This window comes from Apium graveolens, chromosome 9, assembly GCF_009905375.1.
Source record: "Apium graveolens cultivar Ventura chromosome 9, ASM990537v1, whole genome shotgun sequence".
NCBI classification, from domain to species: Eukaryota; Viridiplantae; Streptophyta; class Magnoliopsida; order Apiales; family Apiaceae; genus Apium; species Apium graveolens.
This window is the reverse complement of record NC_133655.1, coordinates 210,218,833-210,290,921: the sequence shown is the minus strand read 5'-3', so window position 1 is coordinate 210,290,921 and position 72,089 is coordinate 210,218,833. Positions and strand designations below refer to the sequence as shown.

The 72,089-nt window shown below is 37.1% G+C and overlaps 1 protein-coding gene and 1 long non-coding RNA gene across 2 annotated transcripts; both read right to left on the bottom strand.

Annotated features, from left to right (window-relative positions):
- Positions 1 to 42,219: 42,219 nt before the first annotated feature.
- On the bottom strand, positions 42,220 to 42,758 carry LOC141684012 (uncharacterized). The gene is made up of 3 exons (XR_012560528.1): positions 42,632 to 42,758; positions 42,453 to 42,545; positions 42,220 to 42,323 (listed from the first exon to the last, which is right to left on the bottom strand). It is a non-coding gene; the product is annotated as an uncharacterized LOC141684012 (long non-coding RNA).
- A 14,394-nt stretch (positions 42,759 to 57,152) lies between these two features.
- Positions 57,153 to 59,341, bottom strand: LOC141685913 (uncharacterized). The gene is made up of 6 exons (XM_074490989.1): positions 59,239 to 59,341; positions 58,648 to 59,109; positions 58,215 to 58,591; positions 57,724 to 57,968; positions 57,534 to 57,639; positions 57,153 to 57,470 (listed from the first exon to the last, which is right to left on the bottom strand). The coding sequence occupies exons 1-6, from the start codon at positions 59,339 to 59,341 to the stop codon at positions 57,153 to 57,155; spliced, it is 1,611 nt and encodes a 536-aa protein (XP_074347090.1).
- Positions 59,342 to 72,089: the final 12,748 nt, after the last annotated feature.

Below are 72,089 nucleotides of genomic sequence, written 5' to 3'. Positions count from 1 at the left end.
TAGAAAGTCGAGTAAGGAAAGGAGACCCGATACGGTACTCCTATACGGCAATTTATGGACCTATCTAAAAAGAACTTAGACTATTATCCCCAACCACCACCCTGAGGAGACAGTGCGGTGGGAAATTCTTTCAGGACCTTTAAGTCGCTAAGCTCTCAGAGTTCCAAGGAACAAGCAAACCCAGTAGAGGCGAGAGCCTGGCTAAAGGAAATATAGGAATCAATTGAGATTCTAAATGATGGACGAGTCACAAAATTCTATTTTTATCACTTACCCTCCTAAGAGAGAGGCCACCCGCTTGTGAAAGACCAAGAAAGGCATGGAGCCAGATATTATAATAAACTGATTAAAGTTCAGTCAATTGTTTCGGGATAGTACTTCCCAAGGTTATGGAAATAGTGTAGAAGCTTTAGAGCCGAAACAAAGGCGGACGAGTATGATAAATTATGAATCTAAGATTGTAAAAGTTGTCAAGATTTGTTCTGAGGACTAGAATCCCATAACGACGTGATGTTTGAAGTCAATGATTAGTGGGTTCGTGAAATGATTGCAAGAGAGAGGTAGATAAAAAAAAGAAACTGAAGTAGAAAGGAATATAAAGGCAATAGAGTTGGAGGAATGATAAGGGAGTTAGATACGAGGAAACCCTAAAGACTCGTAGCAATAGAAATAGAAAAGTATGTAATCGTCAGGATGAGAGTGATTCACCATGAGTTAAAGCTGATGGATGAAGGCATGAAAGATACATATATTTTATCCCCTTTAAGTTAGGAGGATTCGAGGAAACCTTGAGATAGTCCGAAGGATAAACAAGGAGACACGGATAAACTGAGGAGACAAGAAAGTAAGAAATTAGGAAAATTTGATGAAGGAAGTGACCTTCAAAAATGTGAAGTGAAAGACCGGTGGCTTGATACCCATAAAAGGAGACGCCAGGTATGAAAGATATCCCAACATTGAGATGACTGTTGAGATTAACAACAAAAGTAAATAAGGATTTATTAAGAAGAAGTTCATGTTGAACACGACCAATATCTTCTAGAACATCCCTGTTATCATTACTAAATCAGGCAAGAAAAGCGGATAACCGTTGTTATCTTTTGGAGGCCATATTGATTGACCTCATTTTGAATACAGATGTTATTGTGAAATTAGACATATACTATCGAGATGGGAATGATTGAATAAGACACCCTTATCAGGGATACATGACTTGATTTATCTATGGAAGGATGCAAGTACCTTTTTGAAAAAAAGTGGAATTAAGGATGAAACCTCGATAACTTGAGATGAACCATAGAGGAATGCATAAAGGTGGGCATTTCACCCTTAATAGGGACATTATGAGTTGGGTAGTATGGAACGAAGGACTAAGGTAACAACAACCTTTAAAGATCAGTAGAGAAATTTTTAAGAAGTACTTAAACAATGGTTCTAGTAGTAGTAAATGGTATCTTGATACGCCCTATACCTAGGGAGTGCCGGATGAAGAATTTAAGGATAACCTTAGAGGATTTACAAGGAAAAAGGTAATATTCAAAGTTCTCAAGAATATAAATTTTGATAAGGAAATATGACATAATTATAATAATTCCAGGTGGGCACGTGTTGAACCATAAGAAAGTATAGATCGACCCAATGAAGGTCGAGATTGGTGAAAACGAGAAGGACCCAAGATAAGAGACGTCCTAAGTATGATCGAGAGTCAGTCGTGACAATGTTCACATCTAAAGACTAAGGCAATGACTCATGGAAAAAAAATGGTGATTTTTTTTCTCACCAGGACTTAAGAGAAGCATTTTCACATAAGCAGTGATCGATATGAGGTAGAAAATTTAGTGGGAGGTGGTTAAAATGACATTGATTGTAAGGAAATTTTACTATCAGGAAAGGCCAAAGAGGTAGCCAACACTTTAAGTGTAAGAGGATAATTATCGGCGCTCGTGCCAGAGGAATACAGTGATGATGGTTAAAGCCGTAAAGGTTGTATTATGGTTTGGAAGATTGACATTCCTTTTGATGACTGTGCAATACCCAACTGTAATAGTAGTTTGGTAAAGGATTAATTCGTGTAATCGCCATGAGTGGGCTATCTATCTTAGAAGGTACTATCTTGAGATAACCTTTGAGATTCATGTCTTCTAATAAAGACATATGATTAAGAATGGTATTAACCTGCTATCTTTGCTTTCATTGAAACTCTTCTGAAATTTTATCTGCTTCATGTCATATGTGCGTCAAGTTCAGGAGTGTTCTTCATGAATCATGAGCGGTGATCATGTTACCTCCTTAGAAGAATTCGATACAACAGGTATGGACTCCGTATGGTTAGCTATTAAGATTCCAAGGAAAATGAATGACGACAGTAGGTCAGTGGTGGACCATAGTAATGCAGCAACGATTCTTTGAATAATGAGCCGATTACAACCGTGAGAGTTGTACTGTAATGGATGTTGAGATTGGGTACCACTAATCGGGTTGTGGTGATGTATAAATAATCATCGGTAGACTAACTAAGGCGATCATTTACCTATGATATATTTATTCCTTCTTATCGATAAAGAGTAGTATTACTATACGAAGAAGGTTACGGAATAGCAATGGATTCTAGTAACTATGATGTCTAGAATGAAATCCGAGATTCGATTTTTGCTGTCAAGGGAGTTTCAAAGGTGATTGAGTATAAGCTCGAGGAAGAGCATGGGTCCATAGAATGATGGACGGAATAGCAAAAATATTTAACCATGTGAAATGGGATGCGATAATACTGGATATTGATATAGATATATATGTTTTGTTCTCTTGTGACAAACCTCTATAGTTCAGAGGTAGATTCCAAGCCAGATCTTTTGTGGCAGTATTTTTTATATATATACAATTCTCTTCAATTCGTTCTTTTCTTTTCATTTTGTATAAGCTGAGAAGAACAACCCTTCCAGAAGGGGAGGTATTGCCGAATGACTATCTATCTGTGTGATAGAAGCCTAGTAGGATACCATTTATTGTTTAATTGCTTGTCAAGTACTAAAGGTTGGCCACCTTCTGTACTAACTATGCAATAGAACAAGTGTTCATGATCACAGTGATCTCTCAACAAATTCCTTTACTTCTATATGATTGATCAAACTTTGGAAAATAGAAATAGCTGAAAAAGGAATAGTAAACTTATGGTGGTATTCGGAATGGAAACACGTTCGTGATACTAAGGTTGACATGGTTCACTACTAGAAATATGGGATCAGACATCGGTTCAAAACCGATGTTAAAAAAAATCTGAACCGATGTCTTCGCGTGTGATGTTAAATGTCATCAACCTTTGACATCGGTTAACAGCCGATGTCTATTACAGTGCTATACATCGATTTTAAGATTAAATGTGATGTCTTTGCGATAAATTTCAGCTTATATTACAGTATTTTTAGGTGAATATGAGTATTTTAAGAGGTATTTATCCATTAAAATATGAAATCTACAAGCTCTAAAAGCCATTTATTAATTTTTTTCGAACAAACCGATGTGAAATGCTAGATCAGACATCGGTTAGATTAGTTGCCCGATGTGAAATGTTTGATCAGACATCGGTTAAATTAGCCCCCGATGTGAAATGATGGATAAGACATGGGTGTTCTCCACGAAACCAATGTTAAATCTTTTTGTTTAACATCAGCCAATTTCTCTAACCGGTGTTATTTGACTTAAAATACATTGACTTTCATTTCAGAACCGATGTTAAATGTCTATTTCAGATCGGTTTTTTAGTTCTTTTTCATTTAATATTATTTTACATGATGTCTTTTGTACATTTTTTATATCGGTTTACATTTATCATTGTGATGTAAATTTGGTCTAAATTACATGTCATCCTGGTCCTGTTTTACAACCACATGAACCGATTGCATTTACACAACCAAAATAATACCAAACAATGCAACATCCAACCAAAAATATCCAACAGAAACATAAAGCTACATTGATACCAAATTTCTTAACATACAATATTCCAACAATCAATTCCGACATTCATTGCAAGTCAAAAATAAACATCCCAACCAATAACAATAAAATAACTTAGTTATCCAGACTCTTTTAACTAAGGACTTGTCAAGAGTTTATACATGACCAAAAAAATTAAAGTAAAATGCATACTTGAATACACAAGTTCAGGAATGGGATAATCTCTTTCTTCAAGCTATCACGGATTAGTCCATATATTTTTTCAATACAAGCCGTTAAGTGCTGCTTAAACAATAGATCTGTATACTTGGCTTCCATTTTCAATTGTGTGTTTGGCTTTCCCTCAATTCCACTGTACCCACTGGAAATTTCCCTTCCCATTAAAGATGCACGAAACCCCTGTACATACAAGTAGACTTTTAAAAATAGAGTCAACACATTTATATGGTAATTTCCTACTATAAAAATTTAAGCTCTATTTTGAAAAGCTAACTTGTGCCATTCTGCCAAACAGGGTTGTAGGAGAAGTTCGATGACGCTGACGAAGAACCTGGTTCTCAGATTCGAGGTTGGACACATTCAGTTCTAGCCTGAGTACGCGCATAGACCACATAATTAGATAATTATAAAACAGGCACTGCAGGTATTTTGTTTCCTCTGAATTACAATTGTGCAACTACCTTTCAAGGGTAGTCTGTAGTTGTGCCAGTTTCAACTGGGATTCCTCTATTTCTTTAAGTCTGTCATTGCTCTCATTTTGAACTTCATTAAACATGCACAGAAACTCAGGTCTCTTTCTCAACTCTGTTATCTCTTCCTGCATGAATAGAATCTGTATTACAATAAAAAAAATAATCACATGTTTTTGCAGGACTAACAAATGTGTTCTTAATTGGACTTTATAGAAAATGGAATAACTATATAAGATATAATGCATTGTACGAGAGTCTTTAATTAAACAAACAAATTTGCCAAAGCTCATGAAAGTAGTAAAATTTTAAACTACTGCAATGATGATGGCATTTCCAGGCCTGATACTCTGCTGAAATGTTTCATTTTTATTTGCATGATTACAACTGGAATAGGCTTCTATTGCTGTACGTTTAACCAAATTATTTCTCCGAATCAAATTGTGTAGCAGTTAGCCAGTACCCTATTCCCCTTTAAAATTGCAATATATACATATTTACCTTGCACTGTTACTGTTACTTATAAGAATATATGTTAAAATGATATGATAGCATAAGAATTGCTTATATAATCGTTATAATACAACATGCAATATTGTTTCCAATGAATTAAACAAAGTTGTGGTTAGAGTCTACTGGTTCCTAAGTTGTACTAATTTTTTTTCCACTACAAATTATTTGTACAGAATTTGTATTACACGTAGAAAATTTAAATATGTTCTTATCACCTGCTCAAATTGAGAACATTGAACAATATATCACATATTTTTGCAGGACTAACAAGGTTTAGCAAATGTTGTTGCCTGGATTCAAAGAAAAACTAAATAGACATTTATGTTTATTGGAATGGTCATTTATACCAAGTGTTAAATGGATTTTATAGTATAGCCTTAAATATGACATTATCTTGTAGCCCATATAGCCAAATTATATGAATTTAAGTCCTTACTAGAAATGAAGAGATCAACTAGTGTTGAATTGCACAAGATAGGAGAGCAAAGCACATACCAAATATCAATGAAGCCATGGATTTGAAAAGCATAAAGTTGAACATTAAAACCATATTTTCAGTACAAGCAAGGCAAACGATCTAGCTGCCATAGAATGTGTAAGGATATTTAAGAACTGTCATCAGATGCTGTCAATAAGAGATGTAATCATAAATATACCGACTCGTTTTACAGAACCAAAGTTGTAGCCAGAGTCTTTACTTACCAAAGCATGTTGCAGTCGTGCATTCTCTTCTTTTAAAACCTATAGTTCTGCTTCCAGATCACATGTATGAGCCTAGCCAATCAGAAATTGTGAAAACTAACATTAGAAACAGACTTGGCTTAGCCCTTTTAAATACAGTGGTTTTAATCTAAATTATTTACAGTCATACTTTATTTTTTATGAATATTTTTTCTCACATAGAAATTAAAACATAAGTTAATTTTTCTGCAACCACTTAACTAAGTATTAAGTATCACTTGGCATCTTCAACATTTTTCATTAACGATATAATCATTTCACTTGAAACTGACCGTACCTGCCTCCTTACCCTTGACCTGGCTACAGATTCTCTGATTTTATCATACAGCACTGCTTCCTTTCCGCCACCTTCTCCAACTGGCCCCTGAGCATGTCTGCTGCAATACCATTCTTGTTAAATTTAGAGGAAACTGGACTAGCAGGTGATCTCTGCCGACATCCACCTCCACTAGTAATATTTTGCACCTTCCCACCATACAGAATTTCTCGTGGTTGACCCCTTATCTGCCTCCACCTGCGCCATCTTAGCAAACTGAGACCACACTGCCTTCTTTGTCGCCAACTCCGTATTCGCTTGCTCCATCTCTGCATCCCTCTGATTCTTATATATCTGCATTTCAGTCTTCACCCTTATCTCCTCCTTGTATCAAGAATTTATTCACTATCCATGTGGCTATTGCGGTCATAGTACTCAGAGCCACAGAGCTTGACTTGCCATTACTTACATTGCTAGATATGCTCTTGATTGTGTCCACAACAACTTCGTCTTTGATATCAATGGAAGTTAAAGAATTCTCCAGATGTTCTTTTCTCAATGCAAGTTCAGCTGTTATTATAGATTTCTCCTCCACGCATTCACGCAAAGATAATTCAAGTTTTTCTTTTTCTTCCTTGCAGCATTGAAGGCTTAATATTGCACAGTCCAAGTATAAGATTATAGTTTTGCAGGTCTCTGCATTAACCACCTAACTTTTTATTTCTAAACCAATTTACAGCTCTACCTTTCAGTAAATTAAGTGTACGACATATAAAGATAACTTAGTAAAATATTATACTACAATACCAGCATATAATCCATTGCAAATTAGACACCATTAATCTTTAATGCAATTATTTGTCAAAAAGTATAAAAAGATTAATGTTATAATTACAGATCCTACAAGTACTGTGAGCTTCAAGTTAATCAGATAGTAACTGGGATGGTTCACATACAATTTTCATCAATTTTCTGAGTAATAAACCCCACCCCTAAAACGATTGTATTGTCTGATATTTGACTTTTTAACGGAAACCATCTAAATCCAGAGAGTCGGAATTTTAGCAGTCATAGTTAGATGAACAAGGTAAAGAGCAGTATTAGTTGAGCAATAACATACAACAACAAAAAAATGAATTTGAGCCATTATATGTATAATATATAAATATTTTAGGACAAACCAAAGAGAAAGAGTGTTCCCTAGGACAGAGTTACTTCCTCTCTGTACCAAAATATATTATGTCCCTCACTTCAAATTAAATGACAAGATATTTTATCTACACAGATTGTATATCACTAATTTAAAAGTTCAATTTCACCACTTCAATAAATGAGCAACAAATAATACTATGCTAAAATCCAACTCATAAGATCCTCTCCTCACCAAGTACCTCGAAACTGCCAAAATAGAACATCATTGAACAAAATCACATAAAAAATGCTAATTGTGCTTGAGAAAAGTAAAAGAAATAAAGTTTTCCTCATCAGAGGTGGCAATTAATTGTTCTTAGATCAGGCTTTCATACTGGGTATTGATGAAAGTGAGTGTAACCTCTGCCGTTAATACATGCTCATGAATTTCTGCTAACTGACAACTCAGGCCTGTAGGACGAGAAGACTCATCTTGACAATCCTTATGCTGCACTAAAAGATTATTCTGGGACCTTTTGATATCAAGGTTAGAAGGCAATTGCCGCAAGTTTACCATTTTGGCATCCAGACTCTCAAAGCAACGCAACTTGTCCTGTACCTCATCTAATTGAGATGTAATTTCCAGAACTGTACACTCCAGTTTCTCCATCAGACCTGTTTCAACAAGCAAATTGTCATGCAGACACTTTAAACTTTCTTTCACGCTAGCAACATAAGATTCAAGCTTCACAGAGTCTTCAATCTTTTTCTCTAAAGACAATTTAAGATCTTGCTTCTCCTGTTTCAGCTCTGAAATGGTCGTCTTGCTACTTTTAAGTTCGAAAACCGCAACCTCTAATTCATCCTGGAAGCCCTTTTCAAAATTCAGTTCATTTTTCAAACAACTCACTACTTCATTCAAACTATTAAGCTCAGATGATTGCTTAGCAGATTTCTCAGTTTCAGCCTCCAGCAACATCTGTGCATCCCTCAGAGTCTTCTGGCCTAGATAAGAAAAGTACTCATATCCTGGAAAATCAACAAGCTGCTTCACATTGGCATTATAAATATGAAGACCAAACTGATCGAATTCAAGTTGAACCTTATCAAAAACATCTTGTTTAAACTACTTAGTCCCTTTAAAAATCTCCTCCATTGTCAAAGTTAGTTAAGGGTGACTTCATCTTCTTTAAGAAGTAACATAAATGTGTGTGTGATTGCAAAGAATAGTCCCTCGCATCACTAGTGGTGCGTAATCCAGTATTTAATCTACAATCTACACCTAGTTATCCAAAATTGAAACATACCATTTAAAAGAACCCGAATGGAGGCACCAGAACTCTCTTGTATCGACTTAATCGTAGATCCCTGCTTTCCAATTAGATTAGTAGCATGTGATGAAGGCACCAATAACTTAATTGAACAATATGCAACTGAAGTAGCTCCGGGTAATTTCACATCTTCATCACTCTCAGGTAGTCCATTAACACGTTTAGCAATTCAGTACTGCATCATTTCAGGCGACACCGCCGCTTCAGGTTCCTCTTTACCCAATATCAAAACCTAAATATCAGCAAAACAAAGCAATACACCTTCAACTTCATATAATTATTTTTAATAACCATATCACACCCCTATCCCTATTAGCCTAAATAAACAATAATTAAGCCCAAACAAATATAAATATACAAAAATAAAAAACATAACACCTCATTTAGTACTCAATAACTTACTAATCATTACCAGTTGTCTATGAGAAGACACGGAGATTTTTAATTTCGATAAAATTAGCACCTCACAATCACCAAATTAGAGTAAAAAATATAAGCAGTAGGTAAGCCATAAATATATATAATAGAACTATACTAGCTAAAAATGTACTTTAACATAAATGAATAAACTGAAACCCTAACACTGAAAGAGATCGGGAGAGAGACGGGGGAGAGAGAGAGAGGGGGGAGGGAGGGAGAGAGAGAAGGAGAGAGAGAGAGAGAGAGCGAGGGAGAGAGAGCTGTACATAAAAACTCAACGATATTTTTGGAATGAAACCCATGGCCCTTTCCAAGCTCTAAAGCCACTATTTAGGTCTAACCTTACCAATTTGAAGCTCGATTTGGTTCCTAATCAGGTCCAATTTCAGTGTCGATTATGTACTAGTTTCTAATTAGGGTTACGAAAGGGAGTGGCAAGAAAAGAAAGAAAGAAAAGAGAGATGAGGAAGAGTCGTGGTGTTTGAGATGAAGTTCAAGTTCGAGAGAGAGAGTTTCCATTGATGTTTGAGAGAGAGAGAGAGTCGGGCCAGCGAGCAAAGAGGGAAAGAGGGGAGATGGTTTTGGAAAGAGGGAAATGAAATCTGTAAAGGGGGAACAATTATTTTGCTAAAATTAAACGGGGGAAAAGTGTACTGGAAAGGGGGGAAAACACAAGTAAATTTTTATTTTTTTAAAAAAAGAGCATAGACAACGGTTAACAAAATTAACCGATGTCAAAGTTAAATCCATATATTTGGCCTTTTTAATTTTTGAACATAGACAACGCCTACTATGTGAAACCGATGTCAGTATTCGTATTCAACATCGCTTTTTACTAAACCGATGTTAAACATGATTTTAATATCGGGTGCATTACATGCCGATGTCTAAACACCGATGTCGTATCTACTATTTCTAGTAGTGGTTATTAAAAGGTTATAAAACTCTAGCGAGTAAAGGTATATCTAGAATAGTATTTTGTACGGAAGATAGTAACGCTTACGAACCAGAAAAGAAGGAGTATTGAGAAGCAAAAGCTATAATGCTAGAAGCTATGATGAGAGTCTGTGTAATAGACTTGAAAAAATTTGGAATGATCACTTAACGCGGATTGAGTTTTCTTACGACAATAGATCATATGTCATTATCGAGATGTCGCCTTATGAGATCCTTGAGGGAAGACAATGTCGATCTCCCTTATGTTAGGATGAAGTTGCAAAGCGCAAGATGCTCGGACCAGCAGTGGTCCAAAGGAACAGGGATATAATAGATCTAATCAGAAGACGGCTGGTAGTAGCCCAAGATGGACATGAGAAGTATGTAGAATTGACACGAAATGATAATGAATAAGAAGTAGGGGACCTAGTGCTGTTATAGGTATTCCCTTGGAAAAGATGGATGTGGTTCGGAAAGAAAGGAAAGCTAAGCCCACGAAGTGTTGGACCCTTGGAGATATTAAGACGTATTGGGAAGTTAGCATATGAGCTAGACCTACCCCCGAACCTGTAGCAAGTTCATAACGTGTTCCACGTATCAATGTTAAGGAAGTATAATTTGGATGCCAGACAAATAGGGGCACATGAGCGCATAGGCATGCAACCAGACGTAACCTATATGGAGCAACTAGAAAGGGTTATAGATCGAAAAGGAACAAGTGCTTAGGAGAAGGGTTATCAAACTAGGCAGAGTTTGATGGTAGAACCACAATGTGGGAAAATTTACTTGAGACTTAGAAAGTGCAATGCTAAGAGAGCATCCCTATTCATTTTCTATCTGATTCCGGGACGTAATTCTTTTAAGGAGGGGAGACTGTAATAACCCCAATTTTTGGAAAATTTTGAAACACGGATGAATAGTAACTTTTGCTGATGATGATGATTAAGGAAAATTATCAGACCACACTATATAGGAGTACTGTTATGGAAATTCTAATATCGTATTAGTACTCTATAAAGTAAATAAGTGTATGATCGTCAGAATCCAAATCCGAACACTTTGATTTTTTACCGAAAATCCACCAGATACCGAAAGAATTGAGTATAAGGTGACAGGATAAAAAGGATTTAAATTCATGGATTTTAAGAGGGGATCATAAAAAGGAATATAAAATATTGAGAAAGGTTTAGGGGAACCCAAGTAATAAGATCCCGGATATGATCCCTCAAACGACGAACGAGAACGAAAGTTAAGCGAACCGTAAAACAAATAAGCGACCAAAAGACAATCTTGTACAAGAAGCCAAGGATTGTGACATCATCCAACCACAAGGAAGAGACATGTGTCAATTGGATGACATAAGAATGATGACCTAAGCATGACAAAAAGAAGTGTGTTGTTGGTTGATTGTGAGCCATTCATTTTTTACCATGGTAAATCCTCAAAATTAGCCAAGCCATAAACAAAGAAACAAAACAAAAAAATCATAACACAAACTTGACTTTTCATTTTAAAGAAGCAAGCTCTCGGCCAAAACCAGAGCAGCAACTTCAAACTACTATATCTCCTTCAATACTCACTCAAATAGTATGTTCTATAGCTCTTTGGAAAGGTATTGAGATGGCCTACAACTCTTGTTCACAAGTCGCATCCAAATAAGCATGGGAAGACCCTCGTTTTGACAGTTCTTTCAATCTGACTTTTAGAAACTTCAAAACCTAGCTTTGATTTTATGATTCCATTAAGTTTTATTGAAGCATTGTTAGTATTAAGGCTTGATCTTTGATTATAAGTAGTTTTGGTGGATTTGTATTGGTTTTGAATATTGGGTCTTTGATTGGTTGGATAAATTGGTAAAAATTGGAGTTGGGGACTGAGTTTGTAGTATTATAGTTGAATATTGTTGTATTGGAGGTTGTGAGTGAATTGATGATAATTTAGAGTGTTAATTGAATTGGAAATCGCGTAAACATAAATGTCATAATGCCCGATTTTCCTTAACTGTTCTGTTCTTAACTTTAGGACCCGTCACTGAAAGATTGTAGCCTTTGCCATGTTTAGATAGTTCATGTTACGAGCTTCGTTTTGATATATGGTTCGCTTGAATCCGATGTACGGTTTAGGAGAAATGACCGTTTTAAGTAACGGCATTTCGCGAACGAACCATTACCCCTCACCTTACTTTAAAACCTTGGTTAAGGCCCTTAAATGACTAATTGGAGTATGAAACAATTATGTAAACTCGGTTAGGCAGTTGGTAGAGGACTCGCAAAAGAATCGCCTTAAAACCCTTAATGGTTAATTTATTAAAAATGGTGGAACCGAGGGTACTCGAGCGACTTAAGTGAATCGTTAAGCGCAAAAGCGAACGTTAGGGTCTAATTGGTTAAAGTATAGATTCATAAGCGATTTTGGTTTAATTCTAACTTATATGTTGTTTATAGGTTACCAGACTCGTCCCAAGCCTTTTATCACCCCCAGTCGCTCAGGAAAGTTTTCTACCCGTTATACTGTTGTTGTGATGTAAATATATGCATATGCATTATCTTGTGATAAGTGCATGATTGTTATTAGCAAATTTGGCGATATATTGGAGCATGCTGATATGGTATATATGCATGTCTGTTTCGTAATCTTGATATCTAATTGTTGATTCAATTGCTTATAAGTTGCATAATACCTATGCTAGAGATAAGCAGTAGTTGCGTATACCCTTAGTATAGGCGACCCAAAGGTGAACATATTTTCTAAAGCGGGAGACGATGTTCTCGAGTATATTATATTATATATATATATTTATATATATAAATAGTTTTCAAAACTATTATTCGAATAAGGTTTATTCGATAACTTTATTTCACTTAATGAATATTATTTTGAATATTCATTCGAGGACTTATGACTCCGCTTATTTTATTTAATGAATATTGTTTTGAATATTCATTCGAGGACTTATGACTCCGCTTATTTTATTAAATAATATTCTTTATTTTATTAAAGAATAATGTTTCGATAATCAAACTTATTTTCGATTATTCAAATAAAGATCGTACTTTCGTATAAGTATATCTTTGGTTATTTATTATTCATTTCAAGTATGAGTTTTAAAACTTCTACTTCAATTATTTTTATAAAGATTATTCTTTATGGGAATATTATTTAAATAATAATATTCAGATATTTTCTAATATATTGGGACTGATTTATTTTATTAAATCAGCATTACTCCAAGCATTCTTAAAAATGTTTTCGAGTCTTCAAAATGATTTTTAAAGATTAGGGCGGATCCCAAAACTCATTTTTATATTTAAGATCCTCCTTTCGAAGGGGATTTAAATACTCGCTCAAAACCTGAGGGATCCGGCTCTGTGGTGTGTTTTATATTCACAACAAGGTTGATGTTTTGATAAAAGAGTTTTTGATTACTTACCCAACACTCAGGAAGTAAAATTCTTAGAACAAGTTAATCCATTAACAGGCACCGCCTGGGAAATATCGGTGAGTTTTCCATTCCAACTAGATACGACTTCTTGGTGAAGCCGTATCAACAAGTTTCTACTTGGGGAAGGGGGGACAAACTTTACGTTTCAGAGTCATGGATTTCATCTGAACTAGGAGTGGCGTAAGTGGTCGAGTGGCGCCGGCCCAGCCTTATTATATTGGCCCAAATGGCCTGAAAGTTCCGCTAAGACGGTCCATTCCTTAGGAGTCCAGTGTTCGGTTGACAAGTAAATTCGACAGGTTCTCCTCTACATGTAGAAAATGGTGGGGTTGCACTACTGTGACTGATCATCGTAAGTGGTCTTCCAGGCACGGCAAACTCCCGTAATGAGTTCATCATCCAATTGGATATTTCTGCAACACTACTCAGAGCACTTCGATAGAAAGGCTACGGCTGGGCGATTGTTAAGTGTTGGCAGGGTCGAGTTTTCAAAATGATGTATTAATCAAATGAAGTATCTCGTAACTTCATTTCATTTTGATGATATTTCAAAGATTAATTCTATACAAGTTTTGTCATGTAGCTTCATCTATGGGATGAACTAATTATAACTTGAATGGTGGTAGTTCAAGTAGTATTCGGAAAAGATATAAGTATATTGGAGTATCTTGTAACTTCATCTTTTCAACTTATATCTGGTTAATGATTATCTTATGCATGACAAAGATTTTCACAAAAACGTTGAGACAAGGTTAGATATATGAGATCACCTTGCAACGATATTTTTATACAGTTATAAACTGGAACTCTGTGTATATTATACATGGAACATGATTTAAAAATTCTGAAAAGTATATATATACTAAATATTTTGCGACTTGGTCGCATTAAGAGATCAAACTTGGTTCATTTCTTCTTGACCAAGACTTTTATGAGTACTATGAGGATGCTCATATATTGTTAATTATTATACATATTATTTCAGTGGGCTTGTTGCTCACCCTTGCTTTCTTCTTTCATCACACAACATCAGATAGACAAGATGAACAGGACTAAGCTCCCAATTCGTGAGCGGATAGGAAACGTTCCGCAGTTTCCTATAGGCGTTGATGTCGCTGTAGCTGAGGTAGGAACTACCAATAGGCTAGGCTTTCAACTTTTGATGTACCAGACTTATGTATCTTTATGAATTGCAATAATGGCAGAGAAATATAAATTTATTCAGAAACCCTTTTAAGGTGTAATGGCATATAATTGTGGAATAAAATAACTCGTGTTATTTTTGGATATTCATCTCTGAGACTATAACTTGTGGTGTGTGTGGTTATTGTGGGGTCACAGTATGGAGTAGTTGATTGTTTATTAAGATTGGGTGTTATTAAGAGAAATGGAACTCGTGACAACCCGAATCCCCGACCCCGGATTTTGGGGTGTTACAAGTATTCTTTCAAGGAAGGTGAAATAGGATGACCTTGAGACCGTTGCTCTAACGGAAGAGTGCAGTGTTGTGCTGCAACAAAAATTACCTCCAAAGCTTAACGATCCAGGTAGCTTCACCATTCCTTGCACCATTGGCAAGTTGTCTTTTGACATGTGCCTGTGTGATTTGGGAGCAAGCATCAATCTAATGCCGTTTTCTATCTTCAAAAAGTTGAATTTGCCTGATCCAAAGCCCACCTACATGTCTCTATAATTGGCTGATCGTTCTATTACATATCCACGAGGCATAGTGGAGGATGTGCTAGTAAAGGTGGATAAGCTCTTCTTTTCTGCAGACTTTGTTATTCTGGATTTCGAGGAAGATAAGAAGATTCCCATAATCTTGATAAATGTGCAGAAAGGAGAACTAACTATGAGAGTGCAGGATCAGGATGTGACATTCAATATGTTCAAAGCGATGAAATTCCCTACAGAAGACGAGGAGTGCTTAAAGGTGGATTTAATTGATTCCGCGGTTACTTCAGAACTCGATCATATGCTAAGGACTGATGCCTTAGAGAAAGCCTTAGTGGGGGAGTTTGACAGAGATGATGAGGATGGCAATGAGCAACTACAATATCTAAGTGCTTCTCCTTGGAGGCGAAAGCTAGACATGCCATTTGAATCTCTTGGTACTTCTGACCTCAAGAATGCTGAAGGAAAGCTCAAACCATCTATTGAGGAAGCACCTACTTTGGAGCTTAAACCATTGCCTGAACACTTGAGGTATGCTTTTTTAGGTAATGCATCTACCTTACCTGTTATTATTGCATCTGACCTTTCAGGTAGTGAGGAGGACAAGCTCTTGAGGATCTTGAGAGAATTCAAATCAGCTATTGGATGGACTATAGCATACATAAAAGGGATCGGCCCTTCGTATTGCATGCATAAAATTCTTCTAGAGGAAGGTAGTAAGCCGACGGTTGAGCAACATTGAAGACTTAATCCTATCATGAAAGAAGTGGTGAAGAAAGAAATTCTGAAGCGGCTGGATGTAGGAATCATATATCCTATTTCTGACAGTTCTTGGGTGAGCACCGGGCAATGTGTACCTAAGAAATGAGGTATTACTGTGGTAGCAAATGAGAAGAATGAGCTCATTCCCACTCGAACAGTCACAAGATGGAGGGTATGCATGGACTACAGAAAGCTGAACAAGGCCACAAGGAAGGATCACTTCCCTCTTCCATTTATTGATCAGATGCTTGACAGGTCAGTCGATCATGAGTATTATTGTCTTCTGGATGGCTATTCGGGGTATAATCAGATTTGCATTGCACCAGAGGATCAAGAAAAGACTACCTTCACTTGTCCATTTGGCACGTTTGCTTTTTGCAGAGTTTTGTTTGGCTTATGTAGTGCACCTGCCACTTTTCAGAGATGTATGATGGCTATATTCTCTGATATGATTGGAAATAATATCGAGGTGTTCATGGACGACTTCTCTGTCTTTGGACATTCGTATGATGAATGTTTGAATAATCTTTATGCGGTGCTCAAAAGGTGTGTGGACACTAATTTGGTGCTCAATTGGGAAAAATGTCACTTTATGGTGCGTGCAGGCATTATTCTTGGGCATAAGGTCTCTGGCAAGGGTCTTGAGGTGGATGAATCCAAGGTGGGAGTCATTAAAAACCTTCCACCACCTATTTTTGTAAAAGGAATCCTTAGTTTTCTTGGTCATGCGTGTTTTTATCGGCGTCTCATCAAGGACTTCTCGAAGATATCTAAGCCGTTGTGCAACTTGCTCAAGAAGGATGTGCCTTTCAAATTTGATGATGAATGCTTGACAGCATTCGAGACTCTCAAGAAGAGTTGATAACTGCACCAGTTATTACGGCACCTGATTGGACAGAGCCTTTTGAGATGATGTTTGATGCGAGTGATTATGCGGTGGGCGCAGTTCTTGGGCAGTGCAAGAATAATCTCTTTCATGTGCTCGACTATGCTAGTAAGACTTTAAATGGAGCTCAAATGAACTACACCACTACTTAGAAGGAGCTCTTGGCTATAGTCTTTGGTTTCGAAAAATTTCGATCTTATTTTCTTGGGACAAAGGTGACAGTATTCACTGATCATGCGGTCATTCGCTATCTGGTTTCCAAGAAGGATTCAAAGCCTAGACTTATTCGTTGGGTGCTCTTGCTACAGGAATTTGAGTTAGAGATCAAGGATTGAAAAGGTACTGAGAATCAAGTAGCTGACCATCTCTCTAGATTGGAGAATCCCGATTCTACTTCACATGATAAGACATTGATCAACGAATCTTTTCTGGATGAGCAGTTATTCACAGTTCAAGAGGAAGAGCCATGGTTCGCAGATATTGTGAACTATCTTGTCAGCAATATAATGCCTCCTAATATGAATGCAGCTCAAAAGAAGAAGTTTCTGCATGAGGTGAAGTGGTATATGTGGGATGAACCGTATTGGTTTAGATAGGGAGCTGACCAGATCATCAGGAGATGTATCCCATTCTGTGAGACGGAGGGGATATTACGAGACCGACACTCCACAGTTTATGGTGGACATTATGGTGGTGAAAAGACGACAGCTCGTATTCTGCAAGCAGGTTTTTTCTGGCCTACTTTGTTTAAGGATGCTCATCAGTTCGTTTTAAGGTGTGATCTTTGCCAAAGAGTGGGGAATCTTACGAGGAAGGATGAGATGTCGTTAAATGTGATGCTTAAAGTCGAGGTGTTTGATGTTTGGGGAATCGATTTCATGGGGCCATTTGTCTCATCCTGTAATAATCAGTACATCTTTCTGGCAGTCGATTATGTATCAAAATGGGTAGAAGTCAAGGCTCTACCGACGAATGATGCAAAGGTAGTGTTAAATTTTCTTCATAAGCAGATTTTCACAAGGTTTGGAATGCCACGAGTAATCATAAGTGATGGGGGGTCGTATTTTTGCAACCGTAAGTTCACTTTTATGATGCAGCGCTATAATGTGAATCATCGTATTGCTACTGCCTATCATCCGCAAACGAATGGTCAAGCGGAAGTGTCTAATAGAGAGATCAAGCGCATTCTAGAGAAAGTTGTTTGTCCGTCAAGGAAGGATTGGTCTTTAAAGCTCGATGAAGTTGTTTGGGCTTACAGAACAGCATACAAGACTCCACTTGGGATATCCCCGTTTCAACTTGTTTATGGTAAGGGACGTCATTTACCTGTAGAGCTTGAGCATAAGGCCTATTGGGCATTGAAGAAGTTGAACCTTGATCTAGATGTAGCTGGAAAGAAGCGAATGCTTCAGTTAAATGAACTTGATGAATTTTGACTTCAAGCGTACGAGAACAACAAAATGTACAAGGAAAAAGTAAAAAGGTGGCACGACAGAAAACTATATCCTAAGTCATTCGTGCCGGGGCAGCAAGTTCTCTTATTCAACTCTCGTCTCCGACTTTTTCCGGGAAAGTTGAAATCAAGGTGGTCTAGACCTTTTATTGTCAAAACTGTTGTAATAACCCCAATTTTTGGAGATTTTTGATACCCGGATGAATAGTAACTTTTGCTGACAATGCTGATTAAGAAAAATTATCAGACCACGATATATAGGAGTACTGTTATGGAAATTCTAAGATCGTATTAGTATTCCATAAAAAAAATAAGTGTATGTAAAAGCTGTCGGATTTTGAAAACGAGCACTTTTATTTTTCCCTGAGATTTCCACCAGACATTAAGGGATTTAAGGAATTAATATTAAGATGAAGGATTTTAAATTCAAGGATTATAAAGGAGAATTAATTTAGGTATTAAAAATACCAAGAAGATTTTATCAATAAAACCATTAAGGTATTTAACCAAACGATCAACGAGATTGAGTGATAACCGGACAAAGAAATGAATAACGACTCTTGTAAATACCTTTGCAAGTGGCAAGGCAAGTGGATGGTTGATCAAACAAGAAACCAAGTGATAGTTAGGAAGGAATGGCTAGTTAATTATATAGTTAACTAGGGATGATCTCATCTCACCACAAATCACCAACACATGGCAAATGGTGAGATCATCTTCCACTAACTCCTTTGTTTATTATTAACCTAGCAAAATATCAAGACAACCCATCATTATCCACCACATTATTCCACCAACACAAGAAAGCAAAAGCATTTCCTCCCCCATTTCCATTGCTCTCGGCTAAAACAGAACCAGCACACTAAAACTGCTGTATCTCCTTAATTTCTCACTCAAATATTTTGTTCTATAGCTCATTGGAAAGGTATTGAGATGGACTACAACTCTTGTTCACAAGTCTTGTCCAAATAATCATGGTAAGACCCTCATTTTTACAGTTCTTTAAATCGGACTTTTAGAAACTTCAAAGCCTAACTTTGTGTTCTTGATTTCTTTGGAAAGATCAAGCTTGTAGGAGGCTCCCTAAGGCTTCCTAGCAACTTAACACCTCCCAAGGAAGGTATAAACTTCAAACCCTAGCCTTTACTTTATTTTTTAGTAAGTTTAATGGTTGGTTTTGTGAAATGAGAAGCATGGATTGTGATTATTAGTAGTTTGGTTTGATTTGGAAGTGTTTTGGTAATTGAAGCTTGATTATAGTTCATACGTCTTGATTGTGGTTGTTTGAGTTGAAAACCTTGGAGATTATGGACTGATGTGGTATGGTTTAGGTGAAGTTTTGTTGTATTGATGGTTATGAGTTGCTTGGTGGTTAATTGGAGTAGTTTAAATATTGGTAATCGCGTAAACATAGCCGTCGTAATGTCCGATTTACTTTAGACTGCTTTTGTTCATAACATTTGGACCCGAGAACTCCCTGCTAGATTATGACCATTGCCATGTTTAGATAGTTCATGTTACGAGCTTCGTTTTGATATGTAGTTTGTTTGATTCCGATGTACGGTTTAGGAGAAACGACCATTTTAAGTAACAGCGTTTCGTGAACGAAACTTTTCCCCTCGCCTTACTTTGAAACATAGGTTAAAGACCAAAAATGGTTAATTAGTGTATGAAACAATTATGGTAAGAGTGTTAGGTAGTTGGTAAGACACTCGCGAAGGAATCGCCTTAAAACTTGTAACGGTTAAATTATAAAAAATGGTGGAGCCGAGGGTACTCGAGTGACTTAAGAGAATCAGTAAGCGCAAAGCGAGCGTTAGAGTCTAAGGTAGTTAGAGTATAGATTTACAAGTGACTTTGGTTTAATTCCAACTTACTTGTTGTTTATAGGTTACCAGACTCGTCCCGAGCCTTTTATCACCCCCAGTCACTCAGGCAAGTTTTCTACCCGTTATACTGTTGTTGTGATGTATATATGTATATGCATTATCTTGTGATAGATGCATGTTGGTTAATTAGCAAATTTTGCGATATATTGAAGCATGCTGATATGGTATATATATGCATGCCTGTTTCGTATTCTTGCCATATATATCTGTTGGTTCAGTTGATAATACCTATGCTAGAGAATAGCGGTAATTTGCATATACCCTTAGTATAGGGACCCAAAGGTGAAAACATTTTCTAAAACCGGGAGTCGAGGATTCCGAGTAGATTTTATATATATATATTTATACATATATATGGTTATAGTTTTCAAAACTATTAATCGAATAAGGTTTATTCGATAACTTTATATTATTTAATGAATATTATTTCGAATATTCATTCGAGGGCTTATGACTCGGCTTATTTATTTATTGAATATTATTTCGAATATTCATTCGAGGGCTTATGACTCGGCTTATTTATTTATTGAATATTATTTCGAATATTCATTCGAGGGCTTATGACTCGGCTTATTTATTTATTGAATATTATTTTGAATATTCATTCGAGGGCTTATGACTCAGCTTATTTATTTATTGAATATTATTTCGAATATTCATTCGAGGGCTTATGACTCAGCTTATTTTATTTATTGAATATTATTTGAATATTCATTTGAGGATCTATGAATCCGATTATTTGCGGAGACATATTCTTTATTTTATTAAAGAATAAGGTGTCGATAATCAAACTCACTTTTGATTATTCAAATAAAGATAGTACTTTCGTATAGGTATATCTTTGGTTATTTAATATTCATTTCAAGTATAAGTTTTAAAACTTCTACTTCAATTATTTTTATAAAGATTATTCTTTATGGGAATATTATTTAAATAATAATATTCAGATATTTTCTAATATATTGGGACTGATTTATTTTGTTAAATCAGCATCACTCCAAACATTCTTTAAAATGTTTTGCGAGTCTTCAAAATGATTTTTAAAAAGTTAGAGCGGATCCCAAAACTCATTTTTATATTTAAGATCCTCCTTTCGAAGGGGATTTAAATACTCGCTCAAAACCTGAGGGATCCGGCTCTGTGGTGTGTTTTATATTCGCAACAAGGTTGCTGTTTTGATAAATGAATTGATTACTTACCCAACACTCGGGAAGTAAAATTCTTGGAACAAGTTAATCCATTAACAGGCATCGCTTGGGAAATATCGGTGAGTTCTCCTTTCCAACTAGATACGACTTCTTGGTGGAGCCGTATCAACAAGTTTCTACTTGGGGAAAGGGGGAACGAGCTTTACGTTTCAGAGTCATGGATTTCATCTGAACTAGGAGTGGCGTAAGTGGTCGAGTGGCGCCGACCAAGCCTTATTATATTGGCCCAAATGGCCTGGAAGTTCCGCTAAGGCGGTCCATTCCTTAGGAGTTCAGTGTTCGGTTGATAAGTAAATCCGACAGGTTCTCCTCTACATGTAGAAAATGGTGGGGTTGCACTACTACGACTGATCATCGTAAGTGGTCTTCCTGGCGCGGCAAACTCCCGTAATGAGTTCATCATCCAATTGGATATTTCTGCAACACTACCCAGAGCACTTCGATAGAAAGGCTACGGTTGGGCGATTGTTGAGTGTTGGCAGGGTCAAGTTTTCAAAATGATGTTTGCATCAAATGAAGTATCTCGTAACTTCATTGTATTTTGATGATATTTTAAAAGATTTAATCTATTCAAATCTGGTCTTGTAGTCTCATCTATGTGATGAACTTTTGAAACTAATTATAACTTGAACGGTGGTAGTTCAATTAGTATTTGGAAAAGATATAAGTATATTGGAGTATCTTGTAACTTCATCTTTTAAACTTATATCTAGTAAATGATTATCTTATGCATGACAAAGATTTTCAGAAAAACGTTGAGACAAGGTTAGATATATGAGATCACCTTGCAACGATATTTTTATACAGTTATACACTGGAACTCTGTGTATATTATGCATGGAAGAGGACTTCCAAGATTTTGAAAAGTATATATGTATATATACTGAATATTTTGCGACTTCATCGCTTTAAGATATCAAACTTGGTTCATTTCTTTTGACCAAGACTTTCATGAGTACTATGAGAAGGCTCATATATTGTAAATTATTATACATATTATTTTGGTGGGCTTGCTGCTCACCCTTGCTTTCTTCTTTCATCACACAACATCAGATAGATAAGATGAACAGGACCAAGCTCCCAATTCGCGAGCGGATAGGAAATGTTCCGCAGCTTCCTATAGGCATTGAAGTCGCTGTAGCTAAGGTGGGAACTACCAATAGACTAGGCTTCAACTTTTGATGTACCAGATTTAAGTATACTTATGAATTGTAATAATGGCAAAGAAAATATAAATTTATTCAGAAAACCTTTTAAGATGTATTGGCAGATAATTGTGGAATAAAATGACTTGTGATTATTTTTGGATGTTCATCTCTGAGACTATAATGTGTGGTGTGTGTGTTTATTGTGGGGTCACAGTACAGAGTAGTTGATTAATTATTAAGATTGGGTGTTATTAAGGGAAATGGAACTCGTGACAACCCGGATCCCCGACCCCGGATTTGGGGGTGTTACAACTGTGTTTCCGCATGGAGCGGTGGAGATTTTTGAGAATGATCTGGGCCAAACATTCAAGGTTAATGGTCAGCGTTTGAAGCATTACTATGGGGACACGGCAAACCGGGAAGTGGTTAGTGCCATTTTATTGTCAACTTGAGCGAGGTACCCTACGTCAGGCTAAAGATGAAAAAGAAGCGCTTCTTGGGAGGCAACCCAAGATTTGTTGTTATAGGAACCCATAGAAGTTAGTAACATATCCAAATCCACAAAAAAATCAGAAAAACCAGGGCCAAAAAAATATTTTACCAGAAGGTCCCTGAGCGCCCGCTCAGCTCTGCTGAGCGACCGCTCAGGGCCCGACTGCCTGATTTTTTTTTAAGCTTTAGAAAATTCCAAAAAAAATCTTAAAACACAAAAATACATACACAAACCCATTACCCGTGATTTATTCTCCCATAAACCCACGTTTTTAACCCTCAACCCCACTATCCTATATATACATACATCTATTCCATGTACTCCCCCATACACTTTCAACCTTAAACTCTCTCCCATATTCAAAAAACACAAATATTAAACACTTTTTCTCAGTTTCAATGGCACCCAAGAGATCAAGGACTATTGATAGCAGCAACACTGTTCCTACTACTGATTCTTTGAGTGGTACTGCTGCGAGACCTCGTTTGTTTGATAGGGCTGCTGAGGAGGAGTATATTAGGCTTCTGGGTAAGCCGATTTTGAAGGAGAGGGGATTCTTACCATCGGGGAGGGATGGTGAGTTGTTGCCAATGATTGCTGAAAAGAGTTGGATTTCTTTCTGTGAGTTGCCAGAGGCGTTCTGATGAGCGTGGTTCGTGAGTTCTATGTGAACGCAAAGGCCGAAAAGAATGGGTTTTCTGTTGTGCGTGGGCTAATAGTGGATTATCATCCTGAGGCGATTCGTCGTGTGATTGGGCAGCGACATCGGAAGCCCATAGAGGAGAATTGGAATGAGAAGACTGATTTTGACTTGGACTTGATTTGTGCTACTCTCTGTAGGCCGGGCACGGTTTGGACGTTCAAAACTGGGACTAACGAGTATCGTCATTTTCCAGCAATTGCGATGAATAGGTATGCCCGTGCATGGAATGCCTTTATTTGTGCTAATATTCTGCCTACTTCACATGCACATGAGATTACAGTTGAGCGAGCACAGTTGTTATGGGGTATTTTAAATGAGGAGTACTATGTGGACCTTGGTGAGTTCATCTACCAAGGAATTCTGAAGTTTTTGAGGGGAGCGCAGCACATGAACATCCCTTATGCATCTAATGTTACAAAGCTTTGCCGAGCAGTGGGAGTTCATTGGCCTTCTCATTAGCAGTTGCAGCTGCCGGCCGCTCCTATTGATTTTGGGACTCTGAATGTGATGCAGGAGTGGACTGGTGGAGACCCCGAGGAGCATGGGTTGGGTTATCGTCTTCCAGGAGGACGTCCAGCAGCTGGTGCTACCATGGCTAGACCGGGGCGTGATGAGGCAGGTTCTTCTAGAGCTCAGGAGGGTGCTGGGATGGCTGATGCCCAGTATAGGAGGATATCGAGGAGGATGGATGCTATGTGCGAGACGTAGAGCAGGTTTGCTCAGGAGCTCACTGTTGCACTTAGGACTGCTTTTAGAGGCCTTGGAGCTGACATCCAGTGGCCCATTTTTGGTGAGGACTCTGCGTATCCGCCTCCTAATACTCCACCCTTTGAGGGTGATGATGATGATTTCTCCGAGTAGGTATACCCTGTGTTCCTTTCTACTACCTTCACTGGGGACAGTGAAGATTTTAAGTTTGGGGGTGGTAGTTAAGGAATATTTTGTGTGTGTGTCATATAGTTGCATATTCATGGTAGTTTAATTCATATAACTGCATATTTTTGCCATATAGTTTTTATTATATTTTATTTTATTTTATAGCTTTATTTATCATGTCATTTAGCTCATGCATTTACCATGATCCCTTTTGCGTTGCTTTACCAATTGATTTATGATGTTGATGCGAGTGTAGTGATAGCGTTAGAGTGATGTTGAGACTTGTAGGTTGACATGCATGCTAGAAACACTTGTAATTCACTAAGTCTTAGAGAATGCTTAAGTACTAGATTGTTGTCATGGTTTAATGGTTTTTGAGGTTAATCTAGTGATTATGTTTAGAATTTATAATAGGTTCTTAACGATAAAAGGCATGAATAGAAAAAGTGGAGTAAAAATTGGAATTCATTGCTAAGTGTGGCTAGGCGTCAAATGGCTAGTGGCCGGCTCGTATTTTTATACGAGTAGTCTAGGGTTGAGCAAGATGGAGCGAAACGCACTTGCTCAGAAAAATTGAAAAAAATAGAAAAAAATTGAAAAAAAGAAAAAAAAAGAAAAAAAATAAAGAGTTATTGCATAATTGATCACGAATGGGCTCTTTGGTATTCAAGTTATTAAGTTCTTAGGGGACTTTGTGCCTAGTGACCTAAGGCTTTTATAGTCTGGGATCCGCTAACCTAACGCTCGCTAAATGGATGCCATTGTATTAGTCTTTTGTGGACCTCACTCATTGCACGGTCAAATAAGCATTATTGTTGTGTTGAATGAGAAGCATGATTCCGTAATAAGCTCCAGTAATCTTGAAGTGTTATAAGTCATTTTGTGCCTAGAAATTTATTCTTCGTATAATCATGTGATTGCCTTGAGGATAGTTGAGTTATGATAATTGATCTAGTTTCGAAGCATATCTGTTAAGCATCTGCACACACCACGTTTCTGGTTGCATGTTAGTGTGCATGATTTGATTGATCTTTATTCACCTAATTGCATTTGTTGAGATGCCGTGAATTGGTTGGTTTGGTCGTAGTGAGGGGGATCGCTGCATTTCATATAGATTGCATTCATGCATGTTTTTGTTTTGTTTTTTAGTCTGTGACGCTTGAGGACAAGTATCGATTTATGTTTGGGGGTGTGATAAGTGGCATTTTATACCACTTAGAATGTCTTATAATGGCTTGAATTGATGTCTTGAAATCAAGTATTTTGTGTATTTGATGCGTTTTTTTTAGTGTTTGTGCATTTCAGGGTATTACTTGCATTTGTGGGGAGTTTTCATCAAGAATAAGCCTTAGGATGTGCTTGGTATTGCAAGTGGGAAGATAGGAGCAGAATGCAGCGAAGAACGGGAGCAAAACGGAGTATTTTCTAGAAAGGTTCTGAGCGCTCGCTCAGGATTGCTGAGCGGCCGCTTAGGGGCGTAAAAAAAGATACTGATTTTTAGACTCCTAATTCTGTTGAGCTTCCAACTTCTGAGATAGCTGGGTTTTGTGGGACTCCTATATAAGTAGTTTTCAGAGACGTTTCACGTGATGTTGAATCGTAGTATCAATTGAGGAGCAAGGAGATAAGGAAGAAGACCGTTTTAGCACATCACAACAAAGAGGAAGCATAGTTTCTTGTGATTCTTTACTTCGTGTTAACAGTGGATGCTAGTTTTGTTTACTTTGAACCTATTTACTCTTGTGACGTACTCTGGTTTAATATAAGTAGTTTATTTAGTTATTCTCGTGTGTTATTATCATGTTTTCATATGAACCCATGGTGATGATGAGTTCAATCATGGGCTAATCGTGATCATGGGGTCGTAACGGATTTACTATGGAATTCTTTAGTTAGTTGTTTATTACCTTAGTGTGTGATGATTGTATGATATCTAGTATTGGTTGTGCTTATTCGTCTTATGTGCGTCGCAAATAGATAAGATAGTGTGTTAATCTCTTGTGAAGCGACGGTGGATCTTGAGATTTGGAACTTGCCATGCTAGCATAGGTTCATGTATGTGTATGCATGATTAGTGGGTAACTCTAACCGTTTTACTTGCCCTGTGTAATCATAAGGAATAACTTGTGCTTAAATCGTTATGTTGTCAAATTCTGTAGACATATAGGGTCTCAACATAATTGATGCCTATTCAACTTCTATCTTAATTGTGGATGTTTGGTAGAATAGTATTAGTACAACGAAAGTCGGCTTTTATCAGTTTCGGGTTGTTCGATTAATGTCATCACCGTTACATGCTAAGGGTAATAACAATAACTATTGAAGGAAGCAGTAATGAAGTTATGATCTCATGTGTGTTTAATATTGTTAATTCAAGTATCAATTAAGTGTTTAATTCTCGTAGTTAATTGTAGTTAATAATTAGTTAATCAAATCTAAGTATTATTGTCTTGACCTTGAGAAGTAATTATACATTGGTGAGTAAGTGTTAATTGAACATAATTAGTCTGAGTCTCTGTGGGAACGTACTAGAAAGTATTCTATATTACTTGTGAACGCGTATACTTGCGTGTATTATTAGCGTGTGTTTTTTCCCTAACAAGCCAGGGTGATGACCGGCGAGGAATTCATCCATCTACAGTAGAAAAGGTTACTTAATGGGTATCTTTGCCTGATCGGCAAGATATCGGGTTTATGCCAAAGTTTTTCTTCTTTCCAAATTCATTGGGTATTATAACTCTGTTTATACTTTTCATAACAGAGATTTTCAAGGAAAGTATGAGATGTATATATATATAGGTGTATATATATATCGGGACTAAATGAAGTACCTCGTAACTTCATTTCTTTTGAATGATATTTCAAAGATTGAATCTATTGAAGTCTTATCTTGTAGTCTTATCTATGTGATGAACTTTTGAAACTGATTATAGCTTGAACGGTGGTAGTTTGAGTAATATTCGTAAAAGATATAAGTATATTGGAGTATCTTGTAACTTCATCTTTTCTACTTATATATAGTTAATGATTATCTTATACATGACAAAGATTTTCAGAAAAACGTGGAGACAAGGTTAGATATATGAGATCACCTTGCAACAATATTTTTATATAGTTATAAACTGGAACTCTGTATATATTATACATGTCAGAGGATTTCAAAGATTTTGAAAGGTATATATGTATATATATATACTGAATATTTTACGACTTTGTCGCATTAAGATATCAACCTTGGTTCATTTCTTCTTGACCAAGACTTTCATGAGTACTATGAGAGTGCTCATATATTGTTAATCATTATACATATTATTTTGGTGGGCTTGTTGCTCACCCTTGCTTTCTTTTTTTATCACACAACAACAGATAGACAAGATGAACTGGACCAAGCTCCCAATTCGCAAGCAGATAGGAAACGTTCTGCAGTTTCCTGTAGGCATTGATGCCGCTATAGCTGAGGTAGGAAATACCAATAGGCTAGGTTTTCACCTGTTAATGTACCAGACTTATGTATATTATGAATTGTACTAACGGAAAAGAATATGTAAATTTATTTAGAAACCCTTATAAGGTGTAATGATTTATAATTGTGGAATAAAATGACTTGTGTTATTTTGTTTTCATCTCTGAGACTATAACTTGTGGTGTGTGTATATTGTGGGGTCACAGTGCACATTAGTTGGTAAGAAGTTTACTAAGATAATAAGAACTCTTGCCAAGTTCATAGTCAGACTACCTAACGTAGTACTGAAAATTAAAACCCTTATGAGAACCCTTATAAATATCATGATAGAAGCGTAGTTCTTTATCGTATATGATAGTGGGACTCGGAACCCTGAAGTTTAAGAGCAATAATAAGATGATGTTTTACTATATATTAGGGATCAGATTGTGGATCCAATGGAGCACCCTAACGAGGGACCAGATGATGTTCATCTTAAGGATGTAGCAATTAAGGATGTTATCCTAAAAGGGATTATTGCTGAGAAGGATCCCGTGGAGGATCCTGACAAGAATGAAGAAAGGACCGTTGAGGATTGATGACCGTGGTTATGGCGACTACCAGAGGTAGGATTGGCCGGTTATTACTGTAGGTTCGTTCAAGTTTGCAAAGATAGCAGCCCCTTTAACGCGGGTTACTCGTAAAACTAAGAAGTTCGAATGGACAGAGAAATGCGAGAACAACTTTCAAGAACTGAAGCAAAGATTAGTGACAGCCCCTATGTTGGTGTTGCTGGATGGAAAAGGAGATTTTGTAATTTATAGTGACGCTTCGTATAAGGAATTAGGGTGCTTCTTATACAACACAGCAAGGTAATCGCGTACGCGTCAAGACAATTAAGGGAATATAAAATTCGATATCCCACCCATGATCTTGGGCTCACGGCAATACTTTTGCCCTAAATATTGGAGGCACTACTTGTATGGATAGAAGTGCGAGATTTACACAAACCATGAGATCTGAAGTATATTTCCATGCAGAAAGAGCTCAGCATACGCCAGAGGAGGTGGTTAGAGCTAATCAATGATTACGATTATGAGATTCTTTATCATCCAAGGAAAGCCAATATGGTGGCTAACGCCCTTAGTAGAAAGGAGAGACTCAAGATGATAATGTCTTCGAAAGAGTTGATAAGATATTTCAAGAAAATGGAAATAGAAGTGAAGGTAACCGGAGTCGATACTGAAAACCTGTTTGAGATTGTAATACAGCACGAATTATTGGAAAAGATCAGATTTTGCCAAGAAAAAGTGATAAATGAAGGCAGAGAGCTAATGACGGGAGAAGAGATTAATACCGAGAAAGATGATTAGGGAATAATGAGGTATTTCGATAGAAATTGGGTTTCAATGTTCAAGAGCTTAAAGATGAGATCTTAGATGAAAGCCATAGTTTGAGGAATAAGATTTAGGGCAAACCCTGAATGTGATAGTCAGGGAGGTCACCATCAACAAGAAGGAACCCAAAACATAATGAAGTGGAAAACAAGGATTTTAACGTATAAGATAACCCCGATTATGGGAGAACGATGAAACATTTCATAATGAGAAAATAGAAGTCGAGCAAGATAGGAAGAATCGGGATGGTACTCCTATTGGGTAATTCATGGACCTGCCTAAACAAAACTTATACTTTTTCCCCCAACCACCACCCTGAGGAAACAATACGGTGGGAAATTCTTTCAGGACCTTTAAGTCGCTAAGCTCTCAGAGTTCCAAGGAACAAGTTGACCCAGTCGAGGCAAGAGCCTGGCTAAAGGAAATAGAGGAATAATTTGAGATTCTAAATGATTGACGAAGCGCAAAAGACTGTTTTTGCCACTTACCTTTCTAAGAGAGAGGCCACCCACCAGTGGAAGGCTAAGGAAGATAGAGAGAAAGTGTAGAAGTTTTAAAACCAGGCCAGAGGCGGACAAGTATGATGAATCATAAATCTAGGTTGTGAAAGTCGTTAAGGTTCGTCTGAAGGACACGAATCCAGAATGACAGGATGTTTGAAATCAATGCTTATGTTATGTTGGTTCATGAAATGGTTGTAATAGAAACAAAAATAAAAGATTGAAAGGGGAAGGAGTGTAAAAGGATATAAAGGAAATAGAGTTGAGAAGCGATAAGGGAGTTAGGTATGTGAAACCCAAAGAAACCCCAGCAATAAATATAGAGAAGTGTGTCATCATCAGCGCGATAGTGACTGATCATGAGATAAAGTCAAGGTTTGAAGACGTAAGCGATACTTATAATTAATCCCCTTTAAGTTGAGAGTATTCGATGAAACTTTGAGATAGACCGATGGATTAATAAGGAAAAACGGATGGACTGAGGAGACAGGATAACAAGAAATTAGGAATAAGGGATGAAGAAAGTGATCTTCAAGAATGTGAAGTGTATGTAAGACCGGTGGCTTGATACCCAGAAAGGGAGACGCCAGGTATAAAAGATATCCCAACATTGAGATGACTGTTGAAATAAATAACAGAGGTAAATGAGTAATTAGAACAAAAAAAAAGTTCACGTTGAACATGACCAATATCTTCTAGAATATCCCTGCTATCATTACCAAATCATGCAAGAAAAGCGGATAACCGTTATTATCTTTTGGAGGCCATATGGATTGGCCTCAGTTTGGAAAAAGATGTTACATAACACTAAGTATAGACTATTAAGGTAGGAATGATTAAATGAGATACCCTTACCAGGGATAGATGAATTGATTTATCAATGGAAGAGTGTAAGTATCTTTTAAAGGTGGAATTAAGGATAAAACCCCGATAACTTGAGATGAACCCTAGGGGAATGTATAAGAGTTGGCATTTCACCCTTAATGGGGACAATATGAGTTTTGACAGTTGGAAGGACTAAGGTAACAACAACCTTTAAAGATCAGTGGAGAAAGTTTTCAGAATTATATAGACAATTATTCTAGTATTAGTAAATGGTATCTTAATATTACCTGTACCTAGGGTGTACCTGATGAAGGAGTTAAGGATAACCTTAGAGGTTTTACAAGGAGAAAAATAATATTCAAAGTTCTCAAGAATAGAAATTTTGATAAAGGAAATATGACGTAATTATAATAATGCCAGGTGGGGCACGTGTTGAACCATAAGAAAGTATAGATCGACCCAATGAGGGTCGAGATTGGCGAAAACAAGAAGGACCCAAGATAAGAGACGTCCTAAGTATGATCGAGAGTCAGTCGTGACAATGTTCACATCTAAAGACTAAGGCAATGACTTATGGAAAAATGGTGATATTTTTTTTTCTCACCAGGACTTAAGAAAATCATTTTCACATAAGCAGTGATTTGAAATGAGGTAGAAAATGTAGTTGAAGGCGGTTAAAATGACATTGATTGTAAGGAAATATTACTCTCAGGAAAGGCCAAAGAGGTGGCCGACACTTTAAGTGTAAGAGGACAATTATAGGCGCTCGTGCCAGAGGAATACAGTGATGATGGTTAAATCCATGAAGGTTATATTATGGTGTGAAAGATTGATGTTCCTTCTGATGATTGTGCGATACTCAACCGTAATAGTAGTTTGGTAAAGATTTAATTCATGTTATCGCCGTGAGCGGGCTACCTACCTTAGAAGGTCCTATTTTGAGATAAGCTAGGGCCATGTTACGAAAGGACTAAATAAACCTTTGAGCTTCGTATCTCCTAATAAAGACATATGGTTAATAATGGTGTTAACCTGCTATCATTTCTTTGATTGAAACTCTTCTACAATTTTATCTACTTAATGTCATATGTACGCCTAGTTTAGGAGTGTTCTTCATGAATCATGAAATGGTGATTATGTTGCCTCCTTGGAAAATTCGATACGACATGTATGGACTCCGTATGGTTAGCTATTAAGATTTCATGGAAAATAAATGACTACAGTAGATCAACGGTAGACCATAGTAATGCATCAATGATTCTGCGAGTAATGAGCCGATTACAACCGTGAGTGTTGTATTGGAATGGATGTTGAGATTGAGTACCACTAATCGGGTTGTGGTGATGTATAAGTTATTAATGATAGACCAACTAAGCCGAACATTTACCTATGATATATTTATTCGTCCTTATCGATAAAGAGTAGTATTACTATACGAAGAAGGTTGCGGTATAGCAATGGACTCTAGTAACGATAATGTCTAGAATGAAATCCCAGATTTGATTTTCACTGTCTAGGGAGTTTCAATGGTGATTGTTTATAAGCTCGAGCAAGAGCATGGGTTGATAGAACGATGGATGAAATAGTAAAAGATTCAGGAACATGAATTGCGATGCTATAATACTTGATGTTGATATATATACATATATGTTTTGTTCTCCTATGACAAACCTCTATAGTTCAGAGGTAGATTCCAAGCCAGATATTTTGTGGCAGTATTTTTTTTATACAATTCTCTTCAATTAGTTCTTTTCTCTCCTTTTCATTTCGTGTAAGCTGAGAAGAACAACCCTTCCAGAAGGGGGGGGGGTATTGCCGAATGACTATCTATATGTGTGATAGAAGCCTAGTAGGATACCACATGTTGTTTAATTACTTGTCAAGTACTGAAGGCTTGCCACCTTCTGTACTGACTATGCGATGTAACAAGTTTTCATGATCATAGTTATCTCTCAATAAATTCTTTTAATTCTATATGAAGGACCAAGCTTTCGAAGATGGAGGCAGCTAGAGATGAAGTGGTACCACTACGGTGGTATTATGATTCTAACGCGTTCATGATACTAAGGTTGACGCGATTATTAAAAGGTTATAGAACGCTAACGAGCAAAAGTGTAACCAGTATAAAATTAGGTATGGAAGATAGTAACAATTACGAACTGGAAAAGAGTGGGTATTGAGAAGCAAAAGCTATAACGCTAGAAGCTATGATGAGAGACTGTGCAATAGACTTGAAAGAATTTGGAATGATCACTTAACGCAGATTGAGTTTTCTTATGACAATAGATCATATGTCAGTATCGAGATGTCGCTTTATGAGATCCTTGAGGGAAGAAAATGTCGATCTCCCTTATGATAGGATGGAGTTGGAGAGCGTATGATGCTCAGACCAGTAGTGGTCCAAAGGACCAAGGATATAATAGATCTAATCAGAGAAGGCTGGGAGTAGCCCAAGATGGACATAAGAAGTATGATAATTTGACAATGAAAGGACAAAGAGTATTAAGTAAGGGACCTATTGTTGTTAAACGTATCCCTTTGAAAAGCCTTGAAAGGGAATGATGAGGTTCGGAAAGAAAGGAAAGCTAAGTTCACGATTTGTTGGACCTTTGGATATATTAAGATGTATTGGGAAGTTATCAAATGAACTAGCCCTACCCCCGAACCTGCAACAAGTTTGTAATAAGTTCCAAGTATCAATGTTAAGGAAGTATGACCCAGAGGCAAGACATATAGGGGAATATGAACCCGTAAACCTCCGACCAGACGTAACCTATATGGAGCAACCGGGAAGGGTTATAGATTGAAAAGGAACAAGTGCTTAGGAGAAGGGTTATTAAACTAGTCAGAGTTTGGTGGTAGAACCACAATGTGGAAAATTGACTTGAGAGTTAAAAAGTGCAATGCTAAGAAAGTATCCCTATTCAATTTTTTATCTGATTCCAGGACGGAATCCTTTTAAGGAGGAGAGACTATAATAACCCCAAATTTTGGAATTTTTGAAACACTGTTGAATAGTAACTTTTTGCTGATGATGCTGATTAAGGAAAATTATCAAACCACGCTATATAGGAGTACGGTTATGGAAATTCTAAGATCGTATTAGTATTTCATAAAGTAAATGAGTGTGTGTAAAGGTCGTTAGAATTCGAATCCGGACACTTTGTTTTTTTCCCGAAAATCCACCAGATACCGAAATAATTGAGTATAAGGTAACATGATAAAAAAGATTTAAATTCAAGGATTATAAGAGAGTATCATTAAAGGAATATAAAATATTGAGAAAGGTTAGGGGAATCCAAGTAATAAGATCCCGGATATGATCCCTCAATGACGAACGAGAACAAAAGTTAAGCGAACCGTATAACAGATAAGCGGTCATTAGCTAAGTAATTAAGGGTTAATCAAAGAGGTTAGTGGATGATGATGTCATCACATCACAAGGAGAAGCCATGCAAGCATGGTGACATAAGCATGACAAGGAGTTTTGATTTGTTGGTTGATTTATAGCCAAGTAAAACTTACCACGGTAAAAAGCTAATAATTTGCCAAGCCAAAAGGAAAGCAACCAAGCATTTCATTAGACTGTTTTGTGCATGACTTTTGCACCCGAACACTCACTTCCATGAACTTACCATTACCATGTTTAGAAAGTTTATGATTCAAGCTTCGTTTTGATATGTCGTTCGCTTAGATCCGATTTACGGTTTAGGAGAAACGACCATTTTTAAGTAATGGCGTTTCGCGAGGGAACCCTGAAACCTCGAGTAACTTTGAGACCATAACTGAGACCTGTAAATGATTAATCTAAACATTAAACAATTATGTAAGGTGGATTAGGCAGTTGGTAAGGTACTCACAAAACAGTCGCCTTAAAATTCGTAACGGTTAATATTAAAATTGGTGGAGCCAAGGGTACGCAAGCGATTAACGTAAATCGTTAAGCGTATAAGCGACCGTTAGGGTATGAGTGAGTTTTGACTTGTTTCTTAAGCGACCGTGGTCTAATTCCGGCTTATGTTGTTGTTCATAGGTTACCGGACCCACTCTAAGCTTAAGTCTATCCCGGAACACTCAGGCAAGTTTTCTACCCGTATAATTGTTGTTGTGATGTATATATGTATATGCATTATCTTGCGATAAGTGCATGATTGTTATTAGAAAAGCTTGCGATATATTGGAGCATGTTGATATGATATATATGCATGCCTGTTTCGTAATCTTGATACCTTGTTATCGATTCAATTGATTATAAACTGTATAATACCTATGCTAGAGATAAGCAGTAGTTGCGTATACCCTTAGTATAGCGGACCCAACGGTGAACATTTTTCTATACCGGGAGTCGATGTTCCCGAGTATAATATATATATATATTTATATATATATATATATATATCTATATATATATAGTTTTCTATAACTATTAATCGAATAAGGTATATTCGATAGTTTTGAATAATAATCAAACTTATTTTCGATTATTCAAATAAAGATCGTACTTTTGTATCAGTATATCTTTTGTTATTATTATTCGTTTCAAGTATGAGTTTTAAAAATTCTACTTCATTTATTTTTATAAAGATTATCCTTTATGGGAATATTATTTAAATAATAATATTCAGATATTCTCCAACATATCGGGACTGATTTATTTTATTAAATCAACATTACTCCAAACATTCTTAAAAATGTTTTCGAGACTTCAAAATAATTTTAAAAGTTAGAGCGGATCCCAAAACTCGTTTTCAAATTTAAGATCTTCGTTTCGAAGGGGACTTGAATACTCGCTCAAAAATCTGAGGGATCCGGCTCTGTGGTGTATTTTATATTCGCAACGAGGTTGCTGTTTTGAGAAAACAATTTAATTACTTGCCCAACATTCGGCAAGTAAGTCCATCTAATTGAGTCGGCATAAGTGACAGGCCGGGGTACGGTCTATAAAGGTGTGAGAGGCTAGGTGACAGTCCATCACGCGTGAGTGGCCGGGTAACGGTCCAGCACGAGGTCCTAATGCGGCCAGGGTGATGACCGACAAGGAATTCATCCATCTACAATAGAAAAGGTTACTTAATGGGTATCTTTGCTTGATCAACAAGATATCGGGTTTATGCCAAAAATTTTCTTCTTTCCAAATTCATTGGGTATTATAACTCTGTTTATACTTTTCATAACAGAGGTTTTCAAGGAAAGTATGAGATATATATATATAGGTGTATATATATATCGGGACTAAATGAAGTACCTCGTAACTTCATTTCTTTTCAACTTATATCTAGTTAATGATTATAAGTATATTGGAGTATCTTGTAACTTCATATTTTCAACTTATATCTAATTAATGATTATCTTATGCATGACAAAGATTTTCAGAAAAACATGGAGACAAGGTTAGATATATGAGATCACCTTGCAACGATATTTTTATGCAGTTATAAACTGGAACTCTGTGTAAATTATACATGTCAGAGGATTTCAAAGATTTTGAAAGGTATATATGTATATATATATTGAATATTTTGCGACTTCGTCGCATTAAGATATCAAACTTGGTTCATTTCTTCTTGACCAAGACTTTCATGAGTACTATGAGAATGCTCATATATTTTTAATCATTATACATATTATTTTGGTGGGCTTGTTTCTCACCTTTGATTTCTTCTTTCATCACACAACAACAGATAGAAAAGATGAACTAGACCAAGCACCCAATTCGCAAGCGGATAGGAAACGTTCCGTAGTTTCCTGTAGGCGTTGATGCCGCTATAGCTGAGGTAGGAACTACCAATAGGCTAGGTTTTCACCTGTTAATGTACCAAACTTATGTATATTATTAATTGTACTAATGGCAAAGAATATGTAAATTTAATCAGAAACCCTTGTAAGGTGTAATGGTTTATAATTATGGAATAAAATGACTTGTGTTATTTTTGGTATTCATCTCTGAGACTATAACGTGTGGTGTGTGTGTATATTGTGGGGTCACAGTGCGCATTAGTTGGTTGTTTATTAAGATTAAGTGTTATTAAGGAAAATGGAACTTGTGACAACCCGGATCCCCGACCCCGGATTTGGGGGTGCTACAAGTTGTGATAGAAGAGTGGAGAGCTAGGATTCAGTTGGTGGAGCAGGTTTCCCGAAGGAGATTGGATGAGGGACCATCCACTAGTCATGCTGATGCTGAGGCCCGGAGGTTGCATAAGATCATTCGCTAGATGTTGTTTGTGTTAAGAGAGATTCTGGATGATTAGATGATAGTGTTGTTTAGGCAGGACATCTAGTGGAGCCCATGGTTGTTGTTGTTTCCTTTCAGCGCTGGTAGGCTTGGGATACTTGGTCAGATGCCGGGATCCCTTTTTCATTTGTTATATTGTGTTGTATCTCAGGACTTTGTAGTAGTAGTTGTTAGAAGTTAGGGGTAGATAGGGGGATGTTTTCTAGTTTTTCCTCTGTTTAACCCTGCTATATTATTGTACTTTATTTACAGAACTTGCTGTAATCAAAACCTTTATTTATGTACCTTTGGCTTGTTGAATCAACCATATATCTCGTTTCCTATCGTGAACCTTATAAATCTTTATAAAATATTGTGTATACCATGTTTTTATACAACCGTGTTTAAAATTTCATGAAATCGTACCATGTGTCATGAGAAAATACAACTGATAAGAGAAATTATATAGTAATAGGATTGCATGTGCGAAATTGGGTAAAGCTTAAAACCCGCAAAAGTGATTTCGTAGAAAAATATTGTTATATATATCAATGTCATACTATCTTATTGCTAAATAATTGCTCAATCAGGTTTGTAAGAATTGGCCAACTCACCAGATCATCAAGAAGAAGAAATTCAAACCCAAGACCCAGAGCAGAACTAAGAAACCACTATGATGAGCCGACTTGCTCAACTTTTACAACAACCCATAGCCCCTAAAGTTGGAAACTTTAAACACTTTCAATCTGTTCATCCCCTAGAGTTCTTAGGTTTGCCTAACCCGATAAAACCTCAGTCGTGGTTAAGAGAAATGGAAAAAAATGTTTGAGTTAGCAGAAGTTAAGGATGAAAAGAAAGCTCAGTATGCGAGTTATTACCTTAAAGACGAGGCAAGTTTCTGGTGGGAATCTTCTAAAGCTTTGCTTGAAGGAAAAGATTTGTCGTGGGAAAAGTTTACCGAGATGTTTCTGGAGAAGTATTTTCCAAGCTATATGCAAGATCAGTTGGAGATGAAGTTTTTGGACCTTAGAGAAGAAGATATGTTAGTAGCAGAATATGAAGTAAAATTTTCGGAGTTGTCTAGATTTGTACCTGAGTATGTGAATACGGAGGTAAAGAAGGCCAAAAGGTTCCAACAGGGACTTATGCCATGGGTTCAAAGTCAAGTAGCACTGTTGGAGATCAAGAACTATGTCGCCCTAGTGCAAACGACAATGATGGTGGATGGAGAGCGTGAAGCTGTAAAAAGAGAAAATGAAGGTAGGAAAAGGAAGTTTGAGAGCTCGGAACAAGAGCAAGGAAGTTCGAAGTTTAGAGGGAAGTTTGGAAAGAATGGTGGAGGTCAGAACCAAAAGTTTCAGAAATTCAAACCCGGGAACGAAGCTCAGAAGAACTGTTTCCAGAAGGCAGGACAGTCGGGAAATGATTATAGACCTCAGATTCAAGAATGCAAAGTTTTTGGGAAGAGACACCCGGGAAGATGTAATAAGTTGGATGTGACCTGTTTTAGGTGTAATCAGAAGGGGCATTATTCATCCAAATGCCCAAGTGGAGCAAATAAACCTGACTTAACCTGTTTCAAGTGTGGAAAAGTGGGCCATATGGCCAGAAACTGTAAGGAGCCTGTTCAAAAGGCAAATGTTCTTAGGATTGCTGGACCACCGCTCCTCCCAACACCATCAGCTCAACCCAGAGCAAGAACCTTTAACATGACAATGAAAGATGTTGTGCAAGATGTCACTACAAGAAAAAAGTCCATAGACATCACTTTTTGGCCGATGTCTATGTTGTTTCCCAACCGATGTTGATGTCGGTGATGTCTATTCTAGACATCGGTGAATACCCGATGTCTATACTCGATTAGACATCGATTTTAGTTAAAAAACAGATGTCTATGTGTTGATTATTAGAACAAAATGCTATAAATAAATTATTTAATAACTAAATTACACCTAATTAAACATGTTAAACATATCATGAGCTATGTTTTTTGTCACAAAAACATCGATTTTAGTGAAAAACACTGATGTCTATGTGATGATTTTTTACAAAAAATGCTATAACAAAATTATTTAATAACTAAATTACACCTATTAAAACATATTAAACATATATTGAGCTATGTTTTTGTCACAAAAACATCGATAATTTTGACAGAGGTGATGTAAAATGGCATATTAAACATCTGTTTCTTTAATGAAAGGTGATGTCTAATTAAGCGTATAGACATCAGTTTTTTGTAGAATGAAGTGATGTCTATGTATCATTTAGACTTGAACATGTTAGTCTTTCACATCAGTTATTTTCCTTAAACTGATGTACATTGCGTTTTTTGACATCAGTTTTGTTTGGTTAAAAGTGATGTTTATAACGTCACTTGACATCGATTTTATTTTAAACAAAGTGATTTCTATGTTTAATTTAGACTTGAACCTGGATTCCTTTGACATCAGTTTTTTACCTTAAAGTGATGTACATTATCTTTTTTGACATCAGCTTTTCTTAATTAAAAGTGATATGTAAAAAATTTATAGACCAAATTGTGTAAAGTTTTACATTACTAATTTTCTAAAAAAGCGATGTACTCGTTACTAATAGACATTTGTTATAAATAAAACCGATGTCCTTTACTACATAACCAAAACCAAAACATTGGAATAACACGCATCTATACAAATCTAACCAGTCAATCATTTATACATTTAACCATTCAATCATCCGAAAACCACCAACCCCATCATCTGCATCAATCATCCAAAAATCACCAACACCAACCCCATCATCTGCATCAATCATTCAAAAACTACAGAATCTACATTACCAAATGTACAACCCCCAGCATTTGCAAACCTATACAGCAACCCCAGCATTCATACAATTACATTCTTACTACACAGAACCGTCTAAATTACCAAATGTACGACTACGCAAAAGAAAAGACCTTGAGTACAAGAATTGATCAGATTTGCTCTTGGATGAACTGCAGAGCCTCAATGCGAACTTCATCTAGCTGTTTAATGCTGTAACACGATCGAGTCTTGGCCAACCACTACAAATTCCAAACAAACAAAATTCAGTACATGAATGAAAAGTAACCATATCGAAAAGTAACCATATCTCAGTATATAGCAAACTGGAAGCGTCAAGGTAATACCTTTTTAGCAAAATTCAACTTGTCATCATCGATAATTTCTTTCATGTATCGCATTATTACATACGCACATTCAATCCCACCGAGTTGTTTGGGAGATCCCTATTTCATTAATTAAAAGACAAATCAGGCATGTCAAATAAATCATATATATTAAGCACAAATATTAGGTACTCGATCTATTGTACTTACACTAAGAAACTTTGCCTTGGCCATCTTGTTGCCCCTGCCGGTTTCAGAGTTGTAACTTTTCAAAGCCCTACATAAAAAACATAAAATCTCATATAATGTACAGAAATGAACATGCAATTATACCAAACTGTTACGTTAATAAAAATTTACCTTGATAACGCCTTTTCTAGTTCTAAAAATTGTGTCGGGTGAGGTAGTGGATTCAGAATATATATTTCCCCTTCCCAGATAACGACCAAAATCCAATGCATACTATTTTCATAAATAAACAAAGACAGATATGACACAACACATAGAAATTTGTACTGTACTATCCATGTTTTTAATTTTCAGTATTACAATAAGTACTTACTTCTGATTATGCGGAAGAAAGAATAGGCGATCCGGGTTACCCTCTCTCAACCGGTTTAAAATGTATGCTTCAAAATCAGCATTCACGTGATATGTGGATCCGGGGTCAATAAAAGCAAATGTCTCCTCCAGTTCTGGTATTTCACTAATCTCAGAATGCAAGTGCCTATCGAAAGAGTGCTGATATTAAAATGCAAGTTCGGGAAAATTACAAACATTAAAAAAAATGATCATTAAAAAGAAAAAAAAGGTAACTTACGCCATGTAACTTGCAACTACTGCTTGGCCCAACATTTCAAACTCCAATAAAGACACAACATTCTCATGCAACAAATAAATTGTTTTTTCATGTCCAAACACATTCGGCTCACATCGAACCTGGATACTGACCCCGGTAGTTTTCATCCAAGTTGTTGCATATTTATACAACAGCTTAAAGCCCTTTGGCACTTTCGCACCTGGCTTTGCTTGAAGAAATTGTGCCTTCAAATCCTGCAACCCGTCATTCTTTTTTATTTTTTCAGCACTTGTTCGGGGCCTTTCTTTTTTCTGCACTTGATGATAATATAAAACCAAAATAAAATGTACATACCACTTAATTTTTAATATCTTGAAATGAACAATTTAATTTCAAAATTCAGACAATATTATACATATATATATTATTCATCATACCGCAACATTTGTGTAGCTAATTAATTTCTCAGGCCATGCCAAAAAAGATCCTAGAGCATCGCAGACAGTCATCATGTCATCACCACGTGTCTCAGCTGGAAGCAAGGCATCTGGTTTTATGAGGCCATCAATGGAGACACATTGATGTCCAATTGGTATATCAACTCCATGTACCAAATCAATTAAATTATGCTCGCGAGGATATACCATACCAAATGCAACCTTATTCTCAAGTCTCTCGACAGATAGCTCACAAGATCGTTGGGCCTATAATATTTAAATAAACAAAATTAAAAAATTAAGGTAACAATGATTTACCTTAGTAAGATAAATGACAAGGTTGCTCACAAAATTAAAATAACTTACGTGACTTCCAGGAGGTGAAGGCCTAGTTGGGCCATCTGTAAAAACACAGTCATCATCTTCATATACCAACACAACTCCTCTTGCAGGTGGTGGATTTGACTTCATTTCTTTATCCTTTTCCGGATCGAAACTTGCCTTTTCAGATGGCATTGGAGAGTGAAAAGTACCGCCACTTTTGATCACTGACTTCAAGCGATCAATCTCTGCCTCGAGAGTTTGCGTTTTTTTTTCAAGCAGTTCATCCCTTTGTCGATCACGGGCCATCAACTCTGCCTTTGTGATGCGAAGCTTTGGCTCTCTTGGCAAATTAAAGTATTGTTTTGGAGTGATGTACCCTGCAACAGCCCGAACCCTCCCAGAATGCTCACGACTCTCCAAAGCCGTTGTCAGAACATCTTCAGCACCAGAAAACTGAATCTCACCCTTCTTTTTTTTTCCAACAATGCGTTCTGTTAACAAGAAAATAATTAAAACATTGACAGGGGTCCTATTTATACTGATTCGCCTACTTTATTGATTTATGTCATCCTAATTTTACTGATTCGCCTACTTTAATGTAATTTAACCAAAATTAAAACTTACAATTTTATCGCATACAACAGCCAAATCTTCATCGACCTCTTGTCCGTTTTTCCGCTTACGAGCCTTTTGCCAAAAAATCGCTCTATCCGGTTCTTCTCCCGGATTCAACCTTCCTTTTTTTATCTGTTACAAATAAAATAAAATACAGTAATACAAATAACTCCAGGGCTAAAAAATGTAGGACTCTAATTTATTATGGACTGACCTATTATAAATTAAATACAGTTATACAATTAAATGAACTTTTCTTACCTCATCTTCTTTTAAACCGATGTAGCCCTTTCTTGACAACCGGTGATGATATTTTCTCTTAGACACTCTTTCACTTTGTGTGTCATGAATTTCCTAAAAACATGTCACAAGATTACAAAAATTACAACAGACGATGCAAAAAAATCACCAAAATCATATATTACAGAATTAAAACATACCTTCCACTTAGAATCAGTCCTCTGTCTCACAAACCTTTTCCAGGTTGCCTTACTAACATAACCATAGCCTCTTGGCGGCTTACTCAGCTTCTTCTTTTCTCCAATAAATGGTAGCACATACTTTCTCGTCAAATCAGTCTTAAACTGTCGCCATTTAGAGCCTGCTGACTTTAGGACCATGTGTAACACCCCCAAATCCGGGGTCGGGGATCCGGGTTGTCACGAGTTCCATTTCCCTTAATAACACCCAATCTTAATAATTAATCAACTACTCTGTACTGTGACCCCACAATAAACACACAGACCACAAGTTATAGTCTCAGAGATGAACATCCAAAAATAATCACAAGTCATTTTATTCCACAATTATCTGCCAATACACCTTAAAAGGTTTTCTGAATAAATTTACATTTCTTTGCCATTATTACAATTCATAAATATACATAATCTGATACATCAAAAGTTGAAAGCCTAGCCTATTGGTAGTTCCTACCTCAGCTACAGCGACATCAACGCCTATAGGAAACTGCGGAATGTTTCCTATCTGCTCGCGAATTGGGAGCTTGGTCCTGTTCATCTTGCCTATCTGATGTTGTGTGATGAAAGAAGAAAGCAAGGGTGAGCAGCAAGCCCACCAAAATAATATTTATAATAACTTACAATATATGAGCATTCTCATAGTACTCAAGAAAGTCTTGGTTAAGAAGAAATGAACCAAGTTGATATCTTAATGCGATGAAGTCGCAAAATATTCAGTATATATATATATATATTTATACTTTTCAAAATATTGGAAGTCCTCTTCCATGTATAATACACACAGAGTTCCAGTGTATAACTGTATAAAAATACTATTGCAAGGTGATCTCATATATCTAACCTTGTCTCAACGTTTTTCTGAAAATCTTTGTCATGCATAAGATAATCATTTACTAGATATAAGTTTAAAAGATGAAGTTACAAGATACTCCAATATACTTATATCTTTTCCAAATACTACTTGAACTACCACCGTTCAAGTAATAATTAGTTCAAAAGTTCATCACATAGATGAGACTACAAGATAATACTTGAATAGATTCAACCTTTAAAATATCATCAAAATAAAATGAACTTATGAGATACTTCATTTGATGCAAACATCATTTTTAAAACTTGACCCTGCCAACACTCAACAATCGCCCAACCGTAGCCTTTCTATCGAAGTGCTCTGGGTAGTGTTGCAGAAATATCCAATTGGATGATGAACTCATTACGGGAGTTTGTCGCGCCAGGAAGACCACTTACGATGATCAGTCGTAGTAGTGCAACCCCACCATTTTCTACATGTAGAGGAGAACCTGTCGGATTTACTTGTCAACCGAACACTGAACTCCTAAGGAATGGACCGCCTTAGCGGAACTTCCAGGCCATTTGGGCCAATATAATAAGGCTGGGCCAGCGCCACTCGACCACTTATGCCACTCCTAGTTCAGATGAAATCCATGACTCTGAAACGTAAAGCTCGTTCCCCCTTTCCCCAAGTAGAAACTTGTTGATACGGCTCCACCAAGAAGTCGTATCTAGTTGGAAAGGAGAACTCACCGATATTTCCCAGGCGATGCCTGTTAATGGATTAACTTGTTCCATGAATTTTACTTCCTGAGTGTTGGGTAAGTAATCAAAAACTCTTTTATCAAAACAGCAACCTTGTTGTGAATATAAAACACACCACAGAGCCGGATCCCTCAGGTTTTGAGCGAGTATTTAAATCCCCTTCGAAAGGAGGATCTTAAATATAAAAATGAGTTTTGGGATCCGCTCTAACTTTTAAAAATCATTTTGAAGACTCGCAAAACATTTTTAAGAATGTTTGGAGTGATGCTGATTTAACAAAATAAATCAGTCCCAATATATTAGAAAATATCTGAATATTATTATTTAAATAATATTTCCATAAAGAATAGTCTTTATAAAAATAATTGAAGTAGAAGTTTTAAAACTTATACTTGAAATGAATATTAAATAACCAAAGATATACCTATACGAAAGTACTATCTTTATTTGAATGATCAAAAGTGAGTTTGATTATCGACACCTTATCCTTTAATAAAATAAAGAATATATCTCAGCAAATAATCGGAGTCATAGATCCTCAAATGAATATTCAAATAATATTCAATAAATAAAATAAGCTGAGTCATAAGCCCTCGAATGAATATTCGAAATAATATTCATTAAATAATAAACTGAGTCATAATACCTCGAATGAATATTATAAATAATATTCATTAAATAAAATAAAGGAGTCATACATCCTCAAATGAATATCCAAGTGATATTCAATAAATAATATAAAGGAGTCATAAGTCCTCGAATGAATATTCAAGATAATATTCATTAATAAAATAAAGTTATCGAATAAACCTTATTCGATTAATAGTTTTGAAAACTATAACCATATATATATATATAAATATATATATAAAATCTACTCGGGATCCTCGACTCCCGGTTTTAGAAAATGTTTTTCACCTTTGGGTCCCTATACTAAGGGTATATGCAAATTACCGCTATTCTCTAGCATAGGTATTATCAACTGAACCAACAGATATATATGGCAAGAATACGAAATAGGCATGCATATATATACCATATCAGCATGCTTCAATATATCGCAAAATTTGCTAATTAACCAACATGCATCTATCACAAGATAATGCATATACATATATACATCACAACAACAGTATAACGGGTAGAAAACTTGCCTGAGCGACTGAGGGTTACGGATGGCTCGGGACGAGTCTGGTAACCTATAAACAACAAGTAAGTTGGAATTAAACCAAAGTCACTTGTAAATCTATACTCTAACCAACTCAGACTCTAACGCTCGTTTTGCGCTTACTGATTCTCTTAACTCACTCGAGTACCCTCGGCTCCACCATTTTTAATAATTTAACCATTACGAGTTTTAAGGCGATTCCTTCGCGAGTGTCTTACCAACTGCCTAACACTCTTACCATAATTGTTTCATACACTAGTTAACCCTTTTTGGTCTTTAACCTGTGTTTCAAAGTAAGGCGAGGGGTAAGGGTTCGTTCGCGAAACGTTGTTACTTAAAACGGCCGTTTCTCCTAAAACGTTCATCGGAATCCAACGAACCACATATCAAAACGAAGCTCGTAACATGAACTATCTAAACATGGCAATGGTCAAAATCTAGCAGGGGGTTCTCGGGTCCTAATGTTATGAACAAAAGCAGTCTAAAGTAAATTGGACATTACGACGGCTATATTTACGCGATTTCCCAATTTTATACCCTTCCAATTCAACCCATAATCAAGCCACAATCACATCCCAATCCAAACTCCATCCATACCACATCCTAACAGCCCCAATCAATTCAATATTAACATTTATACTTATGCTTAAGCTTGAATTTAACTATACTTAAGTTCTTTTAACCAAAACAACAAGATTCACCATCCATTTCACTACCACTCCAACCCAAATTCTAAACCAACAAGCATTAAGCTACTGTATCACCATAACAACTAGAATCATCCTATTTAAAAAGTAAAGCTAGGGTTTGGAGATGATATACCTTCCTTGAAGTGGTGTGAGTAGCTAGGAAGCCTTAAGAAGTCTTGAGATGACTTAGGGATGCTTGGATCTTAAAGGAAAAACAAGAAAATCAAGTTAAAATTCTTGAAGTCACTATTCATTGTCTTCTTCATTGATTTCTTGAAGAAGATTGTGAATGATTTGGAGGCTTAAACTCATAGAATAGCAATAACTATGCATAAGGAATACTAGGGAATTATCTTACCAATTTAGGAAGCCTTGAACTTGAATTTTGAAAATTGTTTTCTTTGAAAATGGCAAAAGCCGAGAGCAAAGGGAGGATGAAGGAGAATTTTGTGTTTTTGTTTTGATGAAAATGAATATTTGCTTGGGTGGTTGAATTAGTTTTGTTTTGTTTTAGGTCAATTACCCATTTACCCCTGATTTTGTGTGGTTAATATTCCACCACATTTCCTTCCCTCTTATGTCATGCTTGCATCACTTTGTGATGTCATCACCCCTCCTTTGTCCTCTTTCTATTGGTTGGATGACACCATCCTCTCTTATCCCTTTGATTAACTTCCTAATTATTTGCCTAATGACCGCTGATCTGTTATACGGTTCGCTTAACTTTCGTTTTCGTTAATCGTTTGAGGGATCATACCCGGGATCTTATTACTTAGGTTCCCTTAACCTTTATTAATATATTATATTCCTTTTATGATCGTCTCTTATAATCCTTTAATTTAAATCCTTTTTATCCTGTTACCTTTTACTCAATTCTTTCCGTATCTAGTGGATTTCCGGGAAAAACCAAAGTGTTCGGAATTGGATTCTGACGATCTTTACATACACTTATATACCATATAGAGTACTAATAAAATCTCAGAATATCCATAACAGAACCCCTACATAGTGTGGCATGAAAAGTTTTCTCATTCAGCTAAAACACTATTCATAAGGGTTACAAAAAGTTCAAAATTTTGGGGTTATTACAGTCTCCCCTCCTTAAAAGGATTCCGTCCCGGAATCAGATAGAAAATGAATAGGGATACTCTCTTAGTATTGCACTTTCTAACTCTCGAGTAAATTTTCCCACATTGTTGTCCTACCACCAACTCTTCCTAGTTTAATAACCCTTCTCCTAAGCACTTGTTCCTTTTCACTCTCTAACCCTTCCTGGTTGCTCCATATAGGTTACGTCGGGTTGCGTGTCTATGTGCTCATATGCCCCTATTTGTCTAGCATCCGAATTATACTTCCTTAATATTGATACGTGGAACACGTTATGACTTGCTACATGTTCGGGGGTAGGGCTAGCTCATATGCTAACTTCCCAAAACGTCTTTATATATCCAAGGGTCCAACAATTGGTGGACTTAGCTTTCCTTTCTTTCCGAATCTCATTAACCCCTTCCAAGGGAATACCTATAACAACACTAGGTCCCCTACTTCCCATTCCTTGTCCTTTCGTGTCAAATCAACATACTTCTTATATCCATCTTGGGCTACTACCATCCGTCCTCTGATTAAATCTATTAAATCCTTGGTCCTTTGGACCACTGCTGGTCCGAGCATTTTGCGCTTTACAACTTCATCCTAACATAAGGGAGATCGACATTATCTTCCCTCAAGGATCCCATAAGGCGATATCTCAATACTGACATATGATCTATCGTCGAAAGAAAACTCAATCCGTGATAACTGATCATTCCAAATTCTTTCAAGTCTATTGCACAGACTCTCATTATAGCGTTTAGCATTAGAGCTTTTGCTTCTCAATACCCATTCTTTTCCAGTTCGTAATCGCTACAACCTTCTGTTCCTAATATTATACTAGTTATACTTTTGCTCGTTAGCGTTCTATAACCTTTTAATAACAACGTCAACCTTAGTATCACGAATGTGTTTCCATTCCGAATACTACCACAACTTTATTACTCCTTTTTCAGCTGTTTCTATTTCCGAAAGTTTGATCAATCATATAGAAGTAAAGGAATTTGTTGAGAGATCACTATGATCATGAACACTTGTTATATCGCATAGTTAGTACAAAAGGTGGCCATCCTTTAGTACTTGATAAGCAATTAAATAATAGCTGGTATCCTACTCGGCTTCTATCACATAGATAGATAGTCATTCGGCAATACCTCCCCTTCTGGAAGGGTTGTTCTTCTCAGTTTATATGAAATAAAAAGAAGAGAAAAGAACGAACTGAAGAGAATTGTATATATGAAAAAAAATATTGCCATAAAATATCTGGCTTGGAATCTACCTCTGAACTATAGAGGTTTGTCATAGGAGAACAAAACATATAGGTATTTATATCAACATCAAGTATTATAGCATCGTATTTCACATGCCTAAATATTTTTGCTATTCCGTCCATCATTCTATGGACCCATGCTCTTCCTCGAGCTTATACACAATCACCTTCGAAACTCCTTCGATATCGAAAATCGAACCTGGGATCTCATTCTAGACATCATCGTTACTTGAATTCTATGCTTGCACCGTAACCTTCCTCGTATAATAATACGACTCTCTATTGATAAGAAAGAATAAATATTCAATAGGTAGATACTCTACTAAATTAGTCTATCAATGATAACTTATACACTACCACGACCCGTTTAGTGGTACTCAATCTCAACATCCATTCCAATACAACTCTCACGGTTGTAATCAGCTCGTTACTCGCAGAATCATTGCTGCCTTACTATGGTCCACCACTGACCTACTGTCGTCATTCACATTCCATGAAATCTTAATATCTAACCATACGGAGTCCATACATGTCATATCAAATCCTTCTAAGGAGGTAACATAATCACCATTCCTGATTCATGAAGAACACTCCTGATCCTGACATACATACCTGACATGAAGCAGATAAAATTGCAGAAGAGTTTCAATCAAAGCAACGATAGCAGGTTAATACCATTCTTACTCGTATGCCTTAAATAAAAGACTTAACTCAAGGTTCGTTTAGTCCCTTTTGAAACATGGTCCGGGATTATCCTCCGGGTAGTTCCTTCTGAGATAGATAGCCCGCTCATGGCGATCACACGAATTAAACCTTTACCAACTACTATTACGGTTGGGTATTGCACAGTCATCAGAAGGAATGTCAATCTTTCAAACCATAATACAACCTTTACGGCTTCAACCATTATTACTGTATTCCTCTGGCACGAGCGCCTGTAATTGTCCTCTTACATTTAAAGTGTCGGCCACCTCTTTGGCCTTTCCTGATAGTAATATTTCCTTACAATCAATGTCATCTTAACCACTTTTACTAATTTTCTACCCCATTTCAATCACAACTTATGTGAAGATGTTTTCCTTAAAATCTGATGAGTAAAAAAAAATCACCATTTTTCCATAAGTTATTGCCTCAGTCTTTAGAGGTTAATCACTGCCGCGACTGACTCTCGATCGTACTTAGAACATCTTTTATCTTAGGTCCTAATTGCCTTGACTAATTTCAACCTTTACTGGTTCGATCCATACTTTCTCGTGGTTTAACACGTGCCCCACTTGGCATTATTATAATTACGCCATATTTCCTTCATCAAAATTTCTGTTCTTGAGAACTTTGAATATTACCTTTCTCCTTGTAAAACTTCTAAGGTTATCCTTAAATCCTTCATCAGGTACACCCTAGGCACAGGGCGTATCAAGATACCATTTATTAATACCAGAATCATAGTCTATATACTTCTGAAAAATTTCTCCACTGATCCTTAAAGGTTGTTGTTACCTTAATCCTTCATTCTATACTATCAAAACTCATACTATCCCTATTAAGGGTGAAATGCCAACCTTTATGCATTCCCCCAGGATTTATTTTAAGTTACCGATGTTTTATCCTTAATTCCACCTTTAAAAGGTACCTGCATCCTTCCATGGATAAATCAAGTCATATAACCCTGATAAGGGTGTCTTATTCAATCATTTCCACCTCGATAGTATATGCCTAATTTCACAATAACATCTGTATTCAAAATAAGGTCAATCAATATGGCCTCCAAAAGATAACAACGGTTATCCGCTTTTCTTGCCTAATCTGGTAACGATAACAAGGATGTTCTGCAAGATATTGGTCGTGTTCAACGCGAACTTCTTTTTAATAATTCCTTATTTACTTTTGTTGTTTATCTCAACAGACATCTCAATGTTGGGATATCTTTCATACCTGGCGTCTCCCTTTCTGGGTATCAAGCCACCGGTCTTACACTTCACATTCTTGAGGGTCACTTCCTTCATCCAATTTTCCTAATTTCTTACTTTCTTGTCTCCTCAGTCTATCCGTGTCTCAATATTTATCCTTCGAACTATCTCAAGGTTTCCTCAAATCCTCCCAACTTACAGGGGATAAAATATATGTATCTCTTATTCCTTCAACCATCAATTTAACTCATGGTGAATCACCCGCATCCTGACGATTACATACTTTTCTATTTCTATTGCTACGAGTCTTTAGGGTTTCCTCATACCCAACTCCTTTCTCTTATCATTATTTCATGAACCAACACAACCTAAGCATTGATTTCAAACATCCCGTCATTCTGGATTCGTGTCCTTAGAACGAATCTTGACGACTTTTACAACTTAGATTCATAATTCATCATACTCGTCTGCCTTTGTTCTGGCTCTAAAGCTTTTACACTATCCCCATAACCTTGGGAATTACTTTCCCGAGAACAATTGACTGAACTTTAATAAGTTTATCCTAACCTCTGGCTCCGTGCCTTTCTTGGTCTTTCACCAGCGGGGGGCCTCTCTCTTAGGAAGGTAGGTGACAAAATAGTCTTTTGCGCATCATCAATCATTTAGAATCTCAAATGATTCCTCTATTTCCTTTAGCCAGGCTTTTGCCTTGACTGGGTCAACTTGTTCCTTGAAACTCTGAGAGCTTAGTGACTTAAAGGTCCTGAAGGAATTTCCCACCGTATTGTTTCCTCAGGGTGGTGGTTGGGGATAGTAGTCTAAGTTCTGTCTAGACAGGTCCATAAATTGTCGTATAGGAGTACCGTCTCGGGTCTCCTTTCCTTACTCAACTTTCTATTTCCTTAGTATGAAATGTTTCATCCTTCTCCCATACTTGGGGTTATTTTATACATTTTAAATCCTCATTTTCCACTTCATTATGTTATGGGTTCATTCTATCTTGAAGGCGACCTCCCTGACTATCACGTTCAGGTTTTGCTCTAAATCTTATTCCTCAAACTAGCTTTCATCTAGGATCTCATCTTTAAGCTCTTGAACATTTGGAACCCAAATCCTGTAGGAATACCTCATTATTCCCTTATCATCTTTCTCAGTATTAATCTCTTATCTATTTGTTGGCTTTCTGCCTTCATTCATCACTTTTTCTGGCACAATATGTTCTTTTCCAATAATTCGGGCTGTATTGCAATCTCAAATAGCTTTTCGGTACCGGCTTCGGTTACCTTCACTTCTATTTCCATTTTCTCAAAATCTCTTATAACTCTCCTAAAGACATTATAATCTTGAGTCTCTCTTTTTTACTAAGGGCATCAGCCACCACATTGGCTTTCCCCGAATGATAAAGAATCTCCCAATCATAATTCTTGATTAGCTCTAACCGCCTCCTCTGGCGTATGTTGAGCTCTTTCTACATAAAAATGTACTAGAGCTCCTATGGTTTGTGAATCTCGCACTTCTCTCCATACAAGTAGTGCCTCAAATCTTTAGGGCAAAAACTATTGCCATGAGCCCAAGCTCATGGGTGGGGATATCGAATTTTATATTCCCTTAATTGTCTTGACGCGTGCGCGATTACCTTGTTGTGCTGTATAAGAAGCACCCTAATTCCTTATGCGAAGCGTCACTAAAAATCACAAAATCTCCTTTCCCATCCGGCAACGCCAACATGGGAGCCGTCACCAACCTTTGCTTCAGTTCTTGAAAGCTGTTCTCGCATTTCTCTGTCCATTCAAACTTCTCAGTCTTACGAGTAAGCCGCGTTAAAGGGACTACTATATTTACAAACTTGAACGAACCTCCGGTAGTGACCGGCCAATCCTACCTCTGGTAGTCGACCTAACCATGGTCATCAATTCATCAGTGGTCCTTTATTCATTCTTGTCAGGATCTTCCATGGGATCCTCCTCAGCAACTATCCCTTCAAGGACAACATCCTCAACCGCTACATCCTCAATATGAACATCATTCGATCCCGCGTTAGGACGCTCTATCGGATCCATAATCTGATCTCCAATAAGTAATAAAACATCATCGCGTTGTTGCTCCTCAACCTCAGGGTTCGGAGTCTCGCTACCATATACAATAACGAACTACGCTTCTATCACGATATTTATAAGGGTTCCCGTAAGGGTTTTAACTGTCTGTACTACGTTAGGTAGCCCGACTATGAACTTGGAAAGAGTTCTTATTATCTTAGTGAACTTATTATCTTAACGTCACATCATCTCTGAGGTTTATAACGCTTAGCTCTGATACCACTTCTGTAACACCCCCAAATCCGGGGTCGGGGATCCGGGTTGTCACGAGTTCCATTTCCCTTAATAACACCCAATCTTAATAATTAATCAACTACTCTGTACTGTGACCCCACAATAAACACACACACCACAAGTTATAGTCTCGGAGATGAACATCCAAAAATAATCACAAGTCATTTTATTCCACAATTATCTGCCAATACACCTTAAAAGGTTTTCTGAATAAATTTACATTTCTTTCCCATTATTACAATTCATAAATATACATAATCTGATACATCAAAACTTGAAAGCCTAGCCTATTGGTAGTTCCTACCTCAGCTACAGCGACATCAACGCCTATAGGAAACTGTGGAACGTTTCCTATCTGCTCGCGAATTGGGAGCTTGGTCCTGTTCATCTTGCCTATCTGATGTTGTGTGATGAAAGAAGAAAGCAAGGGTGAGCAGCAAGCCCACCAAAATAATATTTATAATAACTTACAATATATGAGCATTCTCATAGTACTCAAGAAAGTCTTGGTTAAGAAGAAATGAACCAAGTTGATATCTTAATGCGATGAAGTCGCAAAATATTCAGTATATATATATATACTTTTCAAAATATTGGAAGTCCTCTTCCATGCATAATACACACAGAGTTCCAGTGTATAACTGTATAAAAAATACCGTTGCAAGGTGATCTCATATATCTAACCTTGTCTCAACGTTTTTCTGAAAATCTTTGTCATGCATAAGATAATCATTTACTAGATATAAGTTTAAAAGATGAAGTTACAAGATACTCCAATATACTTATATCTTTTCCAAATACTACTTGAACTACCACCGTTCAAGTTATAATTAGTTCAAAAGTTCATCACATAGATGAGACTACAAGATAATACTTGAATAGATTCAACCTTTAAAATATCATCAAAATAAAATGAAGTTATGAGATACTTCATTTGATGCAAACATCATTTTGAAAACTTGACCCTGCCAACACTCAACAATCGCCCAACCGTAGCCTTTCTATCGAAGTGCTCTGGGTAGTGTTGCAGAAATATCCAATTGGATGATGAACTCATTACGGGAGTTTGCCGCGCCAGGAAGACCACTTACGATGATCAGTCGTAGTAGTGCAACCCCACCATTTTCTACATGTAGAGGAGAACCTGTCGGATTTACTTGTCAACCAAACACTGAACTCCTAAGGAATGGACCGCCTTAGCGGAACTTCCAGGCCATTTGGGCCAATATAATAAGGTTGGGCCGGCGCCACTCGACCACTTACACCACTCCTAGTTAAGATGAAATCCATGACTCTGAAACGTAAAGCTCGTTCCCCCTTTCCCCAAGTAGAAACTTGTTGATACGGCTCCACCAAGAAGTCGTATCTAGTTGGAAATGAGAACTCACCGATATTTCCCAGGCGATGCCTGTTAATGGATTAACTTGTTCCAAGAATTTTACTTCCTGAGTGTTGGGTAAGTAATCAATTCATTTAACAAAACAGCAACCTTGTTGCGAATATAAAACACATCACAAAGCCGGATCCCTCAGGTTTTGAGCGAGTATTTAAATCCCCTTCGAAAGGAGGATCTTAAATATAAAAATGAGTTTTGGGATCCGCTCTAACTTTTAAAAATCATTTTGAAGACTCGCAAAACATTTTTAAGAATGTTTGGAGTGATGCTGATTTAACAAAATAAATCAGTCCCAATATATTAGAAAATATCTGAATATTATTATTTAAATAATATTTCCATAAAGAATAATCTTTATAAAAATAATTGAAGTAGAAGTTTTAAAACTTATACTTGAAATGAATATTAAATAACCAAAGATATACCTATACGAAAGTACTATCTTTATTTGAATGATCAAAAGTGAGTTTGATTATCGACACCTTATTCTTTAATAAAATAAAGAATATATTCAGCAAATAATCGGAGTCATAGATCCTCAAATGAATATTCAAATAATATTCAATAAATAAAATAAGCTGAGTCATAAGCCCTCGAATGAATATTCGAAATAATATTCATTAAATAATAAGCTGAGTCATAATACCTCGAATGAATATTATAAATAATATTCACTAAATACAATAAAGGAGTCATACATCCTCAAATGAATATCCAAGTGATATTCAATAAATAATATAAAGGAGTCATAAGTCCTCGAATGAATATTCAAGATAATATTCATTAATAAAATAAAGTTATCGAATAAACCTTATTCGATTAATAGTTTTGAAAACTATAACCATATATATATATAAATATATATATAAAATCTACTCGGGATCCTCGACTCCCGGTTTTAGAAAATGTTTTTCACCTTTGGGTCCCTATACTAAGGGTATATGCAAATTACCGCTATTCTCTAGCATAGGTATTATCAACTGAACCAACAGATATATATGGCAAGAATACGAAATAGGCATGCATATATATACCATATCAGCATGCTTCAATATATCGCAAAATTTGCTAATTAACCAACATGCATCTATCACAAGATAATGCATATACATATATACATCACAACAACAGTATAACGGGTAGAAAACTTGCCTGAGCGACTGAGGGTTACGGATGGCTCGGGACGAGTCTGGTAACCTATAAACAACAAGTAAGTTGGAATTAAACCAAAGTCACTTGTAAATCTATACTCTAACCAACTCAGACTCTAACGCTCGTTTCTCCTAAACCGTTCATCGGAATCCAACGAACCACATATCAAAACGAAGCTCGTAAGATGAACTATCTAAAAATGGCAATGGTTAAAATCTAGCAGGGGGTTCTCGGGTCCTAATGTTATGAACAAAAGCAGTCTAAAGTAAATCGGACATTACGACGGCTATGTTTACACGATTTCCCAATTTTATACCCTTCCAATTTAACCCATAATCAAGCCACAATCACATCCCAATCCAAACTCCATCCATACCACATCCTAACAGCCCCAATCAATTCAATATTAACATTTATACTTATGCTTAAGCTTGAATTTAACTATACTTAAGTTCTTTTAACTAAAACAACAAGATTCACCATCCATTTCACTACCACTCCAACCCAAATTCTAAACCAACAAGCATTAAGCTACTATATCACCATAACAACTAGAATCATCCTATTTAACAAAGTAAAGCTAGGGTTTGGAGATGATATACCTTCCTTGAAGTGGTGTGAGTAGCTAGGAAGCCTTAAGAAGTCTTGAGATGACTTAGGGATGCTTGGATCTTAAAGGAAAAACAAGAAAATCAAGTTAAAATTCTTGAAGTCACTATTCATTGTCTTCTTCATTGATTTCTTGAAGAAGATTGTGAATGATTTGGAGGCTTAAACTCATAGAATAACCATAACTATGCATAAGGAATACTAGGGAATTATCTTACCAATTTAGGAAGCCTTGAACTTGAATTTTGAAAATTGTTTTCTTTGAAAATGGCAAAAGCCGAGAGCAAAGGGAGGATGAAGGAGAATTTTGTGTTTTTGTTTTGATGAAAATGAATATTTGCTTGGTTGGTTGAATTAGTTTTGTTTTGTTTTAGGTCAATTACCCATTTACCCTTGATTTTGTGTGGTTAATATTCCACCACATTTCCTTCCCTCTTATGTCATGCTTGCATCACTTTGTGATGTCATCACCCCTCCTTTGTCCTCTTTCTATTGGTTGGATGACACCATCCTCTCTTATCCCTTTGATTAACTTCCTAATTATTTGCCTAATGACCGCTGATCTGTTATACGGTTCGCTTAACTTTCGTTTTCGTTTATCGTTTGAGGGATCATACCTGGGATCTTATTACTTAGGTTCCCTTAACCTTTCTCAATATATTATATTCCTTTTATGATCCTCTCTTATAATCCTTTAATTTAAATCCTTTTTATCCTATTACCTTTTACTCAATTCTTTCCGTATCTAGTGGATTTCCGGGAAAAACCAAAGTGTTCGGAATTGGATTCTGACGATCTTTACATACACTTATATACCATATAGAGTACTAATAAAATCTCAGAATATCCATAACAGAACCCCTACATAGTGTGGCATGAAAAGTTTTCTCATTCAGCTAAAACACTATTCATAAGGGTTACAAAAAGTTCAAAATTTTGGGGTTATTACACCATGTTTTCAATTTCTGGTTTAACTTTGAAGGTAGCCTGAAAAAACACAAGTTCACAAAATCATAACAGGAAAAACTTATATTCAAGATCTACATTTGATAATAATTTTTTAGAATTGATCTAGTACCTGGAGATCTAACCAAAGCTTTGATTTTAATTCAGGGTCTACATTTGGCCACGTAGGAATGTCGATTGGAATTGTAGTCCTGGCCAATATACCAATGTAAGACTGCAAACGGGCTCTAGTTTCCCCATTAGGAATCCCCCATTCATTGGCAGTGACTTTAACTTTCTTCCCGCGAGCTTTCTTGATAATCACTTTGTATATTGCGCATACGCCTCGCTTACCCCCAGACTTTGTCACTTACTGCCCATGTAATAAAAACAGAGGGGCCTTGAATGCGTGGTAGTCTAATTCCCATATTTCCCTGATCACCCCATAAAATTTTAAATCACTCTCTATAGGATTCATGTCCTTAGCACTAGAGACTTGGACTGTCCTCGCAACTAATGACACACCACTATTCTGAACTACCCTTGCATTATCTCGATCCTTTGTGTGGTATCGGACCCCTTCAACAGCATAACTTTCGTAAGTCAAAACTGAAAATGAAGGTTTCCCAGCCAACCATCTTAAAGTTTCAGATACGGCTTCCGTATTCTCCCTCATTTCTGTACTGACCTACATATAATTTATTGATGCATATAAGTGGCTACAAGAGAAGGAAAAAGAATGTAAACCAACTTTTTGTTCAAACCAATCGGCAAATTGTCGATTGTGCTCTCCCAATAGCCACTGTACACTCTTCTTTTTCCCTCGATAAATCTCTTCCAAATATTTTTTATGCAACCTGAAATTACTTACATCAAATTCGACTAAACTGTACCAAATACAACTTTAACAATTATATGTATACTTTTTATATTTTACTTACATAAAATATGGTTCCACTTCCGAATTATTACGAAGAACTGAAAGATGAGCCTCATCTCGTTCTTTTTCCGCAACTGACTTCATAGTCACACCACCGATTGGACCAGAAATTTTTTTTTCATCTCTCGGAAGACCGGCTGTTCTACTACTCCCGCTATAGAACTCACTGCAAAATTCTATTGACTCTTCTTTGAGGTAACCTTCAGCTATAGAACCTTCTGGATATAATCGGTTTCTTACATAACTCTTCAATATTTTATTAAAGCGTTCAAATGGAAACATCCATCTATAAAAAACCGGTCCACATAATCGCAGTTCCCTTACTAGGTGGACCATAAGATGTATCATAACATCAAAAAATGACGGAGGGAATATCTTCTCTAACTCACACAGGGTCAATATCACATCTGCTTGTAATTTATTCAACTTTGACACATCTACAACTTTGTTGTACAGAGAGTTGAAGAAAAAACACAATCTTATGATACTAACCCTAACATTTTTCGGAAGCACTGAACGAATGCAAACAGGTAGTAATTGTTGGAGAAGGATATGGTAGTCATGGGACTTTAAACCATACAACTTCATATCAATCATCGATACACAATTTCTTATATTTGAAGCATGTCCGTATGGAAGTTTCATGTCGTACAATGATGCTAATATTGTTTGTTTTTCTTTCCGGGAGAGAGTATAAGGGACAGGAGGTAGGTATGTTCTTTTCTCACCTACTTCTGGAGCTAAATCAGGCCGTATTCCCATGTCAACCAAATCAAGATGCGAGGCAAGGCTATCTTTACTCTTGAATTTCATGTACAGAAGTGTCCCAATTATATTATCACACACGTTCTTTTCGACGTGCATGACATCTAAACAATGTCGAACATGGAGAAACTTCCAATACTTTAACTCAAAAAAAACTGACTGTTTTTTCCATGGAGACTCCACCTTTCTTTGCTTCCCCCCTTCCCAAAACTGAACCTAAGTTGCTGTTGTTGCCCCAACACTTCCTCTCCACTAAGTGGTTCAAGTGCACAACCAAATTCTTGTTCTCCATTAAAAGCTGTCCTTTGTCTCCTATACGGATGATAAAGATCTAAATACCAACGATGTCCTTGGTAGCTCATTTTTCTACTACGACTTAGATATTTAGCCACGGTATGATCACCGCATACTAGACAGGCCCTATAACCCTTATTAACGCACCCCGACAAATTTCCATATCCCGGAAAGTCATTTATTGTCCACATCAAGATTGCCTTTAGAGTGAAAAAGGATTTGGTATGGGCATCGTACACGTTTGGTTCACCTTCCTCCCACAATTTTTTTAAATCGTCAATCAGTGGCTGGAGATATACGTCAATATCATTACCAGGCTCTTGTGGGCCTGAAATTAATGTTGTTAACATCATAAACTTCCTCTTCATGCATAACCATGGAGGAAGATTATATGTTACTAACATAACTGGCCAGCAGCTGTACTGATTATTTAATCCATTGTTGTGTGGATTTATACCATCGACCGCTAATCCTAAACGTATATTTCTTGCCTCGCTACCAAACTCAGGCCACCTACAATCTACATTTCTCCAAGAAGGAGAATCAGAGGGGTGACGCATCTTTCGATCTTTGGATCGATTATTTGCATGCCAACTCATTAATTCAGCAGTAGATGAAGATTTAAACATTCTTTTAAATCTGGGGATTATCGGAAAATACCACATAACCTTAGCTGGCACATTTACCCTAACTTAACCATCTTTCCCAACTTTCCACCGAGAGAGATGGCATTTGGGACACTCGGAAGAAGACTCGAGAATTGGACCCCTGTATAATACGCAGTCATTTGGACAAGCGTGGAATTTAATATACTCGAGGCCTAAATCAGTCAAGGTTTTCTTGGCTTCATACATATTAGACGGAAGCAGATTATCTTTAGGAAGAATTGTTCCAATTGATTGAAGCAGATCAGTAAAAGCTTTATCGGAAACTCTAAACCTAGCCTTCCAATTATGTAATTTTAAGACCGACTCCAGTTTAGTACACTCACTTCCCTCAAACAGAGGTTGTTCTGCATCGGCAACAAACCTCTTAAAGTTATCTGACTCTTTATCGCAATCTTCCCTACTATAGGCTGCTTCATACATGTTAAATGTTTCTGAAATTGGTATGGGCTTCGAGGGAGGACAAGTACTACCAACAGATGACCTAGTACTATTATCATGGTTTTCTCCATGCCAAATCCAATCAGAATATCCTAAACTAAACCCTGATTTATAAAGATGACCTCTGATTATATTCACAGAAAACTTTTTGAAGTTAGAGCAGTGTGCACAAGGACAAGGAATTTTCTTGGGGTTTTTAGCATTTTCCTCGGCAAATATCAAGAAGTTTTCAACACCAATTTCATACTGTAGAGAATCCCTATCGGCTTTTATCCAAGACTTATCCATTTAAAACCACCTGGTATGTCACTAAAAAATTCAGTATAAGGCTTATATTTATTTTATAAGTCTAATATTTATTTTAGAAGTCTAACTTGATTTTAAGTATGACATCCACACATAGGGCAGACTATAAACGACATAAGAAAACTCAGAATTCATATTATACATAATGCATATTATACATTTTAATGTTATATATTTTATTATAATATGATATGAATCGATTTGTAATGCATTACGTAATTCATATTATATATTTAATTATAGTACTAGTACTATATATTAACTAGTCATTCGGTATTTAATGTATAATCACTATATAATTAACCATAGTATAATAGTCAGATCACAGATGCAGATTATCAAATTATAAATGTACTATTTTCAACTAAACACTTGCATACACAATCACTAAATTAACCACACACTTGCATCCAAAATTCAGAACACGACTACATTTAAATATAACATACTAATACCAAAATGAATTCTCCTGCACATAATTGCAAATAAAACAAAACTGAGATTTCATATAATACATAATGCATATTATACACAACACATAGATCAACATAAGAACCAACTACATAGCACATAGACAAAAAAAACACTATCAAAATTAACAAAACAAATCAAATGTATAAGCGTATAAAACAGAGTTGCAAAAGAAAACTCACCGAAGATCGAAAAATTAAACAGCACTAATGTCCTGCAAAAACAAATCACAACATTACAAACAAATGAAAACCTAATTTATAAAAATAAAAAATAAATAAATAAATACAAATGTACAACCAAAAACACCCAAATTACCTAAAGCTTTAAATCTTTTTCTCAACTTAGGTCCTGTATACAACAAGAAGAAAAGTATTAGCAACAAGTTTAGACATTAAATTAATAAAAAACATAAGGTTTTCGAATTAGATAAAACCTCAATTTACAAAATTAGGGCTTTGAATTCAAAAATCCTCAAATTTTAAAACTGGTCTTCATGCAGAGAAGACCAGTTCGATTCAAGTAGATACAACACTTACTGAAGTAGAGAGGTTAACTGAAAGAGGCTTAACGGAGAGATTGAGAGCGGAGAGAGAGAGAGAGAGAGAGAGAGAGAGAGAGAGAGAGAGAGAGAGAGAGAGAGAGAAGAGAGAGAGAGAGGTTCCACAGACAGGTTCGAGAGAGAGAGAGGTGAGAGAGAGAGAGAGGTTCGAGAGATTGTGATGGTGAGATGATGACCGGAGTTCAGAGAGATTGTGAGGGGAGAGAGGTTCGAGAGAGAGGGGGGCTTCGAGAGAGAGAGAGAGAAAAAATTTCTGTTAGTTTTTAGTTTTTTTGTTTTTAGTTTTCTGTTTTGATTTTGTTGTGTCTGAAAATTGATTTGGGGGGAACCAAAATTTGGTTAAGGGGGGAGAATTTTGGAATTGGGGGGAATGTAGAACTAAAAAACGAATGAAAATTTCACTAACGGGGGAAAGAAATGGTGGGCGCGAATTTTGTTTTTTTTGGTGAATTTTAGACATCGGTTTAATTATAACCGATGTCTACAAAGAACAAAGACATCACAAAAACACGGGGCGATGTCAATATTTTTTTTAACATCAGTGGCAAAGTTAACCGATGTCTAATGTGTGATGCCTATTGACATTATTCTTGTAGTGTGTGGATCTGGTGGCAGGTATGCTCGTTACAAACACAGTAGAAGTAAAAGTATTAATGGATTCTGGAGCAAATATATCCTTTATTGCTGAAAGTATTCTTGGTGGATTAAAATGTGTTGCGTACCCTCTTGAACCCAATTTGATTATAGAAGTAGCAAATCAAGAGAAAGTCACTGTTAATAGGGTTTGTCCCGATTACGATGTGGTTATAGGAGGTCGGAACTTTTCTGCTGACTTAATTCCTTTTAAGTTATGAGAATTTGACGTTATATTAGGAATGGATTGGCTGTTAGACCATGAGGCACAAACAGAGTGTAAAATAAAGAAGGTGAAGTTAAAGACCAAGGATGGCATTGAAGTGATATTCAAGGGGAAAAGACAAGAGAGGAAGTTTTTAACAGCTATTCAGACAAAGAGATTGTTACAACAAGGATGCGAAGCTTATTTGGCTCAAGTTAAAGATGTGGAGAAAGAATCAGTGAGAATTGACCGGTAGTAGATGTGTTTCCAGATGAATTTCCTGGATTACCTCCAGATAGAGAGATAGAGTTTACGATTTATTTGGCTCCTGGAACAGAACTAGTATCGAAAGCTTTCTATCGAATGGCACCGGTTAAGATGAAGGAATTAACAGCGTAATTGCAAGAACTGTTGGATAAAAGGAGTAATACGCCCAAGTGTATCCCCGTGGGGTGCACCAGTGTTATTTGTGAAAAAGAAAGATGGAAGTATGAGGTTGTGCATTGACTATCGCAAATTAAATAAGTTGACGGTTAAGAATATGTACCCTCTACCGCGGATTGACGACTTGTTTGATCAGTTAAAAGTTGCTACTTGTTTTTCCAATATTGATTTAAGATCTGGGTATCATCAGCTAAAGATTAAAGCAGAAGATATACCCAAGAGAGCGTTTCAAACGAGATATGGACACTATGAGTTTTTGGTAATGGCGTTTGGGTTGACGAACGCGCCAGTCGTATTTATGGATCTTATGAACAGAGTGTTCAAGAAATATTTGGATAAGTTCGTTATAGTGTTTATCGACAATATATTGATGTATTCCAAGGCGGAGGAAGACCATATGGAGCATTTGAGGATTTCCTTAGAAATATTGAGAAAAGAAAAGTTATATGCCAAGTTTTCAAAGTGTGAGTTTTGGCTGAAGAAAGTACAGTTTCTTGGACATGTAGTCAATAAAGAAGGAATCAAAGTAGATCCAGCCAAGATAGAAGCTGTGATGAATTGGGAAAGGCCCAATAATCCTATGGAGGTCAGAAGTTTTCTGGGATTAGCAGGATACTATAGAAAGTTTGTGCAAGATTTCTCTAAGATTGATGTTCCATTGACTACAAGAAAGAACGAGAAGTTTGTGTGGACGGATAAGTGCGAGGAAAATTTTCAGGAATTGAAGAAGTGATTGGTAACCGCCCTAGTCATGGTATTACCAGATGATAAAGGAAAGTTTGTGATCTTCAATGATGCTTCGTATAAGGATTATAATGCGTATTAATACAACATGGGAAAGTAATAGCGTATGCGTCAAGGTAGCTAAAGCCGCATAAACAGAAGTATCCAATGCATGATTTGGAATTGGCAGCAATTGTCTTTGCCCTTAAAATTTGGAGGCATTATTTGTGTGGGGAAAAGTGCGAAATCTATATAGATCATAAGAGTTTAAAGTATATTTTCACTCAGAAGGAGTTGAATATGAGAAAAATAAGATGGTTAGAATTGATCAAAGATTACGACTGTGCGATAAATTATCATCCTGAAAAGGTGAATGTGGTAGCAGATGCTTTAAGTCGCAAGGAAAGATTGAATATGTTAACTTCGTCAGAGATTTTGATCAAGGATTTTGCAAAGATGGAAATAGAGGTGCAGACTCCGGAATTTAGAGGTGAAACAATGTATGCGATGTCATTTCAACCCGAAATTTTGGAAATGATTCGATGTTGTTAAGAGCAAGTGATGAACCGCGAGAAAGATAAGTTGTCAGGAGAGGAGGTTAAAGCTTAAAAGGATGAAAAAGTAATATATCGCGTTGATTCGCGTATTTGGATACCTAACATTGTGGAGCTAAAGCATGAGATTTTGTATGAAGCGCATAACTCAAGATTTTTAATTCACCTTGGAAGTACGAAAATGTACAGGGACTTAAAAGAGAGTTATTGGTGGCCAAACATGAAAAAGGAAATCGCGGAATGGATAAGTAAGTGTTATACGTGCCAAAGAGTAAAGGCGGAACATCAACGACCAAGTGGATTGCTTCAACCATTGGACATACCAGAATGAAAATGGGAACATATCGTGATGGATTTCGTGGTAGGATTGCCAAAGACACAGACTAATCATGATGCGATTTGGGTAATAATCGATCAATTGAGGAAATCAGCGAATTTCTTGCCGATAAACGAAAGATTTTCATTAGAAAAGTTGGTCAAAGTGTATCTGGACGAGATCGTGATGCGTCACGGAGTTCCAGTGTCTATCGTGTCTGATAGAGACCCGAGGTTTAACTCGAGATTTTGGTGATAATTTCATGACCATTTGGGAACTAAGCTAAAAATGAGTACGACATATCATCCGCAAGCTGACGGACAAAGTGAAAGGACAATTCAGACGATCGAGGATATGTTGCAAACCTGTGTAATAGATTTCAAAGGAAATTGGGACGATCATTTGCCATTGATTGAGTTTTCCTACAACAACAGTTATCAGGCGAGTATTGGCATATCACCTTATGAAGCATTGTATGGAAGAAAATAAAGATCCCCTACATATTGGGACGAAGTTGGTGAGGGAAAATTAATTGAAACGCTCAGGGTCGGGCCGTCAAGCAGAACACAACCCGCTACACAAAAAAAGAAAATAATCATAATAATAGAAAAGGGAAATTTTGTGATATGTGATGTGTGAATATATGTGTTTGCTTGTCTGTATGCATGATTATGTGCTTTGTTGATTTTTAAATGATTTTAAAGGATTTATTTGATTTAAATGAGGTTTATTGAACCTTTATATGTTTTTATAAAATTATCCGAGTATGGTCAAGGCGTAAAATTTGTTTTGTTATCTTCAAAATAGTCCTAGAGACTTTCTAAAAATGATAGACGGATTTATTTTGTGATCGGTGCATTTTAAAATGATTTTATGGAGTTAAAATGCTATTTTCAACATAATCTTGTAAAATCCGTATTAAATCAACCGTTCGCTTAAAAATTATTTAAAAAATTTGGCTGAAAAGCTAATTTCGAGATCTACGTCCCAAAATTATTATTCGTATCATATCCATCTTTTCCGAGAGAGATACTCATTAATCAAATTCGTTTTTGAAAAAGGATAAAAGAAGATTCAGGAATGTAATTACCTAATTACTAAACTACCCTTCCTTGGTAGTATATAAACCCCACCCCACTCCCTTTATTTCTTTTCCTCAACCGAACTCTCTCTTTTCTCGCATTCTCTCATTTCTTTCTCTCTCTCTCTCGGGTCTTCTCTCTCACTCTCGGTACTCTCTCTCTCTTCGATCCTCCCCTTGTTCTTCATCATTTTTCGATTGTGAGACCATAGTTATGTGAGATTTTCCTTCATCTATCTAGATATATAGATGCATGTGTTGATTTCCTAAAACCCGAATGGGTTCTTGATTTTGAGAAAATAAAATTAATTGTTCATTGATGAAAATGACTTGTTGATGTTTATTCTTAGAAATAATTGAGAAATTAGATTAGTTGATGATTTAAAGAATCGAATTAAAAGTTGCATATGTTGTTTTTCTTGAAACCCGAGTGGTTCTTGATTATTAAGTTGATTTTTGATGATGTAAATGGATTATTGTTGATTGATCGGGGAGATTAATGAATAAATAGATGGATTTGTGGTATAGCGTGCTTTGTGTTATAATTGAGTATATATATATATACTCTTAGGGTTTCTCGATAAGGGTTAATTATTAAGCGTTCTGGGAACGTCGAGTGAGAATCTAATTAGGGTTTTGATTGTTGGATTGTAGATTCGGAGCGTGAAGGCATTCGGGCTAGGAAAGGGAGAAGTGTACTAGGTGGCAGTAGTTCAACCCTTGTGAAACAGGAAAGCGAATTCAGGTAAGTAACTCTGCTTACTTGTATAAATTATTTATAGAGAGGATATTGTTCATGCCATGATAGAGTATTGAACTTCATAGCACTTGTTCCTTGTGAACCTATTATTGATTCTTAAGATACCCTGTTATTGTTCTTGTGGACCTATTATTGATATGATTAGTGTTCAAACCTTTATAATAACCTTTTTTATTCATATCTCGCTCACCTGTTGATACCTTGAATTCTTGTGAACCCTATTAGAACCTTTATGAACCCCTTTGCATAATGATCTTGCATTCCTTTGTTTATCTTATTCCATGATGATCCTCGGAATTGTTTTGATTCCCTAACTTATATACCTTATGATCATTTGATCAAGATCCTTAGTGTTGAACCTTGCTTGCCTTTGATTCATTCAAATCTTTGAATTCATGAAATTGAACTTAAGAATAAGTTTCGACTTGAAAGAGTCTGAATGATTTCATATTCTTGGTAATGTTAAAATGAACTTAGTAAAACCTTTCTTTACCACCAAAAGGTTTTCTAAATGAATTCCTGATGGATTGGATTGAGACATAAGAGACTAGTGGGACTAGTCTAGTCATATAAGAGACTAGCGGGACTAGTCCAATTTAAGGCTGAAATTATGTCATAGGTACCTTAAAGACCAGATGGAGGTCGGTACGGGCTGATGACCCGTATTATTATTATGAATTGAAAGTTGAAATAGTCCAATCAAGGGTTCCATACCATTTAATAAAGAGAAATTGAATTCTTTATTCAACAATTGATTCTTTGATAATGACATGTTTAAAATGATTCATGATGAGTTGATTGAGATATTGTTTGATTTTCAGTTTTGAGAACCCTGATTCTATTCTGATATTGTTATTAATCATATAATTGATTCCCAGAGATGAATAGATTCTTTCTTTCCATGTGAAAGATCCTTTGAGATCCTGATCATGATTTGTGATGATTGTCGGCTCCCACCCTATCTTGAGCTTTGATTCCCGAAAGCCCAAATCTTCCTTCATAACCTTTTCATATCCAAGAGACAGAAATCTTATACCTAGAGATTTAAAGTATAATGCCTCAAAATAAGTATTGGTATATTGTTGATATTGTATCGTAGAACTTCCATATAATACCTCGCTGAGTTTTATACTCATATGTTTTGCTTTATTCTAACCATGGCAGTTAAGCAAGAGGATCACCAGACTTAGGCGTACTGCTCGTAAGAGCATACCTGGTGGTCCCTACCGTGTTGTAGGCTTCCAGATGCCAGAGCGGGTAGTACATGTTATGTGTGAGCAAGCACTTAGTCGAAAAGTTTGTAAAGATACAATGGGTTATCTATCGATTCCAAATCGGAATTGATTGTGTAAATTTGGTGTTATTTTGGTTTGTAATTTATATATTATGGTTGGTGGTTGTAATCGTGTCTCAAACTTTATCCTTTTTGATCCTGTTAGTGGTTAATCGGGGTTTATGCATATTTTATGATAGTTTATTATTGTGTGGGTCCTCATTTCCTAACCCCGAGATTGAGGGCGTGACAAAAACTATCCTTCGGGAAAGCTTTATTTAGGTCCGTAAAGTCCACACATGTCCTCTATTTTCTATTTGGTTTCTTGACAAGTACTGGATTGGCCAACCACATGGGGTAAAAGGCTTTCCTTACAAGCCCTGCCTCCATTAGTCTATCCACTTCTTCTTTGAGGGTCTCCGGTCTCTCTCCACTAATCAACCGTCTCTTTTGTCTGACCCCCTTCTTTTGTGGATCTAAGTTGAGCCGGTGGCACATGACATTCGGGTCAATCCCTACTATATCAGAGTGTGACCATGCAAAGACATCCAAATTTCTCCTCAAGAATTGGGCCAGGTCTTCTCTTAGGTCAGAGATTAAGTTAGAGCCTATTCTGAGTACCTTGGAAGGATCATTCGGGTCTACCAAGATTGGGATTGTGTCATATGCGGCTCCAGCCCTCTCAATAATCGGGGGCATTCTTAGGTCCAAGTCTGCTCGAGCCTCACTGGTTTCTCCCACTTCTGTGATTATTAAACCTTCTGTGTCCTCGACCTCGGGCTGGTGATCTCGAACCGGATTTACCAAGCGTTCAGAGGTCATGGTGACCGTGCGAGTAATTCCGTTAGGCAGATCCATGGTTTTTGTTGTTTCTTCACGTGCCAACTTCCCTTTCCCGAGTCTCGCAGTGATTTATTCTGGGCTCTCTTCTTCCTCACTTGCCTCTTCTACAATCCCTTCCTATACCAACATGATGGGCTGAGAGGCCTCCATTAGCAGGGCCCCTGGGCGCGGTCCCACCTGAATCCCCATGTGCTCGAAATAGTTCTCGGGCAATTCCTCTATTAAAATCATGTAACAAGTCTCGTGTCCCTCAGGACGTACTCTCTTCCTGCCCTCTGCCTCTTCCATGAGGACATCACCTTCACCCGGATTGACCGTCTCCTTCGATGCATTTTGTAACTCTGCTGCCCTGAGTTCCTGGTTGTAGCAGATCCTTGATTCGTATTGACATATCTTCAAGAAGCCTACCCATGTGGGGGTTGGGAATTTTACTGTCATGTGATGGATCAAGGTCACCATCCTCATTGCCCTCATAAGGGGCCTACCCACTATAACATTATAGGCACAAGATTGTTCTACAACTGCAAACATAACGATCTGGGTGGCCACATAAGGCTCTTCTCCTAAGATCACCGAGAGCCGAATTGTCCCTTTTACTCCGATTGAGTTTCTTGTGAACCCGTACAAGTGCCCACCGGTTGAGGTTAGTTCTCTATCCAGCAACCCTAGTTTCTTGTAGGCATCATAGGTTAGAACGTCTGTCGAGCTCCCGGTATCCACCAATGCTCGATGAACATTCAATCTTCATTTTTACGACCAGGGCATCAGTATGGGGTAGTGCACCTATTTTGCATCGTTCTCCCTAAACACAATGTCATCAGCCTCCTTTTCAAAGAGCTCCGGGGGCCTTTGGCTCAGATGGTTGACGTTGGTGAGGGGCTTATCCTTTGCTTCCCGGGCATATCTGTCCATCTCCTTCCGGCTGTCTCCACCAATGTGAGACCCGCCTAGAATAATATGAATGCTGCCCGAGGTACCGTATCTTTATCTTCTAGGGGTGGAGGAGGGACAATATGATAATCAGTCTTGTGTTTTCGAACCTCCTTGACAACCTACTCTGTAAGCTTCCATGGTCTTATTAGCGTCTCGATTTCATCCTTCAATTGTCTGCAATCAGCTGTATCATTCCCCGTGGCCTCGTGGTATGCATAATACTTTGAAATATCCCTCTTTTCGTTGTCTGTGAGAGGGGCTACCTTCCTGAACACCCCCTTCCCAGCATAGGTAGCATATATGTGGTCGATGGAGGCCACCAGAGGGGTGTGTATCTGCCAATTTCTTGTATAGGACCTCCCCGAATTTTTGTTTGTCTCTTTACCCCGGGAAGACTTCTTGCGGATTGAACTACGCTGATACGTCTTCCCCCTCTCATCAGGGCTCAAGGACCAGACTCTCTTGTCTAAATAGTTCTTGCTGATCAGTTCCCTCATCGACTTATCCACCTTCTTAAAGGGTTCAGCTTGCTCATAGAATTCTGCCAAGGTCCTTGGTTCCCTAGCCTGCAGACTTTACCAAAATTTGGACCCTTCTTTCGACCCCGCTATTAGAAAGTTCTTGATGGTCTCCTCGCCAGCACCTCTCACCTTAGGAACTTCATTATTGAACCGGTGAAAGTATTCCACCAGAGGCTCCCCCTCCCTTTGCTTAATGTTGGCTATCGTGGCCACATGAGGTGGGTAGTGGAGGGTGGATTCAAATTTTCGGATGAACAGGTCTTCCTACTGTCGCCAAGTCCTTATGCTATCCGGCCCTAACTTGGAGAACCATTATTGGGCAGTCCCTTGGAGTGATGCTACAAAGAGTCTGCAGCAGGTTGGCTCTGGAACTTGATAGACCTCCATCTCTATGTTAAATTGTATAAGATATTCCGCCGGGTGGCTTCGCCGTTGAACATAAGATTGGGGTTGTGCCTGAATACTCGAGGCAAGGGAGATGAGCGAATAGCAGTCGTGAATGGAGAAGAGGTCGCCAAGGGCAATGGTCTTTTCTTCTCCTGTTCCATCTGATCTAAGATCTTCCTTAAATAACCCACTCTAACGACTTCTCTTTCTCTGTCACCATTTGCATTACTAGAGTGATGAGAACCCTGAGGTCGCTCATGGCATCCCCTTCCTCCAGCTTGCACCTGCGACTCCTCGTCATGATTGTTTCTGCGCCTACGTCGTCCCTCCCTTCTGAGCGGGGTGCGCTGTCGTCTTTTTTGAGGATTCATTGCACTCCCCCTTTTTAGGGTTCTCTAATCTTCGGGCTCCTTCTCTTCTCTCTCTTTCTTGCTATTCTCCAATTTGAGCCTGAGGTCATGTTCACTTAGCTTCTTGCCCACGCAGTCTAGTTCACCAGCCGACCTTGCCTCGGACGAAGCTGGCTTCTACCCAGATCCCTTAGAGATTTGGCTTCCCCGCTCAATTCGATCCTGGGGTATCTCTTCCTCTTCTAGTGATGCCTCTTTCTTCTGTTTGGTCTCGGTTGCCGCATTATCAAACTCGTGGATAAGCCTTTTTAAGGACCCTTTCCCTTCCAGCTACGCTGGGAGACATTGAGGCAACGACCCTTGCGCTTGGCATTCTAGACCGAGCTTTTTAGTACCCTGGACATCCGGGCATTGATCTCGTTCATCTGGTCGGCTAGCCCCTCGAGATAAGTCATAACCTCCTGCCCATCTATGGTTGCGATTGGTGATGGTAGCGCCTGATTCTTTGGGGGTGTGTGCTCGACCTCGTTCCGATCCTTCTTTTTGCCCCCGCTTCCTGGTGTCACCACTTGTTTGCCTTCTTTGGTCATCTCTTCTCCCTAAGATGAAATCCCCCTCCTTCTAGCGCCAAATGTTATAGGGAGAATTTCGTATAACAGTGATTTGGAGGTTGTTGGTCGAAATAAAGATCAAGGATGGTGTTTGAGGGCGGAGGAAAGTTATGTATGGTGGTGGCTGAGCTTGTATGTTGTCTCCTTAAGAAAGAATAGGATTTTGTTATACTCTATCAAGTCTCGACTCATGTCTCATACAAGTGCCTATGTACCCTATTTATAGGGATCAAGCCTCACGTAGTTCTTGGGGAACAAGTCACATAGGCTAGGGTTAGGGTTCTTCAACTCATGCAGCCCAAGCCCATGATGAAGTCAGGCCTTCAGCCAATTAGTCACGTAAATCTAGACCGGCTCCACACGCTTCCTATAATCTCGCGGCATCTCCGCATTTCTTCCCATGATTGCAGGAATACCCCATGTCGGCCCCGAAATTTATGAGCAACTCAGTCATCTATGAGTTACTTTCCATGCTGCACACAAAGTCCTTTAATACGGGCCGGCCCACACCGCCTTTCCTCTCAATAAATAAATATGATGTTCTCTTTATTTTCCACAAGATGTGGGCTCATGGGCATAGCTCACGTATGGGTACCTGAGCCCAGCTCGGGCCTCTGAGCTCAGCTCTCATGTGAGAGCCCAGCTCACATATGTGAGCCCAGCATGCACGCCACCAGCCCAGCTCGTATGTGCTGTTTAGGGCCCATGACCGAAAGCGGACATAACAATTGGTTAATGGAGTGGGTTTACTGTCTTATTTTGTGTGTTGGGTTCGGTACGGAGAACCTTCTTCGATTTGATTAATTATAGTTTTTTTGGCATCTAGTTCTTTGAAGAAGACTTATAGCTCTGCTATGGATGCTTGGGTCAACTTTCTATCCTTTTGTTTAGTGGAAAGAGATGCTCATTCTTGAAGTGATGTCACCGTCTTCTCTAACTCCTAAAGGCGCGAGTCAATTATTTCACACATCATTTAAGGGTGTGTTTGGTATTGCTGTTATAGACAGCAATAGCAGCATTTCGCTGAAAAGCCGTGAAAAAACAGTTTGTTAAAATTTTAAAACTGCTTTTCGGAAAAGTGCTTTTGGCCTAAAAGCTACCGTTAGAGAAAGCAAGTCCTCCCATGCTTTTAGAAAAAGCAGCTTTTTAGCTGTTGCGGGAAGCATATGCTGATTTCACCATCAAACTTTACCAAAAACATCATTATTTTTAATTTTTTACATCAAAAC

Excerpts from the sequence above, each read along its gene's own strand:
- LOC141685913 (XM_074490989.1), bottom strand. The coding sequence starts at position 59,341 with ATGCGTCACCCCTCTGATTCTCCTTCTTGGAGAAATGTAGATTGTAGG. Across the intron at positions 58,592-58,647 it reads GAGTCTCCATGGAAAAAACA|ATGTCATGCACGTCGAAAAG; the intron begins GTCAGTTTTTTT and ends GACATTGTTTAG. Across the intron at positions 57,969-58,214 it reads TGCTTCCGAAAAATGTTAGG|AGTTATGTAAGAAACCGATT; the intron begins GTTAGTATCATA and ends AAAATATTGAAG.